At 45.2% G+C, this 70,100-nt stretch overlaps 6 protein-coding genes across 7 annotated transcripts; 1 reads left to right on the top strand and 5 right to left on the bottom strand.

The window, feature by feature from the left end:
- Positions 1–1,885: 1,885 nt before the first annotated feature.
- stx3b (syntaxin 3b) lies at positions 1,886–15,082 on the bottom strand. The gene is made up of 10 exons (XM_068740872.1): positions 15,053–15,082; positions 9,605–9,679; positions 8,877–8,976; positions 8,480–8,554; positions 8,291–8,361; positions 8,088–8,196; positions 7,924–7,997; positions 7,708–7,842; positions 6,617–6,727; positions 1,886–1,963 (listed from the first exon to the last, which is right to left on the bottom strand). Exons 1-10 carry the CDS (start codon positions 15,080–15,082, stop codon positions 1,886–1,888), a joined length of 858 nt encoding a protein of 285 aa, XP_068596973.1.
- A 1,286-nt stretch (positions 15,083–16,368) lies between these two features.
- ran (RAN, member RAS oncogene family) lies at positions 16,369–19,324 on the bottom strand. 2 transcript variants are annotated; one of them, XM_068740196.1, is made up of 7 exons: positions 19,220–19,324; positions 18,470–18,521; positions 18,295–18,379; positions 17,387–17,512; positions 17,098–17,285; positions 16,819–16,989; positions 16,369–16,718 (listed from the first exon to the last, which is right to left on the bottom strand). In XM_068740196.1, the coding sequence occupies exons 2-7, from the start codon at positions 18,494–18,496 to the stop codon at positions 16,674–16,676; spliced, it is 642 nt and encodes a 213-aa protein (XP_068596297.1). In that variant the 5' UTR covers positions 18,497–18,521; positions 19,220–19,324; the 3' UTR covers positions 16,369–16,673. The 2 variants fall into 2 exon arrangements, with proteins under 2 accessions (XP_068596297.1, XP_068596298.1); XM_068740197.1 differs by having other exon boundaries at positions 19,151–19,246.
- A 2,045-nt stretch (positions 19,325–21,369) lies between these two features.
- Positions 21,370–26,651, top strand: tbc1d10c (TBC1 domain family, member 10C). The gene is made up of 9 exons (XM_068740702.1): positions 21,370–21,506; positions 22,149–22,248; positions 22,651–22,758; positions 22,948–23,054; positions 23,241–23,355; positions 23,610–23,675; positions 24,083–24,272; positions 24,420–24,577; positions 24,746–26,651. Exons 1-9 carry the CDS (start codon positions 21,370–21,372, stop codon positions 26,498–26,500), a joined length of 2,736 nt encoding a protein of 911 aa, XP_068596803.1. The 3' UTR covers positions 26,501–26,651.
- Positions 26,652–26,660: 9 nt separating this feature from the next.
- Positions 26,661–29,975, bottom strand: rad9a (RAD9 checkpoint clamp component A). Its single transcript, XM_068740308.1, has 12 exons — positions 29,786–29,975; positions 29,352–29,422; positions 29,190–29,263; positions 29,065–29,113; positions 28,857–28,971; positions 28,684–28,783; positions 28,484–28,587; positions 28,072–28,178; positions 27,821–27,885; positions 27,634–27,732; positions 27,293–27,530; positions 26,661–27,180 (listed from the first exon to the last, which is right to left on the bottom strand). The coding sequence occupies exons 1-12, from the start codon at positions 29,817–29,819 to the stop codon at positions 27,064–27,066; spliced, it is 1,173 nt and encodes a 390-aa protein (XP_068596409.1). The 5' UTR covers positions 29,820–29,975; the 3' UTR covers positions 26,661–27,063.
- A 6,893-nt stretch (positions 29,976–36,868) lies between these two features.
- On the bottom strand, positions 36,869–40,423 carry p2rx3a (purinergic receptor P2X, ligand-gated ion channel, 3a). The gene is made up of 12 exons (XM_068740429.1): positions 40,290–40,423; positions 39,382–39,517; positions 39,000–39,071; positions 38,804–38,873; positions 38,506–38,602; positions 38,323–38,400; positions 38,070–38,211; positions 37,607–37,743; positions 37,424–37,517; positions 37,266–37,331; positions 37,090–37,167; positions 36,869–36,997 (listed from the first exon to the last, which is right to left on the bottom strand). The coding sequence occupies exons 1-12, from the start codon at positions 40,421–40,423 to the stop codon at positions 36,869–36,871; spliced, it is 1,233 nt and encodes a 410-aa protein (XP_068596530.1).
- A 3,352-nt stretch (positions 40,424–43,775) lies between these two features.
- Positions 43,776–53,794, bottom strand: ssrp1a (structure specific recognition protein 1a). Its single transcript, XM_068740346.1, is given in 19 exon segments — positions 43,776–44,229; positions 44,535–44,706; positions 44,814–44,911; positions 45,032–45,199; positions 45,315–45,447; positions 45,604–45,649; positions 45,750–45,792; positions 45,795–45,884; positions 47,333–47,405; positions 47,612–47,833; positions 47,911–48,039; positions 48,261–48,364; positions 48,477–48,606; positions 48,704–48,804; positions 48,924–49,117; positions 49,582–49,687; positions 52,063–52,248; positions 52,647–52,726; positions 53,744–53,794. Coding segments are annotated over 18 exon segments (2,106 nt in total). The 5' UTR covers positions 52,701–52,726; positions 53,744–53,794; the 3' UTR covers positions 43,776–44,172.
- Between the last annotated feature and the right edge of the window lie 16,306 nt (positions 53,795–70,100).

The raw sequence follows: 70,100 nt of genomic DNA on the forward strand, positions 1-70,100 counted from the left end.
GTAGCGTTCAGAGTCGCCTCCCAACTACACTGTCCCAGGCGTCTCGGTCAAGTTCCCCTCCATGTTGGGTGAAATCAGCTGTGTGCATTGTTTTTGTTTGTTATTGTGCGATAAAGTTAAGACGATCCGACGCTCCGAGCCGCCATTTTCAGCTGCTCAGAAAACACACAGAATACATGCAAACCGAAAAAAGAAAAGGCTCGTGACCCCACCCCCCCTCAGACGTCGTCACTCCCCCTCGCCGCGTCGCGTGCGTCGTCGCGCTGCTCCCATTGGCTGCAGCATGTGCTATTTAAACATGATCAGAATATGCTAATATAAAGGTGTGTTGCGTTGGTGTTCCCGGGGCGGACGGAGGAAGGGCGGATGTAATGAAATACTGTATGTCTACATCCAAGTCGTAAAAGGAACATCCACGCAGTAAAAAAAAAAAACATTTCACGACTTGTATCTGCAATTTTGACTGAAGAACGGTATCAGTAGTAGAAGTATGAAGTGTATTTAAGCATAAAATATCCTCACATGTAAATGTCCGATGTAGCCTTGTTATGAAATTACATTTAATGGACGTTTTAGGATTATATACATCTTATATATTCAAAGATCGTGAACACGAGTCTGTTTTTGGAGTGGGACCTGTGCGACAAAGTACTTTATATGGAAAAAATAAATGTTAAATATCCCTTGATTGTTTTCTATAAATAAACGGAAAAAAAGTTTTATTAGAAAAGTATTCGTGGAAGTAAATTGCATACAATAGTATAAATCTTACCTCACGGTGAGATGGGTCACATTACGTGTTTTTCTACTTTACTTATAGTAATAATAAAATACTTATATGTACATTTAATTTACTTTTTAACAGTTCATTTATTTTCATGTAGAACTTTTATCGTGTCCTACAGGAGCAGTGATACGCCCTCCTTGCCCGATCGCAATAATCCGCTAAACACGAAGTAGCAAAACGAGCGCACCCTGACGTAGGCCCCGCCCCGCTGGGTGTTGATCTGAGCCTATCTGTGCGTGACGGAGGGGGGGAAACGAGGTCACGGAAGAGCCTCCCTTCAGAGATGTTCGTTTTCGTGCATCGCCATTAATCTCCGTGGCTTTATCACGTTAGTGGACAAATAACACAAGTTTAACGTGGAGGGTGGGCGGTGTTAGATAGAGAGAGACTCTGACTTCCTCTCTCTCTCTCTCTCTCTCTATGCGATTATTAAACCCCCGACACGAGAAGCGAATTATAGAAGTATGTTTATTACATAACAGGTTTTATTGGGTTGACAGCCGGTGAAGAGAGAAAAGACAATGAGCGAAAGCGCTTCAGCAGCAAACACAGAATCACACAAGATTTAAGGAAATTATAATTAGTTGGGAAAAAATACTTTTATTCTGACAGCAGAATTATGTGTTTATGGTTCAAATTTAATTAACAGCATACAAACTAATTTCAAAGGAGACTTGAAATTACTGATTAATAATGGTTTTTCTAAATGGTTGTGCCCTGTAATGACCAGCAGGGGGCGGTAGACTACAGCGGGCCGAGAGAAAGTCTACTACACATTACGTTTTCAAACACTTCAAGGATAAAAAAAAAAAAAGTATTTCAACTCAAATGATTAATAGGATAGGAGTAAAGGATAGATATATTTAAATTTGTATATTTTCCAATTTGCTTTAAGACATTTTAAAATAGATGAAGAATAGTGTGTGTGTGTGAGGGGGGGGGGTTAGGGAGCACCTCAGGATATTTTTTCTGAAACTATAAATACTAAACAGACAAAATAAAGTATATTAATTTAAACACAGAATGTGAAATAACTGCTGTCATAGTGAAGGCAGATGAAGGTTTATCTAAGCCGTGTAAATTGTATTTATGTTTTTTTTAAGAGAAGAAGCTGTAGAGATAGGAGAACACGACGATTCCAATGATGGCACAGCACAACGTAATCATCATCTTTTTCTGTAGAGATAATCAAAAACAGACAGTCAGGCAGCAGCATGAGTCAAAGAGCAAGGCAACAAAATAAAGCACATTTACAGACACACTGGTTTGAGGAAATGACAGCGCAAAAGGAGAACAATGGGTCACAGAGGTCAGAGAGGATGTGTGTGTGTGTGTGTGTGTGTTTGAGTGTATATTTGTGTTTTAAGAGAAATGAAACAAATCCTCTTACCTCCTCTTTGACGCCAGCATTTAAAAGCTGCACTGTGAAACACAGTGGTTAAATACACCGTATCAAGTATCTGTCGGCATCTCAAGGACACAGTGCTCTTCCAAAACATGCAGGCAACAAGCAGGAAAATGTTTTTTAGTTGCGTATTCAAAAAGCGCAGCAGGAAAGAGAGGCATAACGATAGGGAGGAAGGAACACGACTCAGGCAGTCATTGAAAAACAGAACATCTTTATTCCCCATTAAAACCGTTTGGCCTTCAAAAATAATTTGCAGCAGCCTCGGTGTTCTCCTCGTTCCCTTTTTGCCGCCTGAGCTGGTCTAAATTGAAACGTTAGATCTGAAAGGTCGAGGACAGAAGAAAAAAAAAAAGAACAACTGGCCCAAGAGCCCAAGATAAATGTCTCTGCACTGCAAAGTGTTTAGATATAGTCAATACCTGCGCTTTAAAATGGTCTGTGTTGTCTCACGGACAACACAGACCTGGGTTGCAAATTTAGCTAGTGGCGCAGTGGGCAGCGCTATTGCCTGACAGCAAAAAGGTTGCAGGTTGAAATCCAACTTGGGGCCCGTCTGAGTTGTTTGCATGTTCTGGTCTGCATGGATTTTCTCCGGCTTCCTCCCACCATCAAAAACATGCATCTTTGGTGAATTGGTTATGCTAAATTGTCCATATAGATGTGTATGTGTGTGTGTGTGTGTGTGCGATGAACTGGCGGCTTGTCCAGGGTGTGCCCCGCCTCTCGCCCGATGACTGCTGGGATAGGAACTGCGACCCGGTAACGGATAAAAGCGGTCAGGAAGATGAAGGATATTGATTATCTCCATCAAGGTCACGTTTTCCTGTTGATCAGTCGTTCGGTTCGTCAGCAGGCTGCACACAAACGACGGCCTGACAGACGTCCTTCGGAAGAGGACAGGAAAAGGGCAGAGCCTCCAGCAAGAAGACAAATGCCTTTTTGAGAAACAGTTTTGTTTTTTTAAATCTAACTAATTTCTTTAGGAATAATTCATTGATCCTGATTAGCACAAATCAGGAATCTTCGGGGGGGGGGGGGGGGGTCTTTGCATCTGGATAATGTTATATTTTTACATTAACAAAATAGGTCAAAAAACCTGCAACAACCACCAAATAATAATCATCAATATTTTGGATCATTAAAGTGTTGTGTATTGAATAATTTACATTAGTTTTTTCAATCAACACAGATTTAGATATAATATAAAACATATATCAGAGATAAATAAAGTTGATCAAGTTCAATGATCATTGAGGTCATCACTGCATTTCTGGAAGAAACTGGAAACGATTTTCAACTTCAAGGCATTTTTGTGAGGTTGTACTTATCGGTGCCGTTTATACTACAGTGAAACCTCGCGTATACGAGTGTTCCGAGGTTTTACTGCTACTACAGTAAAACCTCGAGTATACGAGTGTTCCGAAGTTTTACTGCTACTACAGTAAAACCTCGAGTATACGAGTGTTCCGAGGTTTTACTGCTACTACAGTAAAACCTCGAGTATACGAGTGTTCCGAAGTTTTACTGCTACTACAGTAAAACCTCGAGTATACGAGTGTTCCGAAGTTTTACTGCTACTACAGTGAAACCTCGAGTATACGAGTGTTCCGAGGTTTTACTGCTACTACAGTGAAACCTCGAGTATACGAGTGTTCCGAGGTTTTACTGCTACTACAGTGAAACCTCAAGTATATGAGTGTTACGAAGTTTTACTGCTAATACAGTGAAACCTCGAGTATACGAGTGTTCCGAAGTTTTACTGCTAATACAGTGAAACCTCGAGTATACGAGTGTTCCGAAGTTTTACTGCTACTACAGTGAAACCGAGACACGAGCATTAATTTGAGGTCCAGGAACAAATTATACTCGTATGTCAAGGTATTACTGTATAACGTCACGGTATTACTGCATTTCCTTTACATCGCAGGGGGTACGAAATATCAGAAACACCTCTCAAGTAAAACTCGACACAATTCAAAAGCACGGAAGACGGTGACCTTCACAAGGGAAGCAGCCGGAGAACAACGTGACAACGCCTGCCTTTCATCAGACGGCAGAAAAATCAGAATTCTACCAGGGGAGACACGCCCGTCTTCACATGTACGCTGTTAGCAAAAGGGCTCAACACAATCATTCAGGCGCCTAAACTTCAAGCAATAAAGTGCCTTTATACCTCGACATGCCATCCTTCACATTTAAAAGAAACACTGGCTCCCTGAAGTAAAGAATCATGAGTGAACACACCGCTCCTCTTCAACTTAAATAACAGCCAGGGGGCGTCACACAGCCGGAAACACTCCAGTATTTACACGATCATTTAAACAGAATTACAGAAACGAGAAAGTGCTGGAACTCCCCACAAAACATAATCCCCCCCCCCCCCCAAATACAGTGACCAGGCGGTAGCTAGCTTCAAAAAAATACCCATCGGAGAATGTGTCGAGTCCGAGAGTTCTCGATTCAGACGCTCTAGACATTCCACGTCGTGGCTGATTCTTTTGCGATGACGTTTGTAATGAATCCGGAGTGACATCAGGATCCATCGTCTTTCAGTTCACCTCTTTGCCGCCACAGAGCTACAGCAGGACCCTCGTAGCGCCAGCGTCAGCCTCACTTCCCTCTCCGGAGCAGAGTCTCCTCAACCCGAGCGAAGCTTTTACAATGGATGACGTCATCTGATTATATTCTAGTAATAGAACTAGAATATTTTCAAAGGTGGGCCAGGTGAGGGAGGACAGGATGGAGTGAAGGATGGCCGGATCAATGGCCGCAACCCCGCTACGGTGTCTAGATGAAGATGATGATGATGATGATGATGATGAGGAAGATAGCAGCAGAATGCCCCGATAATGACGGTCTTCTATAAAGAGGGAGACACAGGATGAGTCTAGAAACACGAGAAGAAACGGAGCGATAAAGTCAGAGCGATCCGCTGCTCTGTGAGTTCAGCAAAGACAAAAACACACACAGCCAAGAAATCTAAACACACAAGCACACACCTCATGTGTAAGCCCAGCGCAACACACACACACACACACAAAGCCCACAGAAAGGAGCACGCTTCACACCCACACCCATGACGACGTTACTCACCCCGGGTTCTCCCTTCAGTCGAGCAGCTCGGGAGTTTCATTTCAAGCCCACTGACAAGCCGATAATGAGGGCGAGTAGGGCCAGCAAGACGACAACGACCACGGCGATTATCACCGCCTTCTGTTGGGGAACAACCGAGTGCAGGCTGAGGACCGTCCTCACCGGGAAGCAACAAGCAGAGAGGCATCCTGAGTCTAGGCCTGAGAATGATGACGTCATCCACTCTGGGATTGTATAAAGGATAATGATGATGTCATCCACTCTGGGATAGTATAAAGGATAATGATGACGTCATCCACTCTGGGATAGTATAAAGGATAATGATGATGTCATCCACTCTGGGATAGTATAAAGGATAATGATGATGTCATCCACTCTGGGATAGTATAAAGGATAATGATGATGTCATCCACTCTGGGATAGTATAAAGGATAATGATGATGTCATCCACTCTGGGATAGTATAAAGGATAATGATGATGTCATCCACTTTGGGATAGTATAAAGGATAATGATGATGTCATCTACTCTGGGATAGTATAAAGGATAATGATGATGTCATCCACTTTGGGATTAATGCACGTTTGGTTCGAGGGACTATATAAACAGTGCATGGCAACAAAGGCGATATCACAGGTCAGTTATTCATTGTAGCAAGCTAAGACTCTTTGGTATTCTGTCAATTCCAATGCCCCCCCCCCCCCCCCCACACACACACACCCATAGACAGACACTGTAACAAGTAAGATCCTTAAAAACAGATAAAGTCTGTGTTCAAAGAAAAAGATAAAAAGGAAGACGAAGAGAAAAGTGAGAAGCGCTGGTGTGTGTGTGTGTGTGTGTGTATGTGCACGGGAGGGAGGGTGTATCGGCAGGTTTCAAAGCACATAGGTCCACATGACACAGGCTGGTGGTGGATCAGTAATGGAGCACGTAGGAGGGTGGGAGTCATCACAGGCCGGGATCAAGGTGAAGCTCAAGGTGGCGATGGGGGGGGGGGGGGGGGGGCTGGTCTTCATTTTGTCAAGCAAGTTTCCCAAAAGCATCTCTGTGTTCCAGGAGGACGACAGACCTTTGGCCACCGTTTAAAGCGCCTTGTTCCTTTCGGCACCAGTGACTCTAACGGGATCCAGGTCGGCCAGTTTGAGCAGCAATCCCACGACAAATAGTAGAACTACCCACCCCCCCCCCCCCGAGTCACTGCGAAGCTAAAAGCAACAAGGCCTGGGCCACATGTCTGAACACTCGGGTCCTCGCCGTCCTGTCGGTGAGACTCTCTCCGCTGCTTTGGGGAAACCCGATGGCTCTTTCAGACTCGCCGCCACTCACACGTCGAGACTCTTGTTGAAACTTTGCCGCCTTCTTGGTGTCGGCGACGGCCCGCTCCACGAAGCCCACCGACTGGTCCATGTTGCTCTCAATCCTGTCAATCATTCCGCCCTGACACGGTGGCCGCCGGCGTCGGGAGCGGACGGGAAGCAGAGAAAGGTCGTTCGTAAGGGAGTGAAAGAAAGCGCAGCAAGGCGTGTGTGTGTGTGGGGGGGGGGGGAGGTTCTATATGCACAGGAAGTGTGAGAGTGTGTTCACAAGGCGAGCACAACCAACAGGAAGACGTCGCCGGTCACAAGCGGTACCTTTCGGGCTTTGGTCTGGTACCTTACAGCCTTCTTGGTCTGCTCCTTTGCCGCCGTTACGTGGTCCACCGACTTGGATACATTCTGTTCTATGTTGTCTACTATGACGCCCTGGAAAACAACAACAACACAAAAAACGGTGAGATACTGATAAACACTTTAAACAGCACAAGTCCTCAAATTCTAAATGTCGTAGGTTGGCTCTTGATTCGTCCGTTACTCCAGTAAAGGTCTTCGGACGCCGTCGACGGCGACGCCATCAGGAGTTTGGCGTCACAGCGGAATTTCCTTTGGAACAAAACCTCTTCAACACAAAAACTGGACGCACAAATATACTTTGCGGAGGGGAAAAAACATTTTAAAAAAATACCAGCAGGAGTGTGACGCTTACCTGGATAAAGGCTTTCCCTCAGGTAGCAGGGTGCAAGTAGCAATAAATATGTGGTTAGACACACGTTATCAATACATCCAGCGGGCGACTCATCAAGGATGTATAAAGCGCGTTAGCTCTAGTGTAGCGTCTGCTCTGATGTTCTTTGCGTAGCTTACTAAATGCATTCATGTTGGCTCCACCACCGACGCGTGATGAGATGGTTGTGACAGAAAGGATGCAAAGACAATTACAAGAAGGGCACGAAGCTGGAAAAGAGGAGACGGACACAGAAGGAGGTTTACAGTCAGACCAAAATGGAGACGGAGAGAGAAACGAATGACAGGAAATGATTCACGACGGTGAATAGAGAACGCTGAGGTTAGACGAGGAGCTCCGGACTGTTAAAGCTCTACCTGGTTCTCCACCAGCATGGCAATGTCCACAAACATGTCATGCAGCTCTTTGATGCTGCTTTCCAGACGGACAATGTCTTTGTGTCGGGCTTCAATTTCATTCAGGGCTTGTTTCGAGATCCCAGAATCCACGATCTGTGCCGAGAAGAGATTTACGTTTGTGTCAGTAAGTCTCGTGGCAACGGCAGAAACGCACGCACGCGACGACGAGCCTACCCCGGCGGTGAACACGGCGGCGTTGCCGCTCTCCAACATCTCCTCCAGCTCTTCATCAGTCGTCGCTTTTCCAGCTGAGGAGGAAGAGAGGCAGGAGAACGTGAACGAGAGCGGAGCGGCCGCAGCATCGCCGCCGTACAGACGAGCCTGCGAGCGTCACTAACTTATCTCCAGCTGTCTCTGAATGCGGCCTTTGCTCCTCTCCCTGAAGTCCACCTGGGCTTCGTTATATTTGGTCATCACTTCCACGAATTTCCTGGACAAAACTACATGCTGGAGGGGGAAAAAAAAGCAGAAGATTATGTATGTTCCTGTGAAACCAGCCTCGACTGGAGGCCAATGCAAACTTCAGAGTGATGTCATTTACCTGTGATTTCCGTATCCGCATGTCAGCCGAAACCCTCTCCTGTTCCTCCGACTCCAGATTCCTCTCGATGGCTGGGAAGCAATCAAAATGACTGATTTGTGATTCAACTGCACGCCACTATCATTTCATTTTGCGTGTGCGTGTGCGTGTGCATGTGTGTGTGTGTGCGTGTGCGGTGGGCAGACTCACTCTTGAGTTTGTTTCTTGCATTGTTGGCCATCTTTTTGATGTCGTTAGTGATCGCCTCCAGGCTATCCTGCGTTTCTGGGAAGGGAACAAAAAGATTTTTAACGTAAGGACAAGTAAAACAAACGTCCTCTAATCAAGTCAAATGATTTCAGTGGAAGACCAATACAAATAGATCCACATGATCTGACATATTCTACAATGTTTTATATTCTATAAAAAAAAGGTTTTTATAGATTTTTGAGTTCCTCTTTTTTTTTTTTAAGCAGAAAATATAATAATCAACAAAACTGCTCAAACGGTAAAAACTAGTGAGTAGAGGGTGGTGACTACATCTGTGATAAAAAAAAAAAAAAGAGCAGCGACAGAAGGAAAAGCTGGGAATAGAGATCCGTCTTACTCTGCTCTGACGTTGGAGCAGACAGGATGACCGAGTAAAGCTTTTTGACTTCAGCCACATTCTCATCTATTTTATCTATGCTGTTCCTGATGTCCTCAATCTGAAACACAAAGGCAGACGATTAACGGATGACAAAAATAAAACCTGTTCAAATACACACTGCGGTATCAAATAAAATGAGAAAAGCACTCAAAAGGGCGCAGACCTCCGCCAAGCAGCTCATGCCCCTCCTAACTGGATCTACACCGTCCACATGGTGATCTGGATCATCACCAAAAGGTTATTAAATTGTTCTTGGTGTCTTCATACACCAACCACGAAAAGTAAAAGTGAATCGGAGTTGATTTTTAACTGGTTTTTGAATCCGTAAATGCAGATTTATTCCTGTCTCCATTCCAGATCAGAGCCAGAGGACATTTTGCATGACAGTGCATATCGACCCCTTTATGACGGATTATTGGTGAGTGAATTGAATGCATAATTTACAAGATTTTCTTTTTTTAAAACCTCAATTATAAGGTAAATGGGAAAATCCCGATTTTTTTGTATCCAGATTGCTCTCAAGATTTAATGGGATCTAAGATTGACAAAGACTCTTCTTCAGACTTTTCTGTTCCATCAACATACATCAGAGAGTTTTTTTTGTAATCCTGCTATCAGACGGCATCAAAAACATGGTGGAGGTTAAAATCAATCTTCTCGGTCAAGAAGTATTCAAAGACACGGACCTGGCAGAAGAACTCGTCCATGAAGGCTGCGTTGTCGATAGCGATTTCCACCTCGTCGTCGTCATGGTCGCACGTCTGAAGGGAGAAAAACACAAGCTCATGGTGGCGTCGTGGTCGAGCGAGCAGCTGCAGCTGCGCAGAGAGAAAGTTTGTCAGATGCTGCTTTCTACAGCTCAAAGACAAAGATTAACGCCTCAGAATGACAGGTCCTTATCGCCATTTATGGTGTTCCACAGGGTACAAAAAACAATGCACACATGTTATTAGCTATATGGCAGCACAAAATAATCTGAAGTTTGGAAAACCTCAATTCAATCAGTTGCAAAACAACAAACTACTAATGTTAATATCGCAGGTATAATGATTATGGATCAGAGACAACAACTTCAGATTTCAGAGAGGACCCCTCCAGTACCCAATGAAAGCTGAGACCGACTCATGACAGGGCAGTACAAAATATAAATACGACAGAATAAAAACATCTAATAAGCACACAAAACCCAAAGCAAAGCTGATATAAGAAATATACAACATTTATATCGGAGTCTGAACCACATGAGGACAACACATCATCATCATCATCATCATCCAATTAAAGACGCATCTAAGGTGTGCGTAAGCGGTGCACAGGTGCGGTCAAAATAAACGTTCTTATCTAGCACTGTGCACGCGGCGTCCGTGTCTACCAAGGCATGTGAGCCGGTGTCTGGAGGAGGTCTATCCCAATTCTGGATGAGGTACTTTGCATATATCTAACGTTATAAGTCAAAGTGATGAAAACTTCAACCCTTTAAAGAATTCCCAGATCATCGCCGCAATGCAAAAGTTGATCTTTGGTGTGAATGTAATGCGAATCCTGCCTGAGTTTCTGCTATAATCCTGCAAACAAACAGACTGGCCCAATCCCACACCCTCCCCGGTGGTGGCGATAAGGTGTGACTCAAAAGCCACGGGAAACAGTCGGCCACGCTTCCCCCGCTGATCACATGGCCCCATTCTAGCCTCCTAGTGCAGCGTAAAGTCACAAAAGTCCTTTCACGAGCCAATGATCCTGGAGACTGTGTAAAACCATCATGTCAGAAAATACTGACTGATCGGTCTGAACGCAATCGGCCTACATCCAATAAATTCTATTCGAAAGCTTCCCTCTGCTTCGGTCATAAATGTGTCACGAGGGATAGTCGGCAAACAGAGCAGAGGCACAAAGCGCCGCTGCTGCTGAGTATTTACATGGTTAGAGACGGTCTCCAGGAAGCCAAGCCGTTCTCAACCGACTGGAAGAAACCACAGCTGGAGGTGCCGCGTCAACAGACGTCACAGGACACGACGTCCTGGGACGGCGTCAGGAACGGGCAATGGGTGACTGGGAATCTGAAACCTGGACGCTTGACTTTCCTGCCTGGATCAAAGTCAATGGAAAACGACTCGGTCAACAGACCTGACGGCTTCCCTGCCTTCATATCAGCTGCTGGGCTTGGGCTCAATCTGTAAACTGGTGTCAACACGCATCAATACGACGCTGCGTTTACACTGCAGCGAAGCACGGCGGATAACACAGGCTAACAAAAATAATTAAACGCCACATTTCAACAATCTCAGACATAAAGAGGGAACATTGTGTCAAAATCTTTTATTTTGCTCGTCGTCAATGGCAGCAGACATTTTCCAAGCTAAACTGACAAACATTTAAATTGCAAATTGTGGTAAAAAAATATATATTTGTTCTCAGCTGCTAGAATTGCCAACACTGGAACGCTTCCCTCTGTGGGTTTACTCATTGAGCATTAATGCGTGGCTCAGCCGTAGCCGACCGCCCCCCCGCCCCACGCCACGCTCCATCACACAGCGCGTCTCCAGCGGTGAGATAAGATCAGGCAATCACTTCCTTCCACAGCCGCTCATTCAGCAAAAGAAAACCCGGAGCGTTTGTTCAACTTTTCCTCTCAGCTCTCAACTTGGACACACAACCGTGAGAAGATATCAGGCCGGCGTTTTGGAGCTTTTGTCAAACGACAATGGAAAATAGCACATATCACTGCTGGAATAACTCGTGTTGGTGTGACCGGTTTTGCAGCACGGTGGCACAGTGGTTAGCACTGTTGCCTCACAGCAAGAAGGTTGCATGGTTTAAATTCAACATGGGGCCTTTCTGTGAGGAGTTTTCATGTTCTCCCCGTGTCTGCGTGGGTTCTCTCCGGGTTCTCCGGCTTCCTCCCACTTAGGCAACTGTACCATGAGGCTGACAATATACATAAAATTATAATTAAATTGTAATTAAGAAACCGACGACGAGGTGCACATCTTTATCTACAAAAACACTGGTGAAATTTAATTGGTTTTTTTAAAACTCTTATATCTGGACAACCTGAGATCAACAGAGCATGAATAGATCCCACGCTGTCCATCAGAGGGCGAATGACTGGCAGCTTGGATGTCTGCTTGTTGCTTTAATTCAAATCACTTGGGTATTGTGGTTTTGCATACAAAAGACCAGCTGCCATGTTCCCCAACGCTCGTCAACAAGCCAATGGCTGAGTCTCAGCTCCCTATCTGCAGCCAGCTGCCTGCTCTAATGGGGAATAATTACAAGAGTGTGTCATACTGGTTCTTCTGGAAACCCTAATCAAACATGCGAACATGAGGAGAGATGAAACAACGAGCGCAGACCTCCGCCGAGCAGCTCATTCCCGTCACAATGAGCTTTACACCGTCCACATGGCGATCTGGATCATCACCAAAAGGTTCTAAATTGTGTATTTTGAATCCATAAATGGGGGGTTTCAAGATCCGTTGACTGATCCATAATCCAGGATCTCTCCTGGATTGGCAGCTGTTCCTGGTAACACTCCAAACATTTCCTGAGAATTTCATCCAGATCCATCCAGAACTTTTTGGGTTGTCTTGTAACAGACGGACAGACAGACAGACGCCGGCCATCCATCACACAACCTCGAATAATAAAACAACAAAACTCACACGTACCGGAAAGTACAAATACTGTAATCATCACCGCCGGGAAAACGGGTTATGATTAACATGTATTCATGCAAACACAAGACGACCTTTATAAGTGGTTCTGTAAAATTCTAAACAAGAGGAACACTGCGAAACAGAATCGTGTGAGCGTGACCAGCAACCCCGGCCAAGGTGAGCGTGCTGCACTCAGCCTCACTATAATATAATAGCCGCTGTAAGGCCCTGGGAGCCGATTACAGCTCAGACTTTGACACTGAGAATCATAAATGACGTAACGGCACAGGACAAGGGATTCTGCTTTAGAGGTTGAGAAATCAGACAAAAGGAAAAGGAGAAATATGGTTAAACCGAACAGAGAAGAGCAGAGGTGCATGATCAAGCAAAACACGAGTTTGGAACAAATAATCAACGCAATAAGTTTATAAAAAGACATGTTGAATATCATCGTGAGCAACAAAACCAAACTTCCCAATCAGTGAGTGGCGCATGCTTTTTAGTAATTCATTGACAACCTTGAGAGCCATAAGACAATCATGTTTTCATGGAAACGTACTCCAGCAGCAGCAGCAGGGCAGACCTCGGGTCAGATTTATGAAGGCATGGTGACAGAAGCCAAAATGCCCCCATCAGGACTTGAACTAATCGCAACACGACAATGCGACAAGGGATTTAGAAACTCAAACGCTGCCACGGTAACTGAAGCCTTTAGCCCCGGTTGTGTTAACGAACCGGCTGCTGATGTTCGAGGCATTTTTGTTTTCCTCAAAGCAAGAAACTGCATTTAAATCCCAGCGAGCAGCAGGAACTGTAAACTCCCCCACAGGACCGCAGCTCCAGGTACAACCACAGCAGCATTTCTGGTTTCTCCTCTTTCTCAAAGGTTACAGTCAATCAGGTGATCCCTTATATGAGAGAGAGAGAGAGAGCGAGCGAGAGAGAGAGAGAGAGAGGGAGCTAAGGATTTAGACGATCGGCCCTCACCCCTTCCCGTCCTATCTGGACTTCCTTGCACTGCAACTAGGCCCGCTGTGCGAGGTAGACTCCTCAAGGGATGAAGCTGCTCAGCAACTTTAAACACAGCAAATATTTGGCCAGCTGTATCAGGTGTCTGTGGGAACGCATCCCAACACGGGGCACGACGAGGCCCGGCTCCATTGGCCGCTGATACCGAGTCACTGAAGCGGTCGGAATGGGGGAAACGAGTGCAGCTGGACGTTTCTGTCACTGATGGTTTCCTGCTATGTTACATTTGTAATCTGAGTGCGACAGACAAATAGGAAGGAGGGAGGTGAAACGGATTCTGGACTGTAGATCCTGTATCCATAATGAATTTAGTTAAATAAGCAATATTCTTAAAATTAAATGCCAGCTCTTGGATTTTAGAGCGTATATTACACATCTTAAAATGTAAGACAAGCAGCTGTAATTTTCGGTGAATGAAATGAATGCATATTTCACAAGACATGATTTTTCTATTTTTTTTCTCAAAGCTTCGTTCATCCAGATCCATCCAGCTGTTTTTCTCTAATCCTGCTAACAATCAAACACACACAAACACAAACACACACACACACACACACACACACACACAACATAAAGTCCTTGGCAGAGGTAACAAATCCGTTGACCTGCTCCGATGTGGAATCGACTCAGCTATGAGACGACAGTTGTTCAAACTCTCCAACTCCAATATTAAAAGCACAGAAGGCCGAAACGCAAGTATACCCCCCCCCCCCCCAGTTAAAAAAAAATCTAGATGCAGATCCGATCCAGATGACATTTTGTGGCAAGATAACACAATTTCAAAGTAATCCAGAATCCAGGGTCTCTTCCCGTCTGTACGCCGGCACAAACATGGCCTCCTCTGCAGGTACTCGGTACTCGAGATGCAGAGAATCGATATTCCTTTGACATTTTTGCTTCATAAGTTACTTTTAATGAAATCTACTGAACATTTTCGACCTTGATCCACTAATCCGAGAGAAATAAAGCAGAACGTAATCGTTCAGATATTAAGGTTGTGTAAATAGAGTTCCAACTTTGTCTCTGTCCGTTGGTGCATCAGAAAGTGTTCACTATGTTTCCAGTCAACTTTCTGCACACAACAGAGAACAGTAGTGGTGGCTTTTTTTTCATTTTTATCTTTATCATTATGGTTTCCATGGATGCAACCTGAATGTTGGCTCGTTCTGTGAGAGGGATTTATCTCTGATAAGAGTTTCTGGTGCATAATTTCACCAGAATTTATGTACACGCGTCCCATTTGCTCATTTTAATTGTCTTAAACTTACTCTGACATTTTTTATTCTACGTTTTTAAAATAAAACTTTTTTTTTCAAAGTATTTTCTGAATTAATATCCGATGTTTGCCCATCATGTAAACATCAGTACTCCAGACGGCCATTAAGATCCGCAGGTCAACCCGGAGGTCGGACGCTGTTCATAAATGTAATGGTTTTGAACACTACTCACCGCTTTAAGTTGCTCCAACCGGTCCTTCATCTTTAAGACGGTAAATTTCACACCTTTAAACCACACGAATAACCACTAATTCGGTGGCGGGGGGGGTAAAACAACAGCTCCGTTCTCTTCCGTCCTCGACCAGCCGGCGATCTGGAGCTCCCTGTCCGGCGGGACGACTCCTCCCGCCCGCCAGTAAGAAAGAACTAAACTCCCCCCCACGTCTCGACACAGTAATCCGAGGAAACTAATTCTTTTTCCCTTTGAAAATCGTCGATTTCCATACAATATGGCTGCTGGGTTTAAACCCAGTGTTTTTTCTCTGCTAAATCTCCACTCGGGGGGGGATTAAGGCAACAGTTGCGTAGAGCCGTATAATCTGGATCTCCGCCGGCCACCAATAATCATCCTAAAACGCTCCTCTGAGCCGCGCATGCGCAAACTAACTCCTCGGCGTCGAGATGAAGCCACGCCCAAAACACACCTGCAAGCGACGATGCATTCAAGTCCGATGGGAATAATAAGAACTTCATGAAATAATTATTTGCTGATTAAACACTCGGTCAAAAGGCTCCCAACAAATTGATGAAAGCAGTTGAACACATAATCCATTCTGCATTTATGTATATATATATATATTTTAATACGTAATACTTAGTACAGGATATAAGAACTCAGAAACACTTAAAGGCCACTTTTTATTCATTCCTTTGTCACTTGCGACCTGTTTTCTAGTTAATTCACCTGTTCTGCGGGCTATAAATACCCTTGTATGAACACAGGATACAAGTTGAATTAGTATCGACCTTAAATGCAACTTTTCTAAAACATATACATTTGTCTCCTTAACTTCCAACGTGGAGTATTTGTCTTGATGTCTCAGGTAAAGCGAGTCAATTTGCTCTCTGCTCGTGATCGAATTCATTTGGTTGCTTTGCAACCAGCACCGCCAACCGGATCACAACGAAAGGATAACGCCATTATGTAACCTACAAACGCCCACCGCTCTCAACGGAGCAATGCTGACACCTAGCGTTCATTGTGAAGGCTTCATCCTGACCCCCACACCAGGGGGTAATATCTCTTATCTTCTCAAACCCGAGGGCATTAATGGCTGCATTGTAAACTTTACTAGTTGCACCATGTGCAGTCATGCTCCTTCCCCCGTTTGTCGAGTGGAGCAGTTTGATTGATCCCACAGGGGAAATGTTAAAGTATTCTGATTACTGCTCACCAACATGCCATAAACAAAGTGTGTTAGATACTTTCGTGACTGGATTACCAATTTTCAGTACATGGGAATAAATAAAATTGTAAGAATTCAGACATTTATATTGAGAATGTTTTTATTCAAATTTTATTCCCCTTAGTGTGTCCAATACACCATACGACAGCATTATGTGGGCTGGGCAAGTGCAGTGGAGAGTGCTCAATGATGAGAAGTAGCATGTTACCATGCCAACGCCAACACTAGGGTGGGTGGGTCTTCAACGGTGACTTTATAGAACCACAACTTTTTCCACAAAGGTTTTAAATTTTAAAACAAAACACAAAAATCTGAGGGGATTTTACAGCAAAGGGCGCAAAATAAGTTCCTGTCCATGGTCGGGGGGGGCTTCGGGGCACACACAGGTTAGAGATCATCTTCATCATCAGGGAGGGCCGTTTGTGATGCAGTCTGAGGTGAGAAAGGATGATAGTATAATCGGTTCTAATATATATATATACACAGACTTCTGTCAACTAAAGAGACATTGCAGCTCATTGATCATACTCACAACAAGATCTTGTTCATACTTCTGAACAAGCTCCTGGTCAAGATGGACTTCGGGGGGAGCAAGGGCAGGCATTGCCACGAACTCCAGGTTAGGGTCACCGACCAGCTTCCTTGCTAGCCACAGGAAAGGCTTCTCAAAGTTGTAGTTACTCTTGGCAGAAATGTCGTAGTACTGGGGACAGAGGAGCACCTTTCATGTCTCACTGAAGGAAGACAACGCTTTCTAGATTTCAAATGGGACCAACACATGCAGCACAGCGTCAATGTGAACACTTAATACCTGCAGATTCTTTTTGCGGTGAAAAACGATGCTCTTAGCTTTGACCTTCCGGTCTTTAATGTCGACCTTGTTGCCGCATAGGACGATGGGAATGTTCTCACAGACACGGACCAAGTCACGATGCCAGTTGGGTACATTCTTATAGGTGACCCGAGAGGTGACGTCAAACATGATGAGAGCACAATTAGCTGCGGAGACAACAGAAGTTTTAACGACATTTAGGAAATGTTCTAATTAAGTAAACAGACATTAAAGAACTGGAAGACCATTCCAAGCTTATGAATGACACCTTGAATGTAGTAGCCGTCTCTCAGACCGCCAAACTTCTCCTGACCAGCAGTGTCCCAAACATTGAACGTGATGGGTCCTCTGGTGGTGTGGAACATCAGCGGGTGTACTTCTACGCCCAGGGTGGCTAGGATTCAAAGCAAAGAGCGTGAGACAGGGCAATGCTTTAATTAAGCCTTTCTGGGTAGTTCCTATTCAGAAAAGGACGACAACACAAAAAATGTTTAAAAAAATCTTACACAAATAAAGTTATCAGAATGCATAAAATAAACTGCAAAAACTGCCAACATATCGGGCAGGGCAGTCGGGTAAGCATGTGTGCTACATGTCGATTTATGTACCAAGGACTTTCATCGGAAACAAGACCGCAAGGGCTTTTTTGAGATGCTCCTCTTAGTGTTTGACTGTACTTGTACTGTAATACATGCTACCGTACGACTGCACTTGTAATAAATATATTCATCATCATCATTGATGTTCTGTGCAGATTCAATTCCTCACTTGGAGGTGGGGTATATTTGATAAGCACAAATTTACACGGTGCAGAGGGCCTAACGTTGAGTTTAATTTTAGAGTGCCAGTTATTCTAAGACTAATGATGACATTTAGACCTCTAAAGCACCTCCTGAATCATGAAACCCGCTTCAAACCCATCATGAAAACAAAGTGACTCGGATTATAAAGAGACCATCAACAGGAGAGAGACACATTTGCAAACATTTGTAGTGGTGGTTCTTAGTTTTACATGATTCTTAAGTTATTAGTCAAAATGAGAGAAGCAAACCCCCGATCACCCAAAGGATTCGTACCTGCTGGAATACGTTAATTCCGTTATCTTTAGCGCAATCCTTCAAACAAATCGAACACAAATCACATCTGCTCCTCCTCGCACACAATCAAGGCACTCACCGACATATTTCTTCTCAAACTCCCCCGTCAAGTGCCTTTTAACAAAAGTCGTTTTGCCGGTGCCTCCATCTCCCACCAAGACGAGCTGAAAGAAAGAGCGTTTAGGACTGTTAGCAAAGTTACAGACTCTTAGATATACACATTAAACACGTGGAATGTAACAGGAAACGATTACCTTGAAAGCTACTTTCGGGTCGTTCATTTGGTCTGTCGGAGTTGTGCGTTCTCTGAATGAAACGAGGCAGAATAATTAGCACGCTTTCAATCGAGCCCCCGTCCATGCTAGGCAGCCGCTAGTAGCGTTAAGCTAGCAGCGTTAGCGTTCTAGTGATTTCACGCTGTGCGGCTTCTACGAACGGTTACATCTGACGATTTAAACTGTTGCTGAATTCACCAAAAACACGTTAAAATCATCTTGTACGAAACAAAAAAACCTAAACGCAGCAATACATGCTATAATGAAATGGACAGACAACACGAACGCTTCTGAAAAGTATGCTAAGAGATTGCTACATGCTAACAAGCTAATAACGTATGCGCCAGAAGACGCGCGACGGCACTTTTTTCCCTTGTTCGACTGGAACAATCTGGCCGAAAAAACATCAGACTAGCTCCATCCATCGGCTGATGGTCAACCGCAACGAAATAAAGCTCCACACGCGAAACACCTGCGCATTGAAGGCTGATGTAGCCAACAATATTATATATACGTACGCTCGCTATCCCACTAGCTAGCTAGCTAGCCTGGCATGGAAACCATTCTCTGCACGAGCTAACGGTGAAGCTAAGAACTCTGCGGCCTAGTCTCACAGATAAACCCCGATACGCGCAAAGACACGTAAACCCCACTTTATACCTTCGAATCCCAAATACGTTTCAATTGACTTCCCAGCGAAGTACAAAACCCTAATAAAGGTTCGCCTACAGTGAGATGTGAGCGTTGAGTCAACGGCGTCGTCCCCGAAAGAGAAGAGAAGAGAAGCAAATGGCTGCTTCCGCGGGAGATTCAGAGCGAACTATGAATCAGTTTCCGCCCTGATCACGTGACGTGACCGCCGCGGCGGACTTATCTTTGTTACCACAGCGTGATTCAGCACATTCGGTTATTACCGATATATTTACACACGATAAGCATCGATAACTATTATTCCAGGCAAAAGCTTTGCAGAGCTTTGCGTTCAGCTGCAGAGACAGAGAAAAGCGATTACATTTATTAAATTAATTGCACGTTTTGCCATGACGCATAACGGAAAAAAAACATTTAGATTTAAAGCAGGATGTAAATGACTTGCTTTTTCCTCTTTTAGCTTATTATTTTCTAGGCAAATAATTGATTATGATTTTAGAACCAGTTTTGAACGCAACAGGAAAACTCAATTTTAATTGATTTATTTCAGCGTCTTAAATTATTTGAGCATTACCATTAGCAACACAATAAATGTTCAATGTCAATTAACCATCTCTACAGCACAAGAAATTTAATTTGCGCATTTATTTATTTTGACAACAGAATTTGATGGTGCAGACTGGGATGTTCATATATAACTGACTCTTTAATGCTTGGGATGATAAGGTATCATGTATGCAACATCTTTGCAGGCAGCTTTCTGGTACAACATTGAGCCTATCTGTCCAGGCAGTCTGTCTTTATTTTGGCTGCTATCTCGGTCTCCATTGTTGAGGAGCTGGAGCTTCTCTTTGCTGAACAGACCTAAATTTGAAAGACTCAACATGATATGTTTACAATTTACTCAAACCTTTCCTTAATCTTGACGCCTTAAATCATCCACAGCAATGAATTACCAGATATATTATTTTTAACCGAGACTCACCTTGTCTTAATCTATAGTATAGATTAAGGTGATTCTATACAGTATATCCATATATAAATGTTGCGTTCATAGACTGCTCGTTGTTTCCCAATCTCAGTACTGTTTACTACAGCAAGGAAATGCAGCATGCCTGTTGGCATCGATATGAGGAAGCGGTTTTCATCCGGCATTTTACATTATAGAGATGCCGTGTGCGATGAATATATTTTAAGTAAACGGTAGTTTCTTAGCTGACAGATTATTACAGGACAGACAGTTATTATGCCAGGCGTGATGCATTCATGAATCTGAGAGAGTGAGGCAGAGAGAAACAAAGAGAGGGAGCAAGTAAGTGAGAGGAAGTTTGTCTTTCTCTCTCATCAGCAGAAGATCGCACACGTCTCAGATCAGAAATGACGGAAATATAAAAGGTAAATTCCTTACATTAAAGGTAGTAGCTAAGAGGTATCATAAACGTTGAAGACTTAAAATGGAAGTCATATTTTACTCTGCATCAAGGTACGTGCTTTGTAGTTCCAACAATAAGTATATGAAAATAATCTGTGCAGAGTCAAAATTTATACAACAGGAGTAAAAAAAATAAAATAAAATTTGCTCTGTAAAACACTCAGAAAACAGAATGGGACAATTTCTGAGTCTTTTTTTCATATCCAGTTGAATTTTAAAAGTGTACAAAGAAGATGTTTGAAGTTACGGGTACTTGTAAAAATGAATATATAAAGCATATTTTATTAAGATCTGTTGAGTAATGATTTAAGATAAATAAGATGATCCAGATTGTTCCCAGCAACAAAGTTCCAAAGCCAGCATCTGTGACATATGGGAGATGTTTTGGGCCCGTATCGTAGGAAACACCATTAATGTTGAAAGTTCCATACAGCTTGTGGAATAACATCTCTGTTTAGTCCAACAGGACACCGTCTTGCCACGCTGTACATGCATTAAAATGTCATTATATGACTTTGGAGTAAAACAAATACGGAACTAGAATGGCTTCTTTAAGTGCAGTCCTGTCCCCTCTTCAAAATGCATGAAAATACGACCTCAGATCATTGAAAACATATAAAAATCATAAGTGGAAAAGAATTCAACCCTTAAAATGCCAACAAAAATTAAGGGTCCTCTATTCAGTTTCATTAAGTGTCATAGATGTTATAAGCTTCAGCATGTATTATACGTTATATGGCATCATGATACACAGGATGTGGTCGCACGTTGAATGATGAGGCCCTATTTCTTTAAGATGCTGAATTCATCCAGTTCAGCCCAGAAGAGCCTTGGTGAGGAGGACGGCTCTGACTCGAATGCGGGGTCAGAGGTCGGTCTGGAACCTGAGACAGACCGCTTTGGCTTCATTCTGACCAATGGACACACAACCGGGTAACGTTCCCACAACCTGCTGCACTCTCCTCTGTTTTTATTTTTCCTTTAAAGAGACATTTTTTTTTTTTTTTTTTTATCTGGATCACTCTCAATATTTAGACCAAGACCCATCTTCAGATTTTTTTTCCCCCCATCAAAATCCTTCAAGCAGTTTTTCTTTAATCCTGCTAACAGACAGACAGACAAACAAACAAACACCGTCAAAAACATAAACTCCTTGACGTAGGCAAAAATGCAGCATTTCTACTTTCTGATAATAAAAGCAAACATTCAGTTTATAGATTTTATATTTATTTGACATTTAAAGAATAAGGAAGCAAAAGTTCCAAGTGGTGTCACTGAACAAACGGCTACCTACTGTCTTCACCCACCGGCCGTAGAACGCCTGTTGCCATGGAGAATTCTAACCGCTGTGGTTTTCCTGTTTCCTATCTCAATTTTTCGGAGCGGCGTCTTCTGCAATGACAACAGAGTCGAAGCGCATGCAGAAACTGCATACAGATAGAAAGAGTATCCAGATGAATACGGCAACTGTTTTACATCAACAGGGGGACGAGATCCATTAAAGCCTCTCGCTCTTATATGTAATGTGACCATGAAATGTTTTATTCTGGCATCTTGCTGTGCTTTTATTCTCAGCAGCGTCGGCCCGTCACCCGAGTTAGTCAGACGGAGGGAGGCCAAATGGATAAACATCATCGTCCAATGGGATCACATCTTGATGGAAAAACCCAGTAAGGTGTGTCCCATCTTAGAAATATAAACTCTAGTTAACAAGCGTGGCATACTCAAGATACCCTAAAGTCATACAATCAGGAGGAAGTCATTGTTTTTGTATTTTGGTTAATTTAATATTTGAGAAAGTGCCATTTTAAATATGAATATATATATATATATATATATATCTCAAAAGGCACACACAGTGGATGTCTGCATAATGTTTCACGAGGAAATATTGAAACCCACTGGCAACCATGGAAGAGAAATTCAAGGACAAACGTTGCTACACGGGAAGTGTCAGGTTTGATAGATGCTAAAATGAACGATGCTACCTGTGGCTTTCCAATAGCCTTGTTTGCGTTCAAATCAACGCTTCATTCTGTGAGCTGCTCAGAAAGCTCCGTCTCCCATGTCCCTTCAGGTGAAAGTGCAGTGCCAGAAAGGCATCCCAGCCTCGCTCAGAGCGAAATGCTGGCCTCTGCTGTGCGGAGCGGCAGACAGGATGAAACTAAGCAAAAAGCTCTACCAGGTGAATACAGCAGCAGCCGCTTCTGGGTGATCTAGCCTCGGTGCAAAACGATGCAGAGTGACATGCTGCAACGCTAAGCACAGCATCCACAGCTTGATACAGGAGATAACGGACACTCGCCAGGTCCATTTTTAATCTCAACGGTGCCGTCGTGTTGATGAACGACTTCTTCTTTGGTCTCTGCACCAGAATCTGGACTCGCAGCCCGCTCTGCAGAGCTGGGTGGACGTGATAGAAAGAGATCTGGACCGACAGTTCCCCTTTCACGAAATGTTCCTCTCCAAGGACGGGCATGGGTAAGGACACGCTTCAACTTCTTTTGATTCCTGTCAGCTACAGAACAATCCTAGTTTATTTCGCAGTCAAGAAATGCCTCGACTCCGACAACTGCATTTTTACATTCCAGTGGCATTTTCATAAAAGTGTCACAAAGTTTAAGCATGTGTGTGTGTGTGTGTGTGTGTGTGTGTGTGTGTGTGTAGGCAGCGCGGGTTGTTCCGGGTGTTGAAGGCCTACACTCAGTACCAACCAGAGGAGGGCTACTGCCAGGCACAGGGGCCTGTGGCTGCAGTGCTGCTGATGAACATGCCTGCCGAGGTAGCGTTCAAGAACCCAGCTCTCCCTTTTGTCCGATAAAGATGCTTCAGAGGCGTTTCAAAACAAGTCTTCAGTCATTAATCCAGATTTCAGTGGAGAACGAAACCCAAATGTCAGACAATGAATTCTGTTTACATACTGGACAAATACTTTTTTTGGACACTGTCACACGACACAGACTCTTCATGAATGGTGTAACTAAGCTTAATGTCAGCCTAATGATTTTTTTATTATTATTTTGGTGCCTTTTTCAGCAGGCCTTCTGGTGTCTGGTGCAGATCAGTGAGCATTATCTCCCGGGGTACTACAGCCCTCTGCTGGTGAGGGCCGACACAACGGGCACGACTGAACGAACTGTTGAACTTTTCTTAAATGGCTCGTTTTAATGCAGGCCAGTACATTAAAGTAGAAAGTTGGGAAGTGAATATTTGTGCTAAGAAATAACCTAAATTTAGTCAGTATTTGAATTTCACGAGTCATTACATACAAGAACTGACAGGAAGCTGTGCATGCATCCCTGTCATCCTTTATTTTAGGGATCATTTCCTATATATATTAAACTATAATTTGGTACTTATTTAGACAATCTTCTAGTCATTGCTAGTGGAACTGACGAATGCAATTAAATATAATTAAAGCGTTTTTACCAGGTAATTGCAGACCCAGAAAACTATTTATTATTTTCCAATCTGATGGTTGAACTGGCTAATCGTGTGTAATCCTCTAGGAGGGAGTCTTGTTTGATGCAGCGATGCTGACGTGGGTTTTGAGAAAGACGTGTCCGGCTGCGTACAAACACCTGCAGCGCCACGAAGTGGAGCCCCTCATGTTTGCCACCGATTGGCTGATGTGTCTCTTCACACGTCACCTGCCCTTCAACACGCTGCTGCGGGTCTGGGACCTTTTCTTCTGCTATGGTGAGGCGTCTACATTGGGTTAGGGTTAATCGGTTTAAGACGAGCTAATCTGAATGTTATATTGGACATATTTAAACAAAAAAAACACCTGACTGAGGTGTTACCGGCTTGCTGTCCTCTCTCTCACCGCTCCTCTCACCTGGGCAGGAGTCCGGGTGCTGTTCCAGGCGGCGGCGGTGTTGGTGAGCCGGGTGCTGGGCCGGGCCGAGCAGAGGAAACGGTGTCAGGGACAAATGGAGACTCTGGAGAAGCTGAGGGGCGTCAGAGACCAGGTCCAAGATGAAGGTGACGCCTTCATTGCAGAGGCAAGTTGGTGCAACTTGAACGCATACCTGAAGAATCATAATAACTATCGAGGCTGAGGATGAAATGTCGTCCTTTATGTTTTACGCTTTGGTTTTACGTACCGTTTAATGTATTACTGTATCATAATACTGTTACTGCGACAGTAAACGTGGCTCATGTCCTCTCAGGTCTGCTCAGTGCCGCTCTCAGCAAGAGAACTGGAGAAGCAGATGGAGAAGGAGCTAGAAAAGTGGAGGAGAAGCAGCCCTTCATCCACGTTTGACCCCCGAGATCGCTGCCAAGGATTTCAGGTGGCGTGGGGCAGGGCCCGGCAAAACCAGGAAGAGCAAGACAGGAAAGAGAGACAGAAAGGAAACCTGTCCATTCCTCTTTTGCGCTCGGCTTCCACTCTATCGCTGTCGGCCCATGTCATTCACACAAGTTTAAGGAAAGGAGGAACGGGTTACGCCAATGAGCGGCCGATGGGAGCAAGACACGCCCGGAGCAGCTCAACAGAGTCCAATTTTAAAAAGGTGACAACGAGCGGGACGCGTCAAGGAACAGAAAGCGAAGGCAAGCTCGACACTCCGGCTGGCAAAGAACCAACCGCCAAGACAGAGACGCGACCGCAGAACGCGACCTTAGCGGGAGACACGGTCTCACGGCGAGGAGCGCCTGGCGGGGGACAGCACAGACACCGGTCCTCAACAGAAACAGCCCAGGAAGGAGAGTCCCACACCAAATCTGTAACAGGAAGCCAGGATGAAACGGAACAACCAGTCCCGGAAGAGACGTCGATGCTGCGTTCACCTGCACGCATCCAACCAAAGGACGGCGCAGAGTTAGCGGCTGAGATACGGGCTGAGGCGGAAAAACCAGCCTCAGACGACGTAGCGAAGGATTCAAAGGAAGAAACGGCTCAGTGTTCGGAGGCCGCAGCGACCGAACCAACACGTGGCATAGAAGACCGATTCCTGACCGCAAACACGCCGACGCCAACGCCACAGAATGAGGAGACATCCACCTCCGTAGCTCCTCCACAGAGTGACGAGGCGAATTTCAACGCCTCTGAGGAACAGACACCGGAACAACCTGAGATCCAGCCTCCGGGGGAGGTGAAAGAAAGCACAGAACCCCCTCGGGAAAACGCCATCAGAGAGATTTCAACTGAAGCAAGACACTCAAAGACTGAGAGGAGGCCACGAGTCCAAGACGAGGAGTCCCGCCTTGTGAAAGACGAGACAGGTCAGAGTAGCCACAGCCTGACACGGACCTCTGCGCTTCACTGCGGCCGGCCCTCTCGGGATATCTGCATCCGCAAGTCATCCAGCAATTGTGGGCCCAGGAACGGACGGAGGCTCTCCGAGGACCACTTCGTCATGCCACAGAAAGCCGGCCAGTCACGTTCCATCCCGAATCAACCTTTATCTGAACACGCCCGACCCCAGCCCGATACTCGAGCCGTAAGCCCACCGAAAGCTGAATCTGGTCTGACTCTGACCCGATCTGAAGGAGAGTCAAAGGGAACAGAGTCCCAGGGGTCGGACCCTCTTAAACGTTTGGGTCTCTTCCGCAGAGGACGAGGAGACCAACCCAAAAAGACGAAGACAACGACAGTCAAAATGCAAGTCCCCAAAATTCTCATTCAGGACTTCAGCGACGAAAGAGTGAGGGAAACACCACTAATAGACGAGGTGGAAGAGAAGCTGAGCTCAAGGGAGAGAAGACGGCAGCGGCGGGAGCGAGAGAGAAAGGAGAAAGAGGAGGAGAGGTTGAGAAAGAAGAGCGAAAAGGAGAGGGAGCAAGAGAGGAAGAGATTGCTGGCGAAGGGGAAAAGTTCCGAGATGCAAAAAGGGAAAGGAAGTGGTGATGAGGCGCATCGTACGAAGACTGGATCACAGACACGCAGATATTCTGCTTCATATGCGGATTCTTACTTTTAACTAAACTTCCATTACTTCTGGTTCTGGAGGAATGAAGCGGTCTCACCCGGGTCTAATGACTCGTCGTCCTGGGGTTAGGGTTAGGGTTAGAGGCACTGGTCTCAGCTCCATGTTGTCAAGCCTGAACCTTTTGGAATGTAAATAAGTAATGTTTCCAGAATTCTGACAAGTACTTTGTTTTTATTTTTATTTTTCTCGGAGCGATTCTGCTGCAACTCGATCTCACAATGAACAAGATAAACAGAGTCTCATATCTGTGCTTCACATAATTTCAGGTTTCCAAGTCCACCATTCACATCAATGCAATAAAAGGTCCATCCTGTTCCTTACTGTTCACTGTCCTTGTATAACCCCCCCCCCCATGTCAAAAAACAAAATCCCTGTACAACGCTAACGCAAATCAAAAAGAAGAAAGAAAATTACTGCAGAAAAATAGGATACAGGACGTCCATCTCTGCAGTACCACAAGTGTCTACGTGTAAAATAACACACACACACACACACACACACACACACACACACACACAAGTCAGTCCACGTCTTTCTTCTTCATCAGTCCACTATCACGAGCCTTCAGCTTCATCCTCACTGTCACTGGCCAACACTTGCTGACTTATTTCTGGATGAGTGTTGATCTGAGAAGACGGAGGAAGCACCGATCCGAAGAACAGGGAACAGAACTGTGAGAGGAAAGTACGAGGATACGTTTTATTCTAAATGTAAGATCCAGAACCATGACGACAATTTTGATATTATTCATGCATTTTTGTGATCGTGTAAAACAGAGCGTACCTTCTTATCCGGTGGTTGCTCTGATTTGGACGTTTCACCTTCCTCCTCCTCCTCCTCCTCCTCCTCCTGATGGGGTACTTTTCGCCTGTGTTTGGCTGCAGCAGGCTGTTTTGAACATGTAGAATGATCTAGCGGGGATGTGGATGGACCCGGAGCCACACTGGTATCCATGGCGATGAGGTAGGCGTCCATGTCCTCATTCATGAAGTCATCAGAAGGAGCTGGAGGTTCACGTGCTCTGAGGAAAAAGGTGCTTCTATGATACAGGTTGGCTTGTAGGCAACTTGCAGTAGACTCAGCGATATGAAAACGATAAGCTCCCGTTTTTGCTGTAACGTTACCGTTTCGTGTTGTTTTTATTGTGGTTGACGTCGTCTGAAAGTGTCGCCAGCACAAAGTTTCCCTCCAGGACACCGTCTGCTACCGAAAGCACCACAGGGCTGAAATACACAATGCGTGCACGCCCACATGTCAGTACATTGTAGTTACATAAGCGATCAAAAAACATCCGACTGTGTGCATGCTTACCTGCCCGGTTCATCAAAGTACATAGAAATAGGGAGACCAGTAGACTCTGCGAACAGTAACAAACCCTGGAGCGGTGACAAAACAGAAAAATGGTCGGTTAAAAAAACACAAAACACAAAATAAAACACAGGAAATCTGCATTTGAAATAAAATGTAACTATCTACCAGTTCCTTCCGTGACTCCCCCCCCCACCCACACACACACACACACACACACACACTCATCTTCTCCTCTTTCCTCCAGCACCTACCCGTAACTCCTTCAGGCAAAAGGTGACGCTGTTGTGAGTCTGGACAGCAAAAAGGTCAAACTCGTCTGAGGCCAGACAAAACTCTGTCAGCACGGCTTTGGTCTGGTCTGAGAGGGAAAGACAGGAGGACAGGGAAGAGGGACGAGTGGACATGAGCAGAGACGCAGTACACATCATGATATTTTAGATTACTGCTCTAAATACACTTATAAAAAGCAGCGGGTTTAGAATTCCGTTCAGTATATTAAAACTTTAGCTGTTAATAAAAGTGAATCCACTCCATGCACCATTTGAAATGTTCGCATGTATGATTTTATTATTCATAATTTCTGTCGCCCTTTTATTTTGATCATGTTTTAAAAACTCAGTGTGTTTCTAGCTGATGGGCGAAGAAATCAGACGATCAAATCACCTTCCTCCTCCACATGGTTCCGAACCCACATGCGCTCGCCACTCACTGACACAGTCACCTCCTCCAGAGAAGGCGGGAAGTGCATGACTGTGTCCACCAGAACCCTGAGAGCAAGAGGGAGACAACGAGGAATCCCCAACGCATGTAGAAAGCTATAGAGAGATATTTAATATACACGAATAGAGAAATATTCCACACACCGGGGCTGGGCTCTGAATACATTAGTACAGCTTTCCTTGTCAAACACGGCCTGCAAGCTTTCACTGTCCTGGAAAGACAGGTTGTGTGTCTTCAGGAGGCCTGTGAGGACAACACCGAACAGTTCATTAAAACGTCCTGAGAACCATCGGAGGATGACGCGGAGCACAAACACCGTGTTTGCAGTGCAGAGTGAAGGTCAGGCGGTCCTTCTGCTCGTCCAGCTTTACGTGGCACGTTTCCACCGTTTTCTCCAGAGACGCCAGAGATCTGAAAACGGCCTGGACACTCTGACTCACAGAGGGTGGGACACAGTAAGGGGTCAAGCTATGAGCAAGGTATTATTCATAATATGTATAATGAGAATTCTTCTCTCAGCACACCTTTATTAACAGCTTGCAGCGGAAGGCGTCGTCGGTGGGGGCCGAGTATCTGCAAAAATAAATAAACGGGAGGTAAATTTGGGGTAAACATCCCAGAATCTTCACACAAAGCGCACAAACCGAACCTGCTGAAGAAGAGCGGTGCGAACAGGAAGCACGCGTAGGCCGACCGCGAGGAGTTCACAGACCGCAGGGCCAGCTAGGAGAAACAGAAACGACACAAGAACAGGAAGTTACTGTCCGGGGCAGGAGGACGTCATGGCGACGCCAGCGTCAGGGCAGCTCACCCCGTCTTCCTGGGGTTCAACGTAGAGCTCATCACCGATCCTGGACAGAGAATGGATAGCTTTGGCCAGCACTAAACGGTACACGCACACACACACACACACACACACACACACACACACACACACACACACAATAATCAATTGTGATTGATTGATTGGTTATTTCGAGTTTGATTTTTCATGTACACTGCATTACACACATATAAATTGTCCAAATTCAGGATATTCTCACTCGAAAAGGAGTGGGGAGAAGCATAACTTATCTGATTCCACCAACAATAACAATCTACATGCCAAAACAACACAACACAACACAGCAGTAGAACGTTCTCAACAGTAACATCAAACACCAATAGAATAAAGCTGTTCTAATATCCCTACAATCGGCATTGCGGTCATATTTTGATTTTAAACGTAAAGTCAGTGTTCGCTACCTTTCACGTTCCCTCCCGTCACGACGCAGTCCATGTCTGCAGCTCGCTCTCATCGATAACAGTCAGAGTTAGACGTAAAACAATTCCGTTTCAACAATCCGCCAACCGAACAGAATTCATACCGGTGCCGGAAACATGCGCCAAACGGTTAAAGCCCAATCCCGATCCCTGTTTCTGTTTACCGCAGCGGCTCGATCCAGCGCTGTCGGCCAATCGTCGTGTTGCTAACCAGCGCCATTGTTCGCTTCCGCACTCTGGACCTATCAGATGGTCCGAGTCTCCGAGACTTGACACGGCGCATGCGCAATGTACTCAACATTTCAAACAGCTTTTATTTTGAAACGTACGTACACAGCTTTTATTTTGAAACGTACAGTGGTGGGCTGATCACGTGATTTATTTCGGTAAAGAAATTGAACGAGAACTGTAAATTATTAGATGTGAATTATTTTTTTTACACGTCAAAGAAATTCACAATTGATGTGAACCTGTCGTTTTACTTTGTAAAACTCTTTATTGCATTATTAGAAACATTATTAGATTACAAACTGACCAAATTATCATTACTCTTGTTGTTATTGTACTTTGAATGATGATAAACACTGTAAAAAAAATAAAAATTAAATGTGGTAAAAGGTGGGTGAGTTTTGTAATTTACTATAACTTGTTGGTGGCTAACATCAACCACCAATATTAGAGACTTTTATTCCAGTCCAGTTTTTAGCATAATTTAATGTGAGGACATTATATTAAAACAAGAATACTCTTTACAATAGAGACCTGTTTACAGCCTATATTTTAGTTCAGAAAATGACAATAAAGATCACATAGCTACTTTTTTAGTGCTTTCAAATGTCATGGCTGGTATTTTCTTACTGTTTTGTCCCCCTGAAAATGTGTAAATAGCAGCTTAAATAGCTTGTAATAATAACCCTAACCCACTTGGCAGTAGGAAACCTCATGTGGGACACATGTCAGCACAGGAGCCAGTGAAAGACATGAGAAGGGAGGGAGGGCAAATAGAAGGATGGGCAGAGACAAGGGGGGGGGGGGGGAGTCACTGTCAATGGAGAATTATCTCACCTCACTGGTCTTTCTGGTTCGTCTGCTTCAGTTTCTAAGATGTGAGGAACGCTACCGTCTGTCCTCCCTTCACCAGGAGTGGAGCAGCCTTTGCTGAAGAGGTCGAACAAAACAACCAACTTGTACTGACACCAAAGAAAGGCGCAGAAAAGACGCAAGAAGTTCACATTTCGTTTCGTCGCAGGACAACATCAAACGAAGAGGAGTGCTGAAGAACCTCCGAGGATTTATGGCAGAATGAAGGCGATAGGACTGAAAACAAAAGCATCCATTAGATGAAACAACACACACACAGAAGTCAAACCATGAGACAGTGGGAACCTGCGAAGAGGATAATGGGAGATGATTGGAACACGAAAGACTAGGTAAACAACCATCGCAGACATCTTTGACAGTCCTAAACCACGGCGGTGACATTTCTCTCTCAAAGCTTCGGTCATAGTTTTTAATCTGTTTTATAATGTGTGTAACCCACGTCTGCTCAGCTGACCATGTTATAGTGTTAACGGGAACTTACTGTCATTGTCATTTTCTGTGGCTGCTAGATTCGGCGCAGCAGCTCTGTTCCTAGATGTCTCAGCCACATAATCCAACAGACGCTCAGGCGTTGGTGCAGTCTATGCTGCAGAGACTGAAGATCCAGCCAGGAAGCGAAGACCAGGCATGTCTGAAGACACCTGTCCCCGTCCCAGCTGCTTCCACATGTGGAAGAAACGAGGAGAGAGGAGGCGCCAACTTCCAAAATGCAAACAGCAATTTTGTAAATGGTTTTGGCCCAGTTATCGCCTCAAAAGAGTTTGGTCAACAACCAAGTCCTGTGGTCAGAGGTTCCCTTTCCTTGCCTGCCCAAAAAGGAAACGTCAATGGCAACAAGGGGCAGGACAGGGTGATGGGACAGACCCTACAACCTGGGATCACCCCAGCTGGAACAGGGAATGTGTTTCCTGCTAAATCACATCAGGACCCTCACAATAAAGATGCTGTAACAAGCACGGGTCAGAATCCAGACTTGGACCAGGGTTTTACACCCAAACGCTACATGTGGTCCTTGCCACCTACAAATGCAGATATTGATGCAGAAAGGCAAGACAATAAAGTGTCGCATTTAGGAAATGTCGAACGAGAAGCTTTGGAACGTAGTAAAGATGTGCAGACTCCTCTAGCTGACCAAAAACCAAACGGCGACTCCAATAGAAAGCTGTGGCTGTCTAGAAAATGGACTCAGAAGATCAAGGAGAGATTGAGGGATAAGTCGGGCAGTTTCTCGAAAAATAGAAAAGAGGAACGGCGGCGAGACGAGCAGAAGAGCGAGCGTGGAACTGACGTATGTACCGCAATCTGATTTGATGTGTTGTCTTTATCAAAATGCAGACGTCTTAAAGTAAAACTGCTTCTTGTTCACTGAACAGACCCTACCTCAAAACCCGCTGCCGTCAGCAGAAACGTTTATCAATATGTCAAACAAGCTGGAAGAATGGCCCCTTCCTTCACCAGAAAGCAGCGATGCCAGCACGAGGTAATACACCAGCATCGATGAGACAAAACTATCATGCAGTCAGAGAGACGCAGACAAAAAAGTTCTACACTCATATTTGGTGGTTTCTGGTCATTACCAACCAAAAACTGCCAAATTAAACCATCCAGTCAAAGTTCTGCAATCAAGTATTGTGGCAGCACAACAGCTGATTTAGGCTGATGACCTAAACACAAAAACAACATTTGTGCTTACTTCAGTCGATCTTGTGAAAGGATTCCTGGCAGTTGTTCCAGTTGCATGTGGAGAATTTCTTTTTTTTGGTTGCTGGTTGTAAAGAGAGACATTTTGACTGAAACGTGATCCGAATGAAAAAGAAAGAAAGCATGACTTAAAATCAACAGCTTCCGGGCCATGCTGTCTAAAAATAACCTCGTCACTCTAACATTAAGTACCTTGGTTGGTGCGTATGTAACACGCAGAGGCAGCGAAACAACCGGCGTAACACGTATGTGGAATCAGAAGAGATGCAGTTGGATCAGCTCACCTTGTGTCACGTTGTGAAATGGTTCGAGTCATTCGTGTGTTTGTTATGTTTACCTTGGCAACAAAATGAGCTCGACACTGAGAAGTAGGACAAATATGTCAGACAATACTTGGTAGTAGGATGAATTACTACAATACCGGTACATGAGAAAAAACACTTTTGCTCATAAAGGCGCAGGTTTAAGTTCACCAGAACTTTTTAAGTTTCCCAAAAACATATATATCATGTAAGCGGATTTACCTTCAGCTGAATCAACTGACTTTTTTTTTTTTTTGATGCTATAAGCAACCTTGAATTTTCTTTCCTCTTGTGGCAGGCTGAGTGGTGACTTTGAGTTTGGCCTGGGCTCCTTTAGCCTATTGGAGGAGATTACCACGGGTCAAGAGTGGGCCAAGTTCCTGAACCTCAATCAGGCAACCACCTCAGCCAATCGGACACCATCAAAAGAACTCAGAAACCCTCCGAATTCCGATGACAGCAGTCGGTCCTTTCTGATTTCTAACCACCAAGGAGACACGTCCCACCGGTCGAGCCTCGGGGACACTGCGGCGGCACCTATATTGACTAATACTTCATTCCATGTCAGCGAAGACATGTCAGACGGAGGGCAGCGGCCGATTCACTGCTCTGCCTGGTCAGAACCAATGGAGCATGGACATACGTCCTTATCTGCACAGGTTTGGCCTCATTTATATGCATATTTTAATATTCGCTAGACGAGCGCATTTCAGCAGAACGTATATGATGCACCTTCAGCCCGTGTTTACAAATCAAATCATTTTAATGGGCTATCAATATGAAAATCTGACAACAATGAGCACATTCCCCGAGCCTACTTTCGCTTTTGTGTGTGATTTTTTTTTTTTTTTTACTTTTATCTTTTCTCATCTGCAGCCTGAGAGTAACAACTTAGGGTGGAAAAGCAGATCCACCCTCAACAGAAAGAGGCAACACCAGTCATGTGAGACGAGTGACAGGAAGCTGCTAACAGGGAGAACAGGGGAGACTCAAACGTCAGACGGAGGTGAGGCGCTGAGCTTACAGGGATCAGACGACATGTTTCCGTTCTTTGCTAACTCTACCCTCCCGTCTCTTCTCACAGAGGAATCTACATCTTGGCTGAGTTTAAACCGAAGCCGCTCGACAGAGGAGATCGGAGAGTTGAAGCCGTTCTACGTCTTCAACTCTCCTCCTCCACCTCTCTCTCCATCGTCTTTCAGCCCCTTTGCTCGTCCACCCAAAGGTGTCCTCAAACACTCCATCTCCCACGATTCAGAGTCTTCATCAGAGATGGATACAAAAAGGGTACGTTAGAAAAGCTTGCCGTCTTCCTGTGGTCTGGAATGTAAAAAATTGCATCTACACACGCACGCACACACACACACGCACACACACACACTCTTCACGGAGGGTGGAAGAAAGTTTCATTTGTTGAAATAAAGTATAAATATTAAATTTACTGATTTATCATTTGCACAGAGACAAATTAAAAGCATTATTAATTTCTATTTACCCCCCCCCCCCCCCCCCCAAATTCAATTCTTTTTACTCTGGATCAGAGGCGAGTTGAAGAGAACAGGCGAGTCCGTTTTTCAGAGGAGGTGGTGACCATATTTCCTGCTCAGATGTATGTGGATGGACCCGACTCAGAAGTGGAGGATTCAGAACCAGAGGAGGATTCCGAGCCCGAGGAGAACATATTTGACCAAGCAGCAGCTCAGATAGAGGAAGTGGCGCCAGCACGCCGGCCTGGACTCCCTGCCTGGATGCTGGGGCTAAAGCGAGGGAACACGCTTCCATCGCTCTCTGTGAAGAAGCAGATATAAAGAACCTCCATATATGGCTACCTCCTCCAGTCCTCGCAAGCAGTCGGCTGATGGAATTTCCTCCCGGACGCCGAAAGCCACTCGGTGTGTCTGCCTGCTCCACGTGCCTCTCCAGGCAAATGAGACTAACCTCTAAAAGCAGATGCTGACATTCTCTAACGGTGCTGCTTTCCTGTGCAGCTCAGTATCAGCAGTTGACGAGATCAATTGCGGTTCAAAATGGCAACAAGTCAAACCTTCTCACCCTTGTGAACGTTTTCCTTTTCCCTATTTGGTTGCCTTGTCGTCCTCCTCCCATCTCACACTGTACACCAGTGGATTGCCGTCTAACCCCCCCCCCCACCAGAGTGCCTTTATCTCTTAATGGTGCATTAAGCAGTCATCCTGGAAACGAACCCCAGCGGAGGGAAGACATACGAGTTTAGAGTTGAGGCGGTGGTGGCTGCAGACTATTAGCGGTTTTCTGACTACAGCCCTTTATAAAAAAAAAAAAAAAACCTCGGAATGCTGAAATGCCATTTTCAATGTTCAATAAACATGTTTCTCTGAAAGACGGAATGAATATGATCATGTCAGGGCGAGCACAGGCCGTTAATTGGATAGTACTTGCTATGTCTGCACAGAGCGGGCCTGGAGCTGCAGGGATGCATCCATGTTTTCGGCTAAACCTTAACGGTGGCGGGTATATCCACTTTCTTTCAAAGAACGACTGGAGCCACTCATTTCTATTTATTTGCATCATTTCTGAATCTGTGCAACAAATAATTTATTGATTACTGGACTTCAGACGTGGTGGCAAGTAGATTTGGTTACCAAAGTATCAGGACGAGGAGTACAGGAGCTTTATTTTTGCAACGCAGACAGACTTGTTCTTCTCTTCCATTCCTAAAACGATCATGTTGGAATCAAGCAGAAATACGATACAATGTTTTCTCATCCCCTGAATGAATAGCAGCAACAAATCCTCCGGCTGCTGCTAAACACGGTTCAACCCAGGAAATCACACGACCTGCTTTGTTTTATTTTTCCTATATGAACATTGTTCCTGTAGTTATTATATTTTTGTTATTATGTTTTTATCCCTTCCACAAATGAGCTGCAGCGTGACCAGGCGCATGTTGCAGAGAGGAAGCTCGAGTACTTACGGGGCTGCTCATCACAGCCATTCCGAGTCATATAATACGTCATATTGATTTGCGTGATTAAACGAGTACATCAATCCTAGTGGCTTTCCCTTCAAAGCTCGCTTCTCTTGTAAATGACTGTTAGAGCCGCTAAGAGGCTCTTTAGTTGATCTATTAGTGCCCTGGTCACAGTGAAACGAGGGAGGAGACAGGCGGAGGAGGGAGGAGTACTAAAATGGATAGAGTAGGATGACTGTAATGAATGAAAGAGGGAGGAGTAATTACATCGGAGAGACGATGATTGGGGGTGAATCAGGAAGCTGAAGATGATTCTGGATTGTCTGGATAGTAAATTAAGATTAAATTAATCCTTTATTTCTGAGCAGTAGCAGGATGTACTGCGTCATCAGGCGTAAACTAATAATGCCCCATTTGTAAACCTCAAAGCACACACACACACACACACACATTTGAAACCACACACAGCCATTATTGTTACCCATACCTTTACACCATTAAGGGACTCTTGCGCTTTTATATTTCACAGGGAAGACGAGACAAACAGGAGGATGAAAAATCTTCAGACATGTTGGACAAATGAGTTTATTCTCTGCAGTTCTTTTTTATACATATATATTTTTTTGAGGATAACTAAATTTTAACGTTAATATTTTGGATGAAAAATATGAGCTTGCAAGTTGCGAGTTGAGATTCTGTAAAATGTCTTGTAAAATTGCAATAAAGTAGCTATAATACTAAATGCGTCCTTGTAGGTTCAAAGACATGCGTCTCTAGTAAACCTGACTTTAAGGGTCGAATCTTTCCTAAACCAAGAGGCTCTGGTTCAGCAGATAAAGGTAGCTGCTGTCAGCTTCCTCTGACTCACACCACTTGCTGCCACCCTCCTCTAGCCAATTTCAAACACTTGCTGAAATCAAACAGACTGCAGAATCAGAATCTGAAAGGACACAATGGATAATAAAAGCCAGCGACAGGAAGAGGTCCGGGTCTTCAGATTGCTGCCGTCAGTCAAAGCGGTTGGTCCGGCGTAGCGAGTGAAATGGCTCCGGAGTCGTACGAGTTCTTCATGCCGGGTTTAAGTGACAGCTGGCTGCCTGGGCTCTGAGCAAGGGATGCTTCTATCTGAGCCTCTGACACCTGGATGGGAATTTATTTGTATTTATATATATATATATATATATATATTGATATTATAAATCTCTGCAGGAAAAGCTAAATGCAAGACTTACCTCTTCAAACTTCTTGGCTTTGTACTGCTCTGCTCCTTTCAAGAAGTTCAGTAAGATAATGTCACAGAGCACAGTCCCCTGCAGATGCATACAGAAGTGTCATGGAAGCCGAGCACAAGAAAAAGATTCGTTCTCATCACATTTGATTTGATTTGATAAAAAAAAAACGAGGCTACCAGTCCAACAGAGGTGAAGGCCGCTACCAAGTTGATCAATGTCGGGATTGTATTAAACTTTCCAGCCTGGGTGAGACGGGCGGGCGGAGATTAGATCCATTTGGGTGACATTGTTTACAACCAGCACCATTATAGTATATCAAAATGAATTCACTCACATTGCCAGTGACCATGATGTCAAAGCGGATCGCAAATGCTTTGTAAAGTGTCCGAAAATCAGTCCCATTCTCGGTCTTGAAATATTTGGCAAATCTACAATTTAAGAGAATTGATTTTAAATAAATGTAATCTATAAAAATAAATGCAAAGTTAGAGCAGACTCAAGAGGAAACCAACTCTACCTGAAGTTGAAACCTTTGGAGACGGCATTCTTGGCAAACGGTGCATCAAGTCGGGTGAAAGAGTACTTAGGTACACAATATTCAATGTCCAAGTCCAAGTTACACTTCCACTCAATGTTTATTCCTACTTCTCCACCCTGAGAGAAAAAGACGACGAAGAAATAGACACCGAGGCTGCAGGTGTGTCGATATGCGAGAAATCAGAGGGTCAATTTAGCCTGTTGGTTCAACATCTGGCTCAAAATGACAAATGTCATTCAATAAGACTGTGAAAGAAGCAGCAACAATATGCTAATTCTCAAATATTATGCAAATCAAAGTTCAGAGGGGTCTTGTGATGTAAAAACAAGGAAAGTCATGAGAGGAGCGCCTTCAGAGCCCGTCGAAGCAATGCTTAAAAATTCACTAAATTCTGTTGGGACACTCTGAGGATTAAAGGCAGGAGGAGGACGACGGATCAGACCTCAGTCGCCAGACCAACCAGATCCTGCCCCGTGTGCTTCAGGATGTCGCTCACTCGGAAGATGGGGCAGAAGGGGCTCTTCTCTGGGTGGTAGGTGCACCTCTTGATCTCATCAGAAGTCATCGTGGAGGGAAAGTTCCCTCTGAGAGACACCGAGTTCACGTCGTTTAGGCGCTTAGGCTGTTGTTTTCCGACCGTGTTTTCGCACGCTTAAATTAGAGGATGTGTTTCTAAGCACCTGACTTTGACCTACCTGGTGACATCAAAGAGCGGGAAGCGGATACTGTTTTTGATGAAGATGGTGAAGTTATTCACATCAAACATTGGAGTGCTGGGTGGGATGTCGGCAGAAAGGAGGGGTGAAGGTGAAAACCGAGCAATGCGGAATGGCGCACATCTGTGTGTGTGTGTGTGTGTGTGTGTGTGTGAATCTTACACATTGACGTTGTCGTCCTCCACTGGACACCATCCTTCAACCTCACACTGACCTTCAGATTGGCCAGAGGGTTTGAGGCAGACTCCTGTTATTACACCTGATGCACGAGACAGAAAGATGTTTGATGAGTCAGAAATTTCCAGATCAGCTGGGGGGGGGGGGGGGGGGGATGCTGAGTGAGCAGCTTTCAGCTCTGAAGCATTTCACCTGTATGTGTTGTAACCTAGACAGCAAACACCTTTCAAACCCTCTGCCCTTCAGAAAACATGTCACTTTTACGTATATGTTCGACGCTCACCACTGGAAAGGATGGCTCCGAAATGTCTGTGGCAGTCTTCATCTGTGATACATTTGAACATCGAGACCAACTGAAACACAGGAACATATTATCACAATCTTCTTCTGACATTTATTTTATTTATAAAAAAACAAACATTTGATTTGTAATAAAATGAACGAGTACTTTTATCCAGGGGATTTCAATCTGCGCTCACCTCTGCACATTTTCCTTGGAACTGATTGTCAGTGATGATGAGCCTGGTCAAGATGCAAAAGACCCCCGCACCCTGAAACACAGCATGAACACCATGATGCTGCATGATGACACATCATAAATAAAAAGTATTCTGATTCCCATCATTAAGATGCTATCAAAGAATCTGGATTAGCATTGAGAGTCGTTTAAACGCCGACCCTTCCCATTCACCACGACCAGACCTTTTATGTCACCCTGCATGTGTGCAGTTGATCTGTTAAATAATTCAGATTTAAACAGTTTACAATGCAGGAAAACACACAGATCTTCATCGTGGAGTTAACCGTGCAGCATCAGAGCCGCATACCTGCAAAAAAAACAAACAAACGAAAAAAACATACCTGCTGAGGCAGGATGTAGTCGGCCACGTCCACCACCTGACCGTGATGGTAACCGAAGCCTTTCACTTTGGTCATCACTGAGGACTCGATGCCAGTGTCAGTCACCTGATAAGCCTTCTCATGGACGAAGACCCAGCTGCAGGACAAAGGGACATGATCAAACAGTTTAATAAGCAGGTCAAGCTGAGAACATCAGGAGAACATCAGGAGAAGCCTGAAACCTGAACATGATATAAAAGCCTCTTCACATCAAATTCTGCTTTAAAGTTGTTTTAATAAGGAAAAAAATATTAATCTATTATTTTCCATGTTGGAAATATTATATACAGTATATATCTATAATGTTTTTTAAGTTTGGGGGCAACTTAAAAACTTTCACAAGAAGAAATCTCAGACTTTCAGGATCAGACTTGGGATGGACAGCAAACATGCAAACCCCCTACCCGACAAAGAGAAAACATGCAAAGCCCCCCCTACCCGGCAAAGAGAAAACATGCAAAGCCCCCCCCTACCCGACAAAGAGAAAACATGCAAAGCCCCCCCTACCCGGCAAAGAGAAAACATGCAAACCCCCTACCCGGCAAAGAGAAAACGTGCAAAGCCCCTACCCGGCAAAGAGAAAACATGCAAACCCCCTACCCGGCAAAGAGAAAACATGCAAAGCCCCCCCTACCCGGCAAAGAGAAAACATGCAAAGCCCCCCCTACCCGGCAAAGAGAAAACATGCAAAGCCCCCCCTACCCGGCAAAGAGAAAACATGCAAAGCCCCCCCTACCCGGCAAAGAGAAAACATGCAAACCCCCTACCCGGCAAAGAGAAAACGTGCAAAGCCCCCCCTACCCGGCAAAGAGAAAACATGCAAAGCCCCCCCTACCCGGCAAAGAGAAAACGTGCAAAGCCCCCCCTACCCGGCAAAGTAGGTGATGATGAGCAGCTGCACGATCCGGTTGATGATGCCAACAGACCAGCTCTTCACCACCACAGACTTGCTGGTCTCGTAGGTGAAGAAATCGGTGACGCAGACGGACAGAGAGGAGCCCATGGCTGCTCCTGAGCTCGAGGGGGGGTGTGGGGGGGGTGGAACCCCTGCCCAGCCTCAACAAGCCTGTTGCTGATGTTAGAAGCGCTGGTTCCAGAGGGGGAAGCGATGCCTGGATTTTCAGAAGGGTCTTCTACTCGAGTGTGGCCTGTGTTCATCTGCCTCATTGGATGCTCGGCCGTTGAACTTCATCCTCACCCCCCCCCCACCACACTGTCTTTGTTTCATTGGTTTATAGCACAAATGGGACCTCCCCTTCCTTCACTGAATGTAGGAAGGGGATGTAATGTGTGAGAGGTAAACATGAAAATGCCCCCCCCGTCTCACACACTCTGGCTTTCTTTACCACAAATCCCCATCTCCCATGCCCCCCCCCCCACCGGCTCTGGTTTATCTCAGCTGAAAACACACACTTATACACGGTCGTTAATCAATATGCCCCACATCCATTTCCCTTTGAGCCTGAAACATTAATGACAACATCTTGGGGGGGGGGGGGTCTGACACTTCTTGGATCTTTAATGTTATTTATTTTATTATTATTATTTTTTTTTTCTTACAGCAGCGCTTCTTAACGTGTTACCAGGAACAGATGATTCAATTAGACCAAAGAACTTTGGTGATGATCCAGAAGAGATTCTGGATTCTGGATCAGTTCGACATTTTTGTTAATAGTGCGGTGAGTTCTGAGTGCTTTTATGTGAATCCAATTGTTAAAGGTTTGTTTTCATGATTAAGGAATCTAAAAATAGAGATAAAAATAAATGTAGGGCCATAATTTTTTTTAATGTAAAACACAATCCAGGGGGGCTGAGGTGCTCGGTGGAGGTCTGCGCTCTGTGAGTGCTTTTCTAGCTGTTCATAATCCAGAGAATAATCTTAATTTTGCTTCTGCATTTTATTTTAATTAAAACATTACAGCAGCGATCCCTTTTCACACCGCCGACAGGACAAACTGGACATTTTGAGAGACATTTACAGTTTGTTGGACGAAGCTGTTCAAACTTTCCGCACATCAAAAAATTAATCTCACTTGAAACTTGAGGCGCCTTCGAGAGGCTTAAGTTGAAATGCAGCAAAATAAATAACTCGCTACGACTTCATCGACAAATGTGCAATAACGGCAACACACGATACGAGCACTTCTCGATAGCGTTAATGCCTCTCACTGAAGGACATAATCCAATGAAGCAATGACAGCGTGTGGACGTGTGCACCCCGAGACTATGTCATTTCTTAAGTGGGTCCATTATGTCTGTGGTCAATTAACGGTAACCTAATAACAGGCCCACACACGCTTTAGATGTACAAACACGTGCACATGCTTTCAGGCTGCCTGCGACCAAGATGTACCACGAAGGCATTCCTCTAATGGCCAGCGATATTATGATACCTATTCAGCTAACAAACACAAGACGCTGCTCGTCAGAGAGTCGATGAGAGGAAGAGCACGGAGAGGAAGGAGCCATCATGGGAGTCATCACCACGCTCCAGGAAGGGATCGGTGCAGACGCACTCAAACCCAATCAGTGTTTGACCGACGCTTTTAGAATACGGCAGCAATCAAACGCACTACATGAACATGAACGCACCGCGTGAGGGAGAACCTACAAAGCGCCCCCCCCCCCCCCCCCCCAGTTGTTTGTTCTTTGGTTGTCTCCTCAAAAAGATTTGTCAACATTTCAATGATATCTTTGTCATGAGAAATATTAACAGTTACTCCAACTCAAATGGAAACACAACGCGTACACGTCTGCTTTCAGAGACTCAACGTGCTGACAGGAAGTGATCGATGATCTGATGATCCAGAAAAATATTTCATTCAAACATTGAAAACTCCATTTATGGATTCAAAAACCAGTTACAGACACACATCAACTGTGATTCACTTTTACTTCTCATGGTTGGTGTTTAAAGATGCCAAGAGCGATTTAGAACCTTTTGTGTGATGATCCAGATCACCGTGTGGACGGCGTAAATCCAATCATGAGGGGAATGAGCTGCTTGGCGGAGGTCTGCGCTCTCTGAGTGCTTTTCTTGTTGATAATAAATTCCCGTCACAGTATTTTGCTTGGACATTCCATGAACGCCGTTTTCCGGTCGCTCTGGTTTTAGTGCCATCTGCCTCGGCGGAAGAATGTGCTCAGCTGCTTTCACTCACAATTACAAAACAGCGGCGTGACTCATTTCTGTTCTCCAGATGACAACGACTGTCAGCCTGCCCACTTTGGGTTTCTCTGAAATGTCCCAACATGAGGATGGATCGCTCTGTCTTCAAACAGCTTCGGTGATGCCCTGATTTTGGTGCCATCGTGACAGTAAATCGCCCCTATGCAAACTTGTTCCCAGTATACAATTATTATATTGGGAACAAGTTATTGTCTTTGAAAGAGACAGAAACAAGGAGTTGCAGGAAGCCACAAGGAGATCAGAAAGCAAAACAAAATCGTTTGATGGTGTAATGAAACAAGAATGAAGTTTAAAAGATATAACTGAGAATAAACACCGCGGGTCATTCTCAGGATTGTTATGGTCAGCCGTACTGCAGGAGGAACAGCGCCTCATCATCAAACTACCAGAACAAGGCGGGGTCCGAGTGGAAGTGGATCACACATCCGGCAGGTTGGGCTCTTAAAAGCCGCCGCGTTGGCCCCTAAATGCACCGGGCCTTTTAACAAACCACTGTTTACTCAGGCCCTGGCCTCCTGTCTGAAACCACCGTCTCCCAAACACACACCGGTGTCACCATCTAACCCCTCTGACGACTCACACTCCCAAACCACCCTGCCTGGTTAAGTGGGTCGGATGTGCAGAGCTAAGAGCCCAGATGGAGGCTCCCGATGGAGCTTTGTGATCGGCCGTGTGCAGGAAATAGATCTTCATGGATTTAGATAAAAATCCATCAACAATTACAAGATAGAGCCTTTTCTTGATGTGTAAAAAAGTAAAAACTGCTGAATGGATCTTGACGAAATAAATACATCCGAAAACGGGTCTTCATCGAAACATCAGATTTTGAGAACGATCGGGATACAAAACAAAAAACAGGAAAAAGTATATTTTAACATTTAAACTCCCGTTTAAAGATTCAAAACCAGTTTGAAAGATGCATCAACTCCATCTCACTTCTACTTTTCATGGTTGGTGTACCAGATACAGTTTAGAACCTTTTGATGATGCTTTTTAGTTTTATATATATATACGATTAGAAAAATTCCCTCCCCAGGACAGCGGTGAGTTTGTTCTTCCAACAATCTCATTACATGTTTATTTAGCTGCAATTCTGGAGCTAGCTGCAGCACACCCTCGATAACCATCAACAAATAACAAAGAAAGAAAGACAGCAGTGCAAAGATCGAGTAAAAATTATTTATTTAAGCCAGTAAACATGAAATCCAAATACACAAGAAAACACTCAACAGTGTGTTCACTTTATCCAGTAACGCCTACAATCCTCATTGCTATAAAACGATTATAACCATTGCCTTTGGTGAGATGGAACAAGACTAAGAATTCTGGATAAAGTGTATAACATCGTTTCATGGAGGTGTTGCTATGGAAACCTATTCAAACATCAAATGCCACACGAGTTTGCAGTTGATGGAGGATGCATGTGAACTCGTGACACAAAACATGTAAAAGGAAAATCCGTCTTCCTGTCCATCAGAGTGCATGTGAGGCCCCAACAGAGCACCAACCCTTAGTCCTTGGCGTGTGCGTGTGTGTGTGTGTGTGTGTGTGTGTGTGCGTGTTCAGTCAGACTCTTCCTCAGTAGTGGCTGGAGTGGATATAGCCTCCTCCTCCGACTCCTGGTTGAGACATTATGAAAGCAGGGTAAGAAAACGGCGCCCCTAATACGCGTGTCTTGTTTTGTTCTGACCTGCAGGATTATCAGCTTCAGATTAACGGACATTCAAGCAGCGATCAGCCAAACTGGACACCCAGAGCAGTTAAAAAAGAAACATCAGCTACAACGTTACCTCTTATTGTGTGAAATAAAAATAAACTCTGCTTTAAAAAAAATCTTTGTCTGAAAGAGAAACCCGGCTCATGACAGGAAGTGATGTCGCGATAACGGGAATGGATTCTGAGGTGATCCGTCTGCTGGCTTTACCTTCTTCCTCTTGGACTTGGACTTGCGGTCGGATTCTGACGAACTGTCCTCGCTGGTCTCGATGAACTCTCGACTCTTGAAGCTGTCGCTGCCGCCTCCTCCTCGTTCCTTCTCTTTATCTCCCCCTGCAGACTTCCTCTTCTTCTCCTCCTTCTTGCCTGCAGACTTTTTACTGTCCCTAATAAATTCGGGGTGAGGGGGGGGGGGGGGGTAGAATTAAAACAGGGTGCAGCGAGGCAAAGGAGTATTAATACAGAGCTTCCTTTTTGTAGGACCTACTTCTTGGGCGCAGAGGAAGCTCCTCCGCCGCTCTCTTTGTACTCCCTCTTTGCTTTATCGTACTCCCGTTTGGCCTCTCCTGCCTTTATGTCCCACTCCTGGAGGAAGAGGAGGAGGATGAGTGGAAGTCACAGCAATAATTAACATTTGTAGTAAACTGAAGCGCTCCCCCCCTCTCCCCCTCTCCCCCTCTCCCCCTCTCCCCCTCTCCTCCTCACCTCCTTCTCGTCCTTGCCCAGCTGCCTCCACATCTCTCCGGCCTTCTTTGATATCTCGGTGACGGAGATGCCCGGGTTCTCCGACTTGATTCGCTCGCGGCTGGAGTTCAGCCACAGCATGTAGGCACTCATCGGCCTCTTGGGGCCGGCCCTGTCTTTCTGCTTCTTCTACTCGAGGAGACGAGACACGAGGATATTGAGAAGGGACGCTGCGTGATCCCCGTAGAGCTACCCTACTGGGACAAGCAGATTCATTTTCCGTCTATCCAAAACGCTCTCCAACCTCTCTGCGTGGCTTCCTCTCTTTTTTCTCCTTCACCACTTTGGCTTTCTTGGCCTTCCTCTTCTTGGCACCCTCGTCATCGCTGCCGTCCCCGTCGTCACTGCTGTCGCTTGCAGAGGCGTTGCTGTCGTACCTGATTTACAGAGGTGGGAGATACAGAACGGGACATTGGGTGAAAGCAGCCTGGTGGAGACAGGTGGGGGGGGGGGGGGGGGGGGGGGAGTATTCTAAACGGAAAAATTAAAAGCTGAAGGATGAACAAAAGACGAAATGTAAAAAAAACTCTCACTCTTCTGCGATGTCGTCGTCTTCTTCTCCGGGGTTAAACGACTCATCTAGGGTTGAACCAGGAGAACGTTTAAACCAAGCGATCTCCTCAATCCTCCTCCTCTTCCTCTTCATCATCACCGTCATCATCATCATCGAGCCACTCACCGCTCTCGGCGTCCGATTCGTCGCTGTCATTCCCCTCCTCTCTGAGATCTTGCCTTCAGCCTTCATCCTCTCCAGGTAGGCATCGTGCTGGTCTTCGTCAGAGTCGCTGTACTCGTCAATTTTACCCTTCATGCCCTACAAGCAGACTGCATGGTCAAAAAACCAAATAAAAACAGACAACAAACCACCACCATGATGACCCACAATACGGCAAAGCCAAAAGAGACCGGCGACTAACAGGCGGGCAAAGCACTTCTCTATGAAATAAAATGCCGCCTTTGATTTCATCGTCAATTATCAATCAATAGTTTCAGTCCAAGTTGAGCAGCGCTCGCTTTAACCCGGTGGAGATGAACTCTACACCGGTACTAAAGTCTTCTCGAGGCTGCATGGAAACATTATCCAAGAAGCCAAGCGCTTCTGCCTTTAGCACCGCCACTCCGCTATCTGGAGCCGTCAGGGGACGGAAAGCCGAGAGAGCGGGCCCATTCATTGTCACTACCCGGCTCTGATGCCCCCCCCCCCCCCCCGCCCCCATCACTAAACAGAAAGCGCGCTGGGACTGCCTCGCCACGCAGCAGGATCCCGTGACAACAGGAAGTAGGGGCGATACGACAGCATGTTCAATTTGACTTTGACCTGGATTAAGGAACAGCAATGGTCACCATATTATTTAAGAGATAAGCTCCCCCCCCCCCAAATAGCCCCGGATCCCGATGCTTCAGCCACGGAGCGTCGTCCAGAGACTTTCTGGCTCGGCGTTCGCGCTCACGCCATTCATGCCGTTCTGCAAGCGCCTTCTTTCTGAGGGAATTCAGTTAGAGGTGAGACAGGGGACAGGTGATGAGCGCGCACGCACGCACACACGCACACGCACGCACACACACACACACACACACGCACGCACACACACACACACACGCACACACACACGCACACACACACACACACGCACGCACACGCACACACACACACACACACACACACACACACACGCACACGCACGCACACACACACACACACACACACACACACACGCACACGCACGCACACACACACACAGGCGAAAGGCTGAATTGAATTCAAGTCGGTGTTTGAGTAAATTGCCCAGCAGACCTTTAGCATGACCCACGTCAGGCCTCGCTCACACAACGGCCGAGTCGCGTGTTAAAGCACACAAAAAGCCAGCGCGATGCAAGCGGACAGACACACCCGGTCGCCGGCGGCAACCGCCTCACTCGCCACGCCCCATGATTAGCTATGAAAGCGCTGAGAAAGGCTCAATAGAAAAATAAATAAATTAAAAAATTCAAATTTCAAACCCATCCTCTGTAACGCGCACGCACGCGCACGCACGCACACACACACCAGCAGCACACCATGCAAAGAAACAACAACAACAACAAAAGGTCACTCCACACCAAAACCATCAGCCTGTAATCGACACACGATGCCCGTAACCATACCCACCTTCTTCTACAGGGGCACACGGACAGACACACAGGAGAAGGGCAACAAGCATCAACGTCTGGATGGAGGGATGACAAATGTCTTTGATCTCTGCCGGAGGACGAACGAGTTACCTCTTTGAACCCTCGGTTCTTGATGTTGAGCTTCTTGGCGTTGACAAAGTCGAACAGCTTGCCGTACTCTTCTCTGGAGGACGGGGACGGACGGCGCAAAGGACGAAACGACACGTCAAGACAAACAGGGGACATTTCTGTTCTCGCGCTTAATTTGAACTTTCCCATAGATCGGTTACCAGCATCACTTTAAGGGGCTGGACATCGATCGATTACTCAACGCCGTAATTTATCGATGGAAAGCAGAAAGCACCCACGAGGAGTAAAAGCTGTCCTCACCGCTCGATGCTGCTGAAGGTGTACTGGTTCCCCTGCTTGGTCTCGATCTCGAAGTCGAAGGACCGGGTCGTCGTGGTGCCTCGAGCGAAGTTCACGCAGGAGATCTCCTCGAAGCGCAGGTGCACGGGAGGCTTGTGCACGTAGATGAAGCCTCTCTCCAGGGGGTAGAGGAGGCCCGAGGACGCCTTGTAGGAGCAGGTGATGCACTGGGCGCCGGAGTGGCTGTGGGCGGGGCGGGGCGGGGCGGGGTCAGTTTAACGGAATGGACTTAAAGATAAAGTCCTCTGACGGTCGCTCACCCCTGGAAGTTTCCAGGAACCGTGATCTTGCGGTTGACCAGGGCCTTCATCACCCTGCTGACCATCTCGTACAGCGACCCCGACATGTTTTTACTGAGCTTGCCCTCGAAGCGACGCTCCACGTCATCCCTGCCAGGAAAAACAGGAACGGCCGCCATGAAACAAAAGGGCAGCTTCCTGTCGTCTGCGGAAACGCATCAAAGAAGGGTTGACCAAGTGGATCGAGAAACTTTGGGATTCGTCCCGCAGCTATCTGGCTCCCTCTAGTGGACACGCGTCCGCGCACGGGAAGTCCCTTGGAAAGACGCTTTTATCCAAAGCGATGGACGTAATCGTTAAATCCTACTCACTCGCTCATGTTGAGGGTGAGGTTGAGCTCCTCTTCCTTCGAGAAGAGCAGAATGAGAAAGTGATAACGAGTCTGGCCCTGCTTGATGGGGGGATCCAGACTGATCTGTGGAGAGAACACGAAAGGGCGAAGAGTAGCGTGACCAAAAAGAAAGAAAAGGGTTAATTACGGGTACCGTAAGAACGTTTAAAACCCGCAACCAGGGCTCCGGATTTACCACGAAGAACATCTGCCTCTGGTCCTTGTGCGGAAGCAGGAACAGCCGGAGGACGGTGGTGTAGGGAATCTTGTAGTCGAAGGTTTTACCGTGAAGGTGGAGGAAGGTCGGGTAGATACGGATGTCGTATCTAAGCGGGCGAAAGAGACACTTTAGCGGCTTCACTACGAATCAACAGCTCTGCAGCGCAGCAAACCGGCCTCGTGTTGAATGTATCGGTCCTCTACCTTCCTCTGGGCGTGAGACACTGAAGCTCTTTGAAGACACAAACGGCGTCTCCCGTGGCCTGGATAACGTCAGCTTTGGACAACACGCTCTGGGCAAACGCCTGCAGGGGAACACACGCACACACACACACACGCACACACACACACACGCGCCATTATCACAGTGGCTTTAAAGAGAAAGTATACCACGAATAGGAAAAGGACGGAGACACGTCCTCACCTCAACCGGGTCTTGTCGCTCATCGGACTGGCTCGGCGGGACGTAGAAGCGAACCTCCATGAGGGAGACTTCCGTGTCGTCGTTCTGGTGAAACTCCAGAGTGACTTCGTTCTTCCCGGTGGCGCATTGGGACACGTTGGACAGCGGGACCTCGAACGCCGTGGTCTCGTTGACATCAAACGACAGCAGCGGCCCTGAGGGGGGGGGGACGGGAAGCACGAGTGTGAGACGATGCTTGGTTTGGAAGTCTTTTAAATCTTAAAGACCTTTTCTGAACTGATGGGATGTTCTGGAATATTATTTAAACTTGTTCAAGTTTGATTGAAGAAGCTTAGACCAGATTCTTTACATTCTTCGTTTTTGCTCTTCGTGATTTCGAGAACACACACACACACACACACACACACACACACACACACGCACCACGTTATTTACACGCAGTATTGAAACTATAGATGGTTTTATGGAAGATGAGCTGAAGCCAAGGACTGCAGAAGAGGAGTTTGATATCCGCTGCCACAAAGTCAATAAAAAATGTCACCAAAGTAAAGATCAGGGCCAAGATAGATAGTTATCTTATTTTGTAAAGTAAATCATTGATGAGGTAACCTGCAGATTGACTGATAAACGCCGGGCATTGATCTCGTGCACACTTTACCAGAGAACTTGGCCGTTCCCCAGTTCCACCCCTTCACACACATGTCCTTCTCCGTCAGCTCCACCTTGTAGTTGGCCTTGAAAAACTCAGAGATCTTCTCCAAATCCTGACGGACAAAACGGAGAGGAGGAGGGGAGACATGAGGCAAAGCAGAGATCCACGTTGGTACGAGAAGAAGAGATGAAAGAGCACGGAGGGAATAAAAAGGAGGGAGGGGAACGCACACCGGCACGGCGCGGCTCACATCTCAGGGAAACGCCCGGCGAGATGGGGGGGGGTAATTAATCAAGACGCAATTACTCCTGCGCCTGCCGCCGAGGCCTCCGGGGGAGGGGGGGGGGGGGCGTAATCCATCCTTCCTCTCGGTCCGCTCCCCTTCACGCTGCCACTGACAATCAGCCTGTTTATTTATCCTGCAGGCCCCGCTTACAACGGGAACGGACACACACACACACACACACACACACACACTCGCGCACAGCGACACACACACGGTCGATCACGCAGCGAGCGCCGCACGCACATGTGGTAGCGATTGAGGCGCGAGCCGAACGAGACTCTGTGGGAAGCAAAGTTTACGCACCTGGAGATCTGCCTGTCCGTGAGGTTATTACAGCCAATTAGAGCCCAGAGAGGCCGCGCGTGTGCGTGTGTGTGTGTGTGTGCGCACCAAGGCTTCCTAGCCCGGATTAAGGTGTATTTTAAATGAGAGCGCATGTGTGAGCAGATGTGCTTGTGATAAAGCGTGTGTGTTCCGTCCGCGCCCTCATCAGGCCCGTGTTTGTTTCTCTACTCGTTACAGTTCGGGCAGATTTGTTGTAGCTCAGCTGATTTTATTACAATAAACACAGACCCCCCACCACACACATACACACACACGCACACACACACGCACACACACACACGCACACACACACCCAACATGGCCACCCTGTCTCGTCTTTTATTACTTCATTTTTCAAGCAAGCTTCAATCGCTCCTTCATTAGAGGTGTGGATGTTTTAGGGAAACCAACATGTGTTCCCGCGTTGGGCTTCAGACCGCCTGCACACACGAACAGCATCAAATGATATTGTGATAAAGCTCTCCAGGAATGTCCTAATTTAACCGGATTTAATAGGATCTGTTTTTGCACGAAGACGCCAGAAAAATGGATTTCTATGATTATGTTTCTCATGATTACGGCTGTTTTCCCTGCGCTTGGCAACATGCAGCCCTTATTAAAGGTAAAATAAAACAGCTGCACGAGAAGCTTAAACTGAATGAATTACAGTCTAAAGTCCCCTTAATGCTCAAATTAAGCTTTAATTGGGAAAACTTGTATAAAGATAATTAATTCAGCAGACCCTTTGAAGGCAACTTTGGACACTCGACTGTTCTATTTAAATTCTGTCCGATATCCAAATGAACATCACATGACGCTCCGTCCAACGAGTCCTAATCGCTCGAGCCGAAACACCGAAATCACAAACGCAATTACCTCAATCAATTCGCTCTGAAATAGGAACACACACACAAACACACACACACACACATATCTGTATTAACAAGGATGATCAATTTAAACAGCAATCAAAATTCGAACGCACATTTGGATCGCCAGAATCGTTCCACCCAGAACGATCCGCGGCGCTCTCCGCGTAAACGCCGGGAACAGAAGTCGCGTACGCGCTTCTCCGGCCACGCCCCAAGCCAGCAGACGACGGCGGGCCTTTCTGCCGGAGACCCGGCGTCTAACCCTCGGACATCTCAGAGGCACAGATTGCATCAGAGCTGCTGCCGGCTGCGGCGGCGGCGAAACCTCCAGCCAGCTCCCGATTACAGACACGGGCTGTGGGATAATAAACAATGAAATCACGCCCCGCGCTCTGGGATGAGAGGATCCATCTCCAGAAGAATGTGCTGATTAAGCCCAGGAGACGCCGCCGCTCACGGCCCCGGACCGGAGGCTAGACCCGATCCTCCATCGGGGCTTTCTAAAACCCGCGTGCTGACATTCCCCACGCGCTCAGAGCAAAGGGGCGATTCTCTCGTCTCTCCGGCGAGCCACATTGATATAAACACCGACGCCGATGATTACATTGTTTACGGCGCACGCCTGCGAGCGCTGGCCTCCCTCATTAATCCCATTAGGAGCTTTGGAGAGAAGAGCCCCGACGCATTCACATCCCGTTGATGGAAACTCACAATCAAACGGTGGTCGCTTTTGATCTGTGGGAATATCTGACAAGAGGTGGAAGTTATTCACCGGCGGTCAGAGAAGCGGCTCCGATCGCACCGGCAGCTTGGATCTGCAGCGTTCCACCGTTTCATTCTCTTCCGAGGAAGATCAGAACTATTTGTCGGAAAAATGAAATCAATGTGAAAGATGTTGAGGTTTTACAAAATGAAAATAAGGGCAGCAGAAGACAAACTATGGAGCCAAATAATTACAGAAAAACCCATTGCTTTATTGCCTAAGGGGGTTTATGCTTCGCTCACCGTGTCCCTGAAGCCATCGTACTTGTAGACGAGCCCCGTGCTGGTGCCCAGCTTGATGCCGTGGCCCAAGCACACCCGTCTCCACTGAGCCAGGTTGAGGTCAGCGGCCGGGATGCTGTCCACCTTCCCCGTCTTGCTGCTCTTGTAAACCACATTTTGCTTGCCGAAACGCAACCGACCGTCGTTCTGCAGGAACAAAAGCGAGAGACGCAAGGCTTGGGTTAAAGATCGACTTCAAAGCCCCAACACAGATTTGTGCACATTAACGGTACAAAGGGAAAGTTCACTAATTAATTAATCAACTCACAAATGTGAATTCTTTTTTTTTTTTCGCAGCAGCAGCAAGTCATTGGTTTATAATGTTTAAAGTGTGAGTATTTTCATGCAGTCTTAGCCTTCTTTAGACCGTTTCTGTAAATAAAAGCTGAATAACTGATCCGGATGTAATTCGGCGGTGAGATAGAAGCCCCCTGCCTACAGAGCTGCGTCAAATTCCATAAACATGGGTCAATAATCAACCGGGACATTGAAGAACGGCGGTGCACAAACGCGATCAATCCCAAAGGTTCAGTGGGGGGACCGACCCAGGAGCCTTTGCCCTCCTGGTATATCTCGTTGAACTCTAAGGTGTCTCCCATCTCAGGTACAGGCGGCGCCCGGTGCTCTGCAAACAGAGAGAAAAAACCCAAACATCAGAGAGAATCATATGACATATCTACGCGGCATTTATGAATGGACTTCAAAGCGTGTTTTCATTTTGGCGCATGAGTTTCGCCTGGACCAATCCACTCCAGGAATTGCAATGCTTTGTGAAGATAATGCGTATTGCATTCCTTATAAACGTAGAATTATCTTTATTTATTTATGTAGCTAAAAACTACAACAGTTTTTATTTGTGTACACGCACGCGTGTTTCGATCGATGCTAAGCACCGCACTGTCAAAAATGAGAAGCCCACAGTAGAGCTAACCTCGCTAGCAGTTTACATAGCAAGCCCGTTAGCAGTAGCATCCGGTCAGACCCAAGAAAACATCATTTTTCGTTTTTTCTTTGACTCGCATGCAATAGATAACATTATTTTAAACATAAACGACAAGATATAAAACCATCAATTTGCTGCAACAAAATATATTCTGAACAAAAAAGGGCAGAAAATAAAATAAAGTCAAGCGTCAACTTGCTTCAGACGGTTTGTTTGTTTTCTGCTCCAGCTGGAGTATAAATATCCGGACAGTTAGAACTGATGAAGCCTCTTTGCATGAGACCTGCGGCGTCTTCAACGAACCTTAAGCAAGTCCAGTCGGTTATTTTTTATCTTTTTTTTTTATTTACCTCCACCTGGATGAATGAGAACCGACGCAGACCGAAGCTAGGCTAGCTTGTTCTCGACCGGGTCGGCTTCTTTAATGAAACGCCACGGCGCCATTCCCGACCAACTCGTGTTTTAAACAGCGCTTAAGACAGCACCGCCCCATTAAAGAGCTTCCAACGAAAAACGAGCGCTCCATCGAACTAGGCCGGTGCAAAGACATCAAGTCATGTTCAGAGAGCAAAGCAAAGTTGCAAAAATTATATATTTTTAAATATACACTTATTGTTTAATTGCACACACGCAGAACTGGATTTCTAAACAAGAGATTAAAAAATATATATATATTTTTAAAGAAACTTAAGCTCTTACCATTAACGCGATGAGCAGTCAGCTTCGTCTGTTTCCCGCGTGTAGCGTCGGAAGCTAGCCTTACGTCACAGGAAGAAAAAAAACAGGTTTGCATTTACTTCCGGTTTGACGACGAGATTTTCTTTTATGTTTTACGTTTTAATAACTGGCGAAAATCACAACACTGGGCTTTTCAAGCGACAAATGATTGTACTGTGTTTTAAAAATACTATTGGAAAAAACGTTGAAAAAAACCAAAACCCCGGTCTTTATAGATCCAGCAGAACAGAAGCAGGCTGCAGTTAGCCCGCATCGTCACTGGGTGGCGCACAACACATCTCAAAACGTACGCCTCTATTCTATTATATTCTATTTATTCTATTCTATTCTATTCTGTAAAGGATTGTCATGTATGAGTACAGGGGTGGCCACTAGATGTACAACTACGGAGAGTTAGGTAAAACATGATTGACTTTACCAAAGTTTAAATACCTTTTTATTTTACTACACGCACTGAACAGTTTTAATGGGACGGTGGGCTATCCCATCATCAAATAAAACTAATAGGAATACTAACGCAATATATAGGAAAAACTGTAGTACTCATATTTTGTGCAATTGTGCGATGTATTTTCGACGTTAATGTAAACGTAACAGTTTAATATATGTATATAATTATAGCACTCTTAATGAATAAAAATGACCAATGTCAGACCTCTGTCGTTTTAAGTTACATTTATTTTGCGGCGTATACTCTTCATTAGATTAAATCAGATAAAACCAGCACGCAGGAATCCTGCAGCGCCGAGAACTTGAGCGCAGTTTTATTCTAATTGCGATACAAACAGGTCGGAGCATTTCACTAATTATGAAATTAACTTTTGATAAGTCTGATCTCCCGATGGAGCCGATTAATATATATATATAATTAAAACTGGATTCGGGACAATTTGTCCATCAGTGACGCTTTGCCTGAATGTCTCTCCTGGAGCGCGCAAGCAGCGCAAAGGTGTGTTGCTATGCTGAGTGACAGCTGCAGGTACGACGCTGTCACTCAGACCAAAGCGAGTTTCCAATTAAACATACAACGAATGGAATGGAAGGATGAGGAAGAAATATTTGATTAGAAAGCTATAAAGAAGTAGAATCATTGCATGTGAGCTATTAACACGCGTTATTATTGCAGGCCTCTGAATTTATTGGCTATTACTAATGCGCCTATATTCGTCTATTTGACTTTAAAGACCCACTTCCGCGAAATGTTAAAGTTTGACCATAAATTGTTTTAAGATTAATTTGGGCCTTCTTTCCATGAGGCAGGGTGAAAATAAAGATCTTGTTTAATAGTTTAATTATATTCTAACACAATTATGTAAATTAATTAGCTATATTAGTATTTGTTTTTTAACAATATACTATTTAAATAGATGCGATTCATTTGGGGCGCATGGACAACGCGTAAATCCCGATTTCCAGGACGAGTTATGGGTCGCGGGTTTGTCGGGTCCTCTTACCCCCGCAGTGAACTGACCCAGCCGGGGACTCTCACCTTAATAAAGAGAAGCAGATTAAAGATCAAACAGCTGCAGTCTAACTGCAAGTTCAAGAGGATGATGATGGTTAAGAAGAGACAGAAATGAGTTGTGACAAGTCCCGTGGTTCGGCGGCTCAGTCGAGTTGAGCTGCGATGCGTCAACCCGGTGAATCATCAGCACCGATGAGGAGGATAACGAGAGGAGAGAGACGGGGATGGGAGGGGAGTGGAGGAAAACGGGAAAAGGGCAGAAAAAAGAGGAGGAGGAGGAGGTACAAAAAGGCTCCGCCGTCATTCAGGCTGTCACACAGACAGACCACACACCAGCTCGGCGGGCCGTCGGCGCGCAGCTCCATCCCGACGGCGTCTTATCCGGGCCTTAATGGCTTTTACATATTCAGCAGGCCTTCGTGTCCACGACTGAGCCGAGACGACATCACCTGCACGTCCCCTCTTCATCATCAGCAGCGCTGCCGGAGAGAGGAGGGCACAGATCCGACGCAGAATAAAAGGGGTTCGCCTGTTTTAAGGGGCGAGTTGGTCATTAGACTTGTATTTCTGCTCCGGGAAACTGTCGGTGGATGAATTTAGGACATCGCAGCGAACGGAATAAAAAGATTTTGGAAAAATGAAAACGAGCTGCGGAGGTAAGATTTTTTTTTTTTGTTCTCGACGAAAAACAATCTGTAAAATATTCTATTATGAATTAAGACAGCAGCGTTCCTTTCCTGCGGTGATCATTACTATTTAATTCGTATATTTCCTCAAAATGTAGATTTTTTTTGCACATCTAATCAGAATGATATATATTGTAAAAACAAACCTTCAAAGTTGGTTACAAAATATTTTGAAGTATATTGCCCACTTACTGCATATTATCATGTCTCTAATAATATTAGAGACATGATAATATGCAGTAATTATCATGTCTCTAATAATTATAAAAAAAGTTCTTATTTTGTATTCACATTGTCTTGAAACAAGAAACCATACCCTCAAACTTTTAAAAATGCTTTTATTTACTCGTGCTTTTTTAATTATCCCCAAATCAGTTGGATATTGTTCACAAATTACTGAATCACATCACAACATTCATGATGTAGAGCTGCTCATCAGAACACTTCAAAAGCTATCAAAGCAAATAAGACACACAAAAAAATACATCAAACATATTAAACAAACAAACAAACATTAATCTATATTAGAGATTTATTTATCTTTTGTAATTTTGTCCAAGAAATGTTAGGGCTTTGTGAGAAGAGTGTCAAACTGCAGACCGCATGCAGAAAGAGAGAGGGAGAAAAGATGTGTGTGTGTGTGTAAAACAGGGGGCTCTTATTCATAGTAAAGGTTCGGGGGGGTCAGAGGCAGCTAAACCTCCTGTCTACTTAGCTGTCACTGATATGAGAAAGTACATGATTCACGTTAGTCAGGGTGCGAGAGGACACACACACACACACACACACACACAGTTGCCCCCTTTGAATGACTTGTGCGGCTGCTGCTCTGCGTCCATGGAAGGGAGGAAAAGGAGGTGAAAGAAAGAGGTAAAGATATGTGTGGGATGGTGGCAAGTGTGATTTCGTGCTCCTCCTCCCATCCTTCCTCTTCCTCTTCCCCTCCTCACCCTCCTCTAGGTGGTGAGGAGGGGAAGAGGTGAACCACCTGGTCATCAGCAGATTTCACTGTAACCTGAGAGGGACGACAAGCCGAGAGCTAATATCAGGACAAACTGGCGTTCCCTCTGATGCTCTAATGAATAAACAGATAGCTCAGTGCCTGCACCACAAAAAGCAGGGCCTGCTATTGCTGCATGGGGGGGGGGGGGGTTGGATTAGTGTCGGCGTGTGTGTTGGAACAGTGAGCTCAAACAGTCACAGGGTCAGGAGGAAGCAGCAATGAAAAGAGAGATACCGGTAGATGGAGAGAAAGCAGGACGCACGGAAAAGGTGAACATTTTTCAGCTCTTCTGATTCGCTCATGGGCTGTCCTCAATTGTTCACGGGGACAGACTGTATATGGATGTCAGGAGGACATGTGGAGGAGGGCTATAGGTCTGGTGCACTGGGGGGGGGGGGGGGGGAGGGAGGGAAGAGAGGTAGAGACAGATAAAAGTAAATAGAGCGAAAGATGGAGGTAGAGGGAGACTGGAACTGGCGGTAGAGGGGTTAATGCAGTGCAGATCCCCCCCGATTGACAGAAGTTAGCAGCACCCAGAGGGAAGGAGAGAGGAGAGCGGAGAGAAGGGGGAATGATATAAAATGAGCTGGTCACGCTTTGAACAGTTGCACATGCTGTTTACATTTTTCCCAAATTAACATGGCCCCTCGCTTCAGAAAACTCCCTCACCGGCTCCCTCTCTCCCCCCCACCGCCGACTCCTTTTCCTCTCCCTCCTTTTTTTTCAAATCAGTTCTTCCTCCTCCTCCTCCTCCTCTCCTTTATCTACATCCTTAAAGAAAATCCAAAAGATATATCCTCACTCATGTACAGACCCAGAGCCATTATCATGATTTGCAAATATTCCTACCACTAAAAAGAAATCTACGATCTAAAGTATATACATATATATATATATACTTTAGAATTTTATTACTATATATATATATATATATACATGGAGAAGCACCAGTGAAATGCCGAGTCAGCATGGAGTTAATTTCAAGTTTATATAAGGAATGATATATATATATATATATATATAGTATATTTATTGTATAAAAAGCTGCTGTATATTTTTACTCCCTATTTTATGTATAAAACTGGTCACTTACTCACCGAGACCACGGATAAATGTTGTGGAGTAATAGCTTCAAAACTTGGAAATGTAGTGGAATTTAAACAGCTTATATTGTAATTAGCAATATGCAAATAATAAAAGGTATAGAGTGGCATAAAAAAAGGATCTAAAGTTACGCAGCTATTAAATAATTATTATAATTAAATATATAAATAAAATATACAAATTAGAGAATATAAAGAAAATATAAAAATATAGAAAATAAATAAATAATATTTTTATATTATATAAATTACTGATTATTTTCAGCCAATTACTTGTTTAGTCTGATGATAAGGTCAAAAACATTTGTAATTTTTACTTTAAAATGTCTTAAATGAATAGAATAACTTTATAGAATTGAATAGAATCGTCTTTCTATGAATGGAATAATTGTTTCAGACGAATCAGAGCTCTAGAAATTCAGCTTTGACCATCAGCTTTTCTTATTTTCTCTTAAAGCAGAGACTTTTAAATTCAGTAGTGGTTTCGCTCTGATTCTCTTTTATTTTTTTTTCCCAGAGAAAACACAGAAGCAGAGGTGGGGAGTAGCAGCTGAGGGTAACTAGGGGGAAATGGGGGGTGTTAAGAGGTTAAGAGGTAAATTAAAAACCGAAGGTCTAAAAAAGATGAAGGGGAGAATGAAAGATGTTGATGGAGGGAACGAGTGCAGCCAATTAGTGAAAGGAAGAGAAGGGGATGGCAATTAATGAGAGAAAGGAAAGGAAGGAGGCTTTAAACTGGAAGTTTGATGTTTCAGGAAGATTTAGGGAGAGACGGGGACAGATGAAGCGACAAAGAAATTGAAACCAAACGTGGCAATAAAGCATGCAGCTAGAGGAATCCACAGATAAAAAAAAAAAAAAAAAGACATGGCTAGATTGGCTTATAAGGTGAAGAGGAAGAGAGACGTCAGGGTGAGGAGGGATACGAGAGAGGACTTTGAGTTTACGACTGCTGCAAAGAGTTTCTGGGCACAAACCTAATTTTTATTGGATCTCTTTTTTAATGAGTGTTTTCTTTCGCCTTTGTTTGTGGGTAATTGATGTTGTTTGGCAACACGAGAGTGTGTGTCCAGTGCCAAGAGGATCAATTCGAAAATTCAGAATGAACGTGCCACAGAGGACGCGCTCTCATGGGGGGGGGGGGGGGGGGGTGGCAAACGTGGGCGTTTGAGTAAACAATGGCTTGTTTATATGGATTTATTTAGTATATCGTCTGTGCAGACGTTGGGAGTGCAATCTGGATTCATGTGTGCGCGAGTTTGTGTGTTTTTATGTGCATGTTTGTGTGCATTGAGTTAGTGAAGGAATGAACATTTGATTAAGTGCAGATTGTGCGTAAATCTGGCCATTAACTGCGCACAGACACACAACGACACACAACCCTGACCCCAGTCTGTTCAGTCTACGCTCATCCACGTTGACCTCCCAAAGCAACACCCGATAACGTCCGCTTCCAATGCAGCGCTATGCAATGTCTGCTGGTATTTTTGTTGCCCTTGGGTGCCGTGCACAAACATGTTGAGGGCAAGTATTGGGAGAAAAGGGAAAATGATGGCGGGTATCGTGCAACGGGACAAGATGCAAGCAGCTCCTCTGAGTCGGCTTCCAGTGGGACAAAGACAAACGCTCCTCCAACCTCTGACTCTGACGTGCTACAGAGATGACAATAAATGCACAAGACAAATTAGAGGATGGAAACACATTCTCAGAAAGTACGACACTTGTAAAGTTAAAGAACAGCCAGAGACTGCAAATATCTGTGATGAAATATTCTACGCTTCATGTTCTCCAGTCATTTTGTGGCGCTTTCAAGATCCAAGTTGAATTCACTAAGAATGAAAAAAAACCCAAAAACCTGCGAGATATGATTAAGAACAATAAGTGCACTTTATGTTTGACGTCTGACTTGACATTTAGGCAGACTGGCGTTGGCGGATATTCCTCTCGTTACTCGGCGTGAGTCATGTCATTTGATTACCCCCGAAATTGAAGTGCTAAATAGAGTTATTACCAGTAACACCACATAAAAAGCCTACAGCTCGTTTGATCCTAAATTATCGTAATAGATTCTATAGAATGACGACAATGCTTTTCCAGAGGTTAACTCGAAGGATTTGTGCTTGGAAACTCACACGATATCAGTTTCCCATCAGCGGCTACGGCGACGTAGCGGAGCGGATATGTCCCTCCCTCCTGCCCCAAATGTTGTCAAAGAGGTTTGCAAAGGAGTTCTTAGCCAAAATGTGACGAGTGGCCAAAGGTCTGTTAGCATAGCAGCATGTAGCTTTGGTTGTGGAGTATAGTTGTTGTTTTTTTCTTTCCAGGAACAGATTACATCGTTTGCTTCATGTTGAATCAAAGATTTTCAGAGTGCTCACACTAATCTCTAATATGATGCAGTCATCCTAATCAACGATGAAGGGGAACGATAAACACCTAATCTGGACTGGATTCACAAACACGGTGCGCGTTCTGACGTTTCCTTTCCATTCAAGACCTCTTTCAAGTGGTGAAAGCAACCGAGGGCAACCGCTTGGCATCGAGGCCTGGATCAGAATGGAGAGATTAACTTCCACATGGTTCTCCTACGAGGGCCGAATTCTGCTCAAGTGCTTGCTGACAACCTCAAATGTTGCTGTACGTTGGGGAAAATGAAGTACGAGCACGACACCCACAAACACAGGGGCGCTGGTTTACCAAAACACCGTCTGGAGGAAAAAGCCAAGCGTGTTACAAGGATACAGTTTTTCCCGGAATAGAACCTCAACCGGCCCGAAATTCAACTCTGAACTGCGAACGCAGACCCCGGCCTGCCTAATCCCATCCTATTTGGAGCTCAGAAGCTGTGGCGCCTGAACCTCATGTTCAGTTCTGCATTGCAGATGGCGACCAGACTCTGGAGTACCAGATATAACATCAGAAAACAAACTATACTAATATATATATATATATATATATATATGATCTACTGTGAATAATGGGGCTCCCTTGTGTGTGCATATGTGTGCAGCTAATAGGGGTGTGTTCCAAAATGTGTAGTGTCTCTCTCTCACACACACACACACACATGTAAGTGCACAGAGTTAGGTCATGGTCGGCCGCCGTAGGAAACTCCTGTGTTGCTGTAATGCAATCCTCCCACGGAGAATGTTCTGGTTTCAACCCTGCCCCGCAGTGTGCTTCTCCTGCCAGGTACACAGCCCCGAGCCTGCAGGGCTCCCCTTGAAGTCAGGCTGTACGCCGACCGTAGTGCAGTTACTCAATATAATATCATTTAAGAGCAGGGCGGCCCCAGGTCAGAGTTGCCTTAGCGTACGCTTACTATGCAGCAGTTGTTTCGAGCCACAGTGTGGGATGCTTTTGAGACATACCTCAATCAAAACAAAGAGACGATCACGTCTGGGAATCATCTCGGAGCATGTGGCCGCAGAAAAAAGGAAACAGTTTGGGCTGATTTTCGCCATGGATAATTTTCTTTCCCTGTATTAGTCTCTCTTTTTTTTGGGGGGGGGGGGGGGGGGTCCTGTTTATTCCTTCTGAATGCAACCCTTTTTTGCACACTCTTTGTCCATTTCCTCCAGGGCTGTTTACTCTCAGAGTCAACGATGCCGTGTCGATTTCGGGGTGTTTTGATGCTAATGGAGGATGCGTGGTGGGAGGAGCGAGGAGCTTGATTGGCTCCAAATGTACACACGTTGCACAAAGATGCTCATTGCTTGTGATTGGCGATGGAGCTTGTGGTTGAGAAGACAGGAGAAGACTTGAATGATGGTTTTTCCCTTGCTGACTGGTTTCAAGGTGTGTGTGGGAGCATTTTGGAGTTCGTTGGGGCCCAACCACAGTGTTCTAGAAAATAGTCTGGGAGGAGGTTTTGATGGAACTGACAACTCGGGGTCATCGGGTAATGTAGGAGCTCCCAGCTATGAGAGCGACCGCTTGGGGTGCTCACGTTTAATCCACAGACATTTCTAATCCTGTTCTATTTTGAAACTGCCAGTTTTGCAACCTGTCATCAAAATCAAATGATTTGATGCGCAATTATTTTCAGCGATCCTGAGCTTGTTCGCGAGCAGAATAGATTTAAGAATATACGTCTTTCCGATTGTTTGTGGCTACTCTGCTGTCATTATTTGTGACATGAACTAAAGAGATTAAGCTCAGTCTGATGGTTTGGTTTCAGCACGATCACCTCACATTGAGTAAAGGGACAACAACAACAAAATCAAAATCGAAAAATATAATGAATGTCTGGTTATTTCCATGCAAGATTATTTTCTTCTGATACCATACAGTAGAAAAAAAAAACAGCTTGTTAAATAAAGTTTCTACCCAACCCTATCTGGGAGCGGCTACCAATATGTCAAGCATAAAGGGTTGAGTCAGAGGGAAAAGGTGCTGACTTTTATACGGACCAGTGAATGCGTGTTGTTAAATGCAAGATAAGGCAAATGCTTTGCAAAATTAGGAGCTATTCAACGTTGTGTTCATCCTGTGAGGCCCCGCGTTTTGATGGACAGATGAAAGGAAAGGAAAAAAGGGGCAATAGAGGTAGAGAAGAGAGCTAATCGGGGTTAATTGACTGCTGTTATTTTGACCTGAGGCTAAAAACATAGAAGAGAGGAGGGGAAAAAAAAGTGGGTGGGGAAAGGTATGATGAGAAAGAAAGGAAAGTATGAGCGCAGTGTGACTAGTTTGAGAGGAGAAAGGATTTAAATTGGTAAGGAGGCCCGAGGTGAGTCAGAGCGAGCCAAAACTGACAGGGTCACACACACACACACACACACACATTGTGCAAGACATATTTCACACCTGTTGAACAAGCTGCATGTTTTGCCCACAATTACAAGCATGAATCACTCCATACCGCCTGGGTATCAAGCGGATGAGAGGGAGCGAGGATGAAAAAAGGGGTGACGAAGAGCATATACAGAAAGAGAAATGCATGCTGGGCTCAGGCTAAAGGGCTGAGAAAGTGTTGAGAAAGAATCAGAGAGCGAAGAGAGACGCTGCGAAAGAAAACTGCACGCACGCGAGGAAGAGAAGCAGATGTAGATGAGGGCGCCGAGTGTCGAAAAGAACCTTTATGCTCCAATTATCTCTGTTTGAAAGCAGAAAAAGGGCCAATTAAAGACTTGTTACTAGCGTTACAACCCCACCTGCACGCCCGACCCACCTGTCCAACCGCAAAAATCTATTTATGCACTCTCACAGCCAAATCAGCTTAATCCTCATACATAATGAATCTCACAAAAAACTCACACAGTAAAATAAAACACCCACAAAAATACTGTGAAACCTAAACAAGACGTCAACAGTAAACATGCAACTGATGCAAACACATTAATGTTTGTGTTTGTAAAGAAAGCCACATGTCTTTTTATGTGCGTGCATGTGTGTGTGTGTGTGTGTGTGTGTGTGTGTGTGTGAGCTGCTTTGAACATTAGAGCCAATTGTGTGACTGTCTAAAGTTATTAAGAGGAGTTTTTTTATTTGAAGCGAGAGTAAACCTCCGACAGAAACCTGTAAAAATAGATTGGAAACGGAAAAGGCTTTATTGGCAGCGTCAGATGACTCTGACCTGAAAAACACATAAACAGATGAAGCCATCGCCATAGAGACAAAGAAATAAACTAAAAAAATCCGAAAAAAATCCAGTGGATTCTCATCACAATGTTTTACGACTGGTGATTTGCTGGAGAAAATTTCAGTCTGTTGAGCTTGCAATTGATCAAATTCGTTAAAAATCCAGGCGTCCAAGTTAAATAATCACAAAATGTCTGAGAAAATAACAGCTGAGATCAATTTTACCCCGTTGTTATGGTTACAAATACCTCTGCAGAGGGTGTTAATCATGACTTGGACACCCATGATGTGAGTGTCATTAAATACTCCTCACACAGTCCATCAGAGTTTGAATGCTGTTTTTTTTATTTGATTTTTTCCCCACATTTCTTCACAGTCAATCGACACCAGCTCGTCCTGCTATTGGCTTCGGCCATGGCAACGGCCTTGGATACGTCACACAACCGGCCCAGCGAGAGGAGCTCGATAGAGAGCGTGTACGAGCTGACCAAATACCTGGAGTATCAGCTCAAGGAAATCAAGGACATATATGTGAGTCATCTTTTGTGATACCCTCAGCTAGAGGCTAGCCGTGGAACGGCGTGGAACATGGAGCTGCTAGAGAGCTTTCCCTAAAGCAAAAAAAAATAAATGGAAAGAGAGCAGTCGAGTCTCATCAGGCCAATTTTAAAGAGATAACAACGCCAAACTGCAAAGTCATTGTTTAACACATCCGTCCCAGTTTAGTGATCGGCTTTCTGGAACAAATGTGACTCTGATTTGGTTCTCCCGTGTGTTTTCTGTGACGGATGGCTTTAGATACGAAGCCCGTTTGTAGTTGAACTCTTTAAATCAAGGTTTCTTTTAGATAGACTGGCTGGACTGTTGTCTCTGATTGTCTGTTCACTTATGTTTCTTGGCTTGAAGACTTGACTGGAAGTAATGAAGCTGTGTAAAATGTTCTGATGACCCAAACTATGAAAATAAGCAGCATGCCAGAATCTATTCCATGTCCTCATCCGTTCTCCCAATGTTTCTATACCTGCTCCAGCTGACCTACCTCGGCCCCCCGTTCAATGAGAAAGACTTCTCCCCTCCGCGGCCAAACAGCACGGCGCTGTCCCTGCCCAGCGCCGCCACCCGCCTGGAGCTGTGGCACGGCCTCGAGAACCACGCTCGGCTCGCCCAGAATCAGAAGGCCTACTCTGTCTTGCTGGCAGCTGTGAGGGAGTTGGCGAGCAACACCATCTGCCCCTCCCTCAAGACCTCCTTGCTGCACTTTTGCACAGGACTAGACGGGCTGCTGGGGTCCATATCTGCACTGATGACCACCCTCGGTTACGCTCTCCCTCCCTCATCATCCTCAGACGAGGGGAGCAACGCCCGGGAGCTGCAGCACCTTCCAAGGGGATCGGAGGGTGACAGTCCGGCCCCCCTGATGAGCCAGAGCATTTACAGGTCCAGAGCCACGACGAGGGCGGAGTCCGGACAGCGGAGCAACCAAAGAAGAAGTGGGGCGAGGGTGGTCTGGAGAGAGAGGGAGGGGGGCGTCAATGCAGACCAAGTGGATAAAAGGAGAGGGAAGGAGGGAAGGAGGGCAGAGGTCAGCGCAGTAGGAGGAAGGAGCGGCGGATCAAGGGGCAGGGGCAGAGAGGAAAAACGGAGGAGAGGAAGGAGGGCAGAGCCCGATGACACAGTAAGGGAGGAGGAGGAGGAGGAGGAGGAGGAAGTCGACCAAGAGGAAGGTGTGACAATATGGGGGAACAGGCGGAGGCTCTTTAGTGTAAGCGACAATGGAGAAGAGAAGGACAGGAAGCCAGAAGCCGGTGTAGAACTGCCCACAGGTCAGCTGACCCTTCTAGCTAACAACAATAACAACAACAATCAATATGTCTACAACATGAACTCACGTTACCCAGGCACCTTCAGGAAGGAAGACGGGTTCATTGTGGAGGAGGAGGAGGAGGAGGAGAAGCAAACAGAACTGGAAGCCATCTCCTCTTCCTCCACTTTTCATCTTCAACGTCGGCCCCCTCGCTCCATCTTCTCCCCCACCCTCCAACCTCCCCTGTCCACTCTCTCTCTCCTCTACCAGTTCAGGGCAGGCGAGGAGCACAGCCTCCTCTCCCAGCCCATCCCTCTGTCTTTGCAGAGGGGCACCTCCCTGCTTTCTCCTCCCTTGTCGCCACTCCTCGCGTCCTCCGCCTCCTCCTCCTCGTCCTCCTCCTCTTCGCTGCTGTCAGTGCGGCCGACCATGAACGACTTTGCCAGGAAGGTGGAGGGATTTTGGATATTGCGAGAGCTGCAGAGTTGGCTGTGGCGCTCGGCGAAAGACTTCAACCGGCTGAAGAGGAGGCTCAGAGGCTGAGACGTTTTCAGCACATAAACAGACTCATGCTTCACACATTCATTCACATCATACTGGAGTGAGTGGGTGAAGGGACTGTTTGGCAGGTCACCAGGAGTGCTAATGGGACCTAACACACCCCATCAGCAGCACCGTCACCCGCCGAATGCACACAGCAGCTCATTCAGTGAGACACACTGGGACTGGGCTCAGTTACTGGACCCAACGGCTCATCGATCCACAGAAATACCCCTGTAGGTGGTCACACACGCACACACACACACACACGCACGCACACACGACGGCCATAGACTGAGTGACTGACAGTGCAACCATTGAGAGCGAGCGCTGATTCAGTGACCCCAAATATGTGAATCAGCAAACATTCACTTTGTCGACGGGCGGAAAGGCGACATTTCTGAACGAGTACAGAAGACAAAGGGAGCAGAGGAAACGTCTGGAGGGATGAGAAGAGGAGAGGAAGAATCAGAAGGAGGAAGACGGGAGGAGGGATGAGTCAGGGGGGGGGTGAGCAGTGGAAATAACGGGTAGAGGGTTACTGCTGAGTAATCACAGGCTGGTTGGTTAGTTACGGTAACGATACAACAGCAGCACACAGGCTAGACAGAGAGGTAGTCAAACACGCACGCACACGCACGCACACACACACACACACACACACACACACACACACGCACACACACACACACACACACTTATCGTGGTATTCTGTACCTTGTATTCACTACTGTTGCTGCTTTTTAAATCTATGCTCATGCTTGTACCACTTTGCATTGATTTCACTGCTTCGCAAAAAAAATATCGTCGACTAGAATCGCTTTCCTTAAAAGCAACAGTTGTGAGTTCTGTGTGTCAAGAAGTTGTTCAACATTTTGAGAGATACAGTGTTTATATCTGCGTCTATCAGTACCGCTTCCGTTGTCTGTATATTAGAGCGTGTGAATAAGAAGAGGAAGCTAGTAGATCGTTAGCTTAGCGTAGCACTGGAAGAGGGGGAATCTACTCGGTGCTGTCCAAAGTCCACTTAACAGCAGCAGCACAGAGCAACATACTATGGTGACGCCGCCATGAGCCTCGGCCTGTGTGTTTGCCTTGTAATTAAATGATTGTACAAAGAAAACAAAATAGAAACCCGATTTATTTCCCTCTTTGTGGCCAAAATTGAGTGAAAGTAAAAATAAAATAGATTTTCCTTTTCTCTTAAATAAGAATAAAAGAAATAAGTATGAAACAGAAAGGAAAAGGGATCTATTTTTCTGAGACCAGATGTGATCATCTGGCTAAAAAATTAAGAGTGGAAATGCTAATGCAGAATTGCGCTGTGCCTTTAATTTTACACATGGCAAAAACAGGGCCTGTCCTCCACAGAGATTTCCGAGCACATAACACTTGAAAGTCGTGGTGCGAAAGGATTTCCTTTAAGAAATGCAAAGAGATTTTATTGCTGAAAATAGCTCCAGCTTAATCCATCCTGATGCACACTTGGATTTTGAGGGTTCCAAAGACATTTTTGCCTTTGAAAGGCTAAATCTGCTTTTTCTCAGATACATATGTCTCAACTCCTCTCTGCTAAAGTGCCGTGGCCTGATACATAATGTATTGCCCCCCCGCCACCAGATGTGGGTCCAATTGAGCTCAGTGCTGGAACATCATGAGATGTCTATGCCTGGGTCTTTTTATTTTGATTGAGCTATTGTTATTTTTCATGATATTGGCAAACCATTAAAAAAAGAAAAAGAAAATCTCACAATGTTGAAGAAAGTGAAAAAGTGATCCATCTGTTTCAAATCTGCCTCCAAATTTTATGAACTCCTCTTTGTCCCACAATCAAACGTACACACAATTTCAACGAAGCTTGTTGACACCTTTTGAGATGTCTTACAAACAAACAAAAGTGACAGAACAGGGATTGTTGGTGATCGTTGCTACTATTGTACTTAGAAGAGGGTTCTCCTTTAGCCACCAAGGCGTCCTGTCCTCTTTATGTTTGGCAGCAAATCAAACATCACAGAAGAATTTGACTACATGTACATGTATATGTATTAACGTATCTACAGCTGGACTATTTTAAAGGAATTCTCCAGTTTTTTTTTTATATTTGAGATTGTGTATGAAGCATTTATCCATATCCGCGTATTCCCTGCAGTGGATGGCAGTTTGTACCGGGAACCTGGACGTGTCAGCATATTGATTAGCTACCTGTCATTGCTCCTGTCTGCTGATTGTTGTTGTGCTAACAAATAAAGTGCACACTTTTCATACAGCTCCAAATAAGATATCTAGAGAGACTATCCTATTAAGGCCTGGCTTTGTTAATCCTCAGTCTTTATGCTAAGCTAACTGAAACATCTGCTGGGATCTGTTTTATATTAAACAGACAGATATGAAAGTTGTATTTCTTGAATAACTCTCAGAAATAAGGCAAATATCATTCAAAATGTTTAAGTTATGTCATTTTTTTTCTCTGTCTCTCTCTCTCTCTCTTTTTTAAACATGATATTCAAGACTTTCCAATGTGCCTCCGGTGGCGTGGCTAAAGGTTACAGATCACATCTTTAAAATATTTATTGAACAAGATGCTTATTTATTTTTTCTCCAGTGTGATAATACTGTATTGTAACTCAAGAGAGAATAAATACTAGCTTTTATACAGCGCATGGCGTTACTGGTCATTCACGATCCCGTTGGGAGGAGAGACAAAAAAAAAAAAAGAAAAGAAATACGTATGGGATTTTAGTCTGCAACGGTTTGAGTTTTACAGGGATGGTTTCGAGTGATTGGCACAAGGAAAGAGGAGTTTGGGGTCAGGGCGTTTTCAGCAAAACAAAGGCCGGCTCACATTCATGACAAAAAAAAAAAATAGAGGGAGCGAGGCGGGGTATGAGAGAGTTTTTATTTGTCTGTCCTGGTGAAAATTTACGATCTCTCTTTCTTCCTTTCATCTTTCTCTTCCCACCTCCCACTGCATCTTCCCCCTCCCACTTTGCTTTCTTTTCTGATCACACTATCTCACGAAGCTCCTCTTCCCTCCAAATCATCTTCCCGACCTGTGACAGTGAGGGATTTGCACGAGCACAGGTATAAGCACACCTCTCATAGTCCCACAAACTACCGAGCTCGCTTGCATCTGTCCTTCAGTGCCACCGTCTCTGTCTTCGTCACTGCCTTTACCTTTCCTCTGGTCTTTCTTTTTCTCACATGCCCACTCTTTTATCGCCTCCTCACCTGTTCTTTTTTCTTTCTTTCTTGTTTATTGGTATCCACTCTCTCTCTCGCTCTGTCTGGCTCCCCTCCTCGCCTAAGGCTAGCTATTAGAGGATCAATGAGTCTGCCCCCCCCCCCCCCGCCCCCCACCTCCATCACTTCTGAGGTGCACACCTGCACACTCATTACAAACCATTTGCGGACAGAGAAGTGCACACATGAACCTGAACAACATGGCGACTTCAAGGAGGCTCAACTGTGTCAATGCTGACTCATCATCAGACACTCATGACTCACTATTTGGGGAAAGGGTCATCAACACCCATTATATTGTAGGTTTATTGGCAAACATATATCAGCAGTTTTTAACCGACTCACATACGAACAAGTTAGATTTTTTTTTTTTAAATGCTAACAAGCGTTACAAATCAGTCTCAAAAGTACTCAACGCCCCGAATAGCGTCCTTGAGAACAGAAAGAAGACGTGTAAATCAGATGTTGCTTAAACACTGTGCAAACATTAACAGAGTTAGTTCATCGGTTTTAAGTTAAGGCCTTAATTTGTATCAGTGCTTCGTGTCTGAACTTCAACGATTTCAACACTGCTGGAAAAAAAGATTGAAGGAAATTCTGCTCCAATTGGTCAGAAACCATCTCGATGAGACGCAGGGGTTTGGGATTATTCTCCAATCTGGTTATTGCAAACAGCTGATGAATGCTATATAAACCTATAATAGACAATGGCTCATTTTGGCTTCCGGCTTATACACGAATAAGCACACACACACACATACATGAGACAGTGCGTTTCACAGTCAGCAAAAGAGTCCGCCTGCAGCCAACAATGGCAGCTTTGTATGGTCTGTGTGTGTCTGTTAGTTTATCTGTGTGTGTGTGTGTGTGTGTGTGTGTGCAAACCAGCACGTG

This window comes from Brachionichthys hirsutus, chromosome 6 (assembly GCF_040956055.1).
Source record: "Brachionichthys hirsutus isolate HB-005 chromosome 6, CSIRO-AGI_Bhir_v1, whole genome shotgun sequence".
NCBI classification, from domain to species: Eukaryota; Metazoa; Chordata; class Actinopteri; order Lophiiformes; family Brachionichthyidae; genus Brachionichthys; species Brachionichthys hirsutus.

Excerpts from the sequence above, each read along its gene's own strand:
- ran (XM_068740196.1), bottom strand. The coding sequence starts at position 18,496 with ATGAACGACCCGAAAGTAGCTTTCAAG. Across the intron at positions 18,380-18,469 it reads ACCCGAAAGTAGCTTTCAAG|CTCGTCTTGGTGGGAGATGG; the intron begins GTAATCGTTTCC and ends TCTTTCTTTCAG. Across the intron at positions 16,990-17,097 it reads ACCGCAAAAAGAATCTGCAG|TACTACGACATTTCTGCCAA; the intron begins GTATTAAGTGTT and ends CTCTGTCCCCAG.
- rad9a (XM_068740308.1), bottom strand. The coding sequence starts at position 29,819 with ATGGACTGCGTCGTGACGGGAGGGAACGTGAAAG. Across the intron at positions 28,972-29,064 it reads GCTGCAAGCTGTTAATAAAG|AGTGTCCAGGCCGTTTTCAG; the intron begins GTGTGCTGAGAG and ends TCTGTGAGTCAG. Across the intron at positions 28,179-28,483 it reads GAACCATGTGGAGGAGGAAG|ACCAGACCAAAGCCGTGCTG; the intron begins GTGATTTGATCG and ends TTTCCCTCTCAG.
- tbc1d10c (XM_068740702.1), top strand. The coding sequence starts at position 21,370 with ATGCTGAATTCATCCAGTTCAGCCCAGAAGAGCCTTGGTGAGGAGGAC. Across the intron at positions 22,249-22,650 it reads TGATGGAAAAACCCAGTAAG|GTGAAAGTGCAGTGCCAGAA; the intron begins GTGTGTCCCATC and ends ATGTCCCTTCAG. Across the intron at positions 24,273-24,419 it reads GGACCTTTTCTTCTGCTATG|GAGTCCGGGTGCTGTTCCAG; the intron begins GTGAGGCGTCTA and ends TCACCTGGGCAG.
- stx3b (XM_068740872.1), bottom strand. The coding sequence starts at position 15,082 with ATGAAGGACCGGTTGGAGCAACTTAAAGCG. Across the intron at positions 8,555-8,876 it reads TGCTCCAACGTCAGAGCAGA|AAACGCAGGATAGCCTGGAG; the intron begins GTAAGACGGATC and ends TTCCCTTCCCAG. Across the intron at positions 1,964-6,616 it reads TTCAACAAGAGTCTCGACGT|AAAAAGATGATGATTACGTT; the intron begins GTGAGTGGCGGC and ends TTATCTCTACAG.
- p2rx3a (XM_068740429.1), bottom strand. The coding sequence starts at position 40,423 with ATGGGCTCCTCTCTGTCCGTCTGCGTCACCGATTTCTTCACCTACGAG. Across the intron at positions 39,072-39,381 it reads ACTACATCCTGCCTCAGCAG|GGTGCGGGGGTCTTTTGCAT; the intron begins GTATGTTTTTTT and ends GCTGTGTTTCAG. Across the intron at positions 37,332-37,423 it reads ACATCATGGTCACTGGCAAT|GCTGGAAAGTTTAATACAAT; the intron begins GTGAGTGAATTC and ends CGTCTCACCCAG.